Here is a 72,089-nt window from a genome sequence, read left to right on the forward strand (position 1 = left end):
AATGTGTCGTGTATCTCAAGATACAAGTTACATCGATCGCAACACCACCGTGTGAAACAACATACATTGGCTGAACTGCGCTTCTCAAGCAGATACTGCTTCACCAAGCTACCCGAATAAAACTGAAAGCAGTGAAATTCTTTTATCTTTCCGCCAGAGCCATTCAGGGAGGCAAGCGATGAGGTCTGCACGTCCCTATCAGGCGAGGCGAGTCACGTGGTGGCACTCGCTTCATCTCGAAAAATGCAAGCGCGCGAACGCCTACGCCCAGTTGACCTTTTTTTTCTCATTTTTCTGTCTTTTAAGCTGTGTCAGTGCCATGACAGTCGCTTTTAACTACTGTGTATACTTCAGATAGCGCGGCGTCTATTGAACAAACTCTGATGCCGCTGTAGTATGGATATTAAAGTTTCTCTTGCGTGGTGCTTCTTTACGATGTCTGAAGAAACTAAGAATGGGCTTTGTTTGTGCTTCGTAGCTTTCACACACCAATGATTTAAAGGATCTCGTGGATTGAAGTTGGACTTACACGCTATGAGACTGACTTATACGCAAATAAGATTCTAAATGTATAGCACCACCGGTAGCGAGGCTAGATCTAATAGAACAGGCATTTACCTAACAGAATATATCTTGGCGTACCTTATGTTTTGATTCATGCTATCTTTATTCAAAGGGTTCTTAATAGCCTAAATTGATTGTGAGCAAAATACGTGCTTCCTTAGCTGTTCGTATCTTGTGCATCCCATGCATCACCTAGGTCTCTGTATTTTTTTTTTCTGGCTGCTATGTGTAGTTTGCAACGTGCTACCAAAATAAGCTCCCGGCTTTATTCTTACCTTTAGCTAGCTGTCTGCGTCACTTCAACTACTGTTTACATATTTACATTTCACTTCAGTTTGCTGCTATGCCGAGGCGTTGTTGAGGATGAATACATTATAATCGGGACGTTCCTGAAGTGTAACAAAAAGTCTGCTTACTACTTAGTGAAAGAGCAAAATTTAGTTTGCATTATTGTAATAAGAGAAATTATTAGGAGCCATCCTATATATGCAACGAAAGGTTTTCGAGAAACATTGCTCTACCAAATCCTCCGTTTTTCCCATGAGCATCCCAACGAGTCGTTTTAGGCTATTTTGCATAGTCACTGAATTTTCTTACTAAACCTTAACAGATGAGTTGACGATACTTCATGCTTAATCGTTATGTCTGTTAAGGGTGCGGCCTGTATGGTATTTCTATACTTATTCACTGCGGTTGTTCGATAAGGAACGCCCTTCCTATTTTACTTATATACATTTCCCTTTTGCAGGCTTCCCTAATTATATTTACACTTAGTAATCACTAGGTAATTGGAGCTATAAGTGTCAACTGTGTGAATAGAGGCAATTGCCTGCGACGCTTTGTGCAACTATGCAATACGTCTGAGAATTTTCTGGGCTGCACATGTTCTCTCGTAGGAGAAAATTTGTAAAAAGATTGCACGTTGCTGAATATGTCGCTAACGAACGCTTTACGCTAGCAGGCCAGAAATAACGGAAGTCATTGCAGTTTTACGTCATCTACATATACACATGATGTGTCACAGAAGATGCCGCTACCAGCTTTGGTGCCGCTCTACAGCTGCCCGGTGATCCAGTATTGCTAAAACTCTAGAACGCTTACGGAAAAGGTAAAACTCCGTACCTGTATTCGGGCAGTTGTTTGGAGGGTTCTCATTGAAGCTCTTGTAGTTAGATCGCTACCCGCTAAAACGCGACCGCTTACTAAAGCGACGAGCAAAAACCCGTGACAGCGCTTCGTATAAAGAACTCTCATGTTAAGCTGTCAAAGCAGCCTCAATAATAATCTTTGTGTCACTAACAAACATTTCCTTCAAATGAAACTAAAATGATTGCAGTTAATAAATCTTAAAGCAAATATTTCTCTTCATACGCGTTTGCTGCTACATTATATAGATCTATATTAACAAATATGAGAATGTATCGAATGTATCTTAAGACACATTTTGATGGTATCAAATCGGATTTAATAATTGAGGTAGTATCTTGTATCTGCATCACGAATACTTGTTGCCCGAGTATCTTGTATTGTATCGCGATAAAATTTCAACATATCTTTGGCCAGCCCTGCTCGAATTTCATTGTTAGTGTGCAGGTTTCTGCGTCGTGTGTTAAAACTGGCAGGATAAAATGATAATACTCTTTTAGACTTAGAGGTTGGTGTACGTTAGCGGTCATCATTACATTTCCCGTGGTGGTGGGCATCTTATTATGTGTAGAAAGATTAATTACATCATTGATTACCAAAAATAGACTACAATTCCCAGTTTGACGGGAGGAGACAAGTACTCCGGACAAATGGGAGAATCGAAGTGCTTCATACAAAGACCTAATTGCCGCATTGAGATTTCCTAAGAGCGGCCTCTGGTAATATTTGCGGACTAATGAAATTCGATCAATTCGCCGGTGCATCCAACACCGAAGCACCTCTGATCGCAAACGCCATGGTCTAGCAGACGACAAGAATGTCGACAATATTTGTGACTGCGGCGGCTTCGGCTTCCGTGTCTCCATTGTAGCTCAATATTTCACCGCATGAGAGCGCACACGGCACCACGCGCACCACTGCTCGTGTTTCATTTGGCGCCGATAGTACGTGTAACAAGTTTTATCGCCAAATCCACGCTAATTGGCTGCGATAAACCACTTGTCGGTGAGCTTATCAATTTTACTTTGTCCACAAAAGTTTTGCATGCGCAGGTCCGTATGTCTACATTTAGGAGCGAAGTGCGAATTTTCGTTCAACACAAGTGCTGCTTGTGCAACGCTAAGCTTTGCGAATAGCACCTAAGATTGGCCGCACTTCGTTTCCGAAGCCGCGTAGACTCTCGTTAACTCGCTTGGCGGGACGTTCGCTCTTGCACGTAAGATATTTGAACACCACCTAGCCGCCTTGCACACTTACTCGAGGGTATGATCCTGACAACGATGGCTGCGGGTATGTACAAGATACAATAAACGTAAACGTTTTTTAACATCCTGTAATGCTGGCAGCCATCTATAGAACTAACACAAGAAAATACAGCTAGTAATCGGGGACCGCCATGCTACGGGAGAAAAGTCTAATGCAATTGCAGCTGTTCTAGCCCGAACCTAGCAGACGACAAAAGTTGAATCCCCGTACTTGCGTCACCGGAGCGCCCTTTGCGGCGCCGCCGTCGGTGGTACACGAGGCGGAGAGAGCTGCAGTTCGAAGCATATTTTGCTGTCGATGCATATACACTCGAAGGAACCCCGAGTTATAAATCCCACTGTAAATATTTCGAAGGGCGTTTACGCCCTTTGCCAAAATGCTTTGCACAGTTCCAGCCCCTGCTGTTTCCGGAGCGGTTCCTTTTGCATGGATATCTCGATGGAGCCAGCCAGGGCAGGCCAAGCGATAGTCGTTGTTGCACTAGTTTGACTGGTTCGGGTTGCAGGATAAGATATTCCCAACGAAGCACTGTTGTTTCTAAGTAGCCTTATCTCTATCAAGATAGCCCCCTTAGTTGGAACCACACCGTGGTTGGAACGGATGGGTGTGTTGGATACTCGGCGCCGGCCGCTCAACACCGGCCGCTGGACACCAGACTATACATCAAATTTGATAAACTGCCCGTGCGGTGAAGAGAACTCGCTGTTGCCCCTATTAAAATAAGCAGTTGCTGGCGGATGTCACACAAAACAAGTGTCTGTCTGGAGCGAGTATGTTAGTATACTTGACGTGGTAATGGTAGGCTTATTGTGAGTGCAATGGCATCGTCCACTTCCTGATTACATGTCCTTCTCTTACAGCTTTACTCTGTTGTAGCCGAGCCACCATACAAAGTACTGCCACAAAGCGACAGGCGAAAGATACCTAGGAAGCAGCATGCAAGGCGGCCTCTGCGAATGCACTATCGCAGGCTTGGTAGTGGCAGCTGTGTCACTCCTTGTGCAGTACCTTTGGGTCGTGCTGAGGAGATGTCTGCGAAGAGGCCTCCCGCCAGGTCCTTTCGGCGTGCCAGTGGTTGGCTACTTGCCATTTATGCCGAAAAATCATCACTGCATTGAAGCTCTGAAGAACAAGTACGGGGGTGTCTTTGGGTACGTTTACAATATTACTCCGCACTGCCCTTTACATTGAGTGCGATGACTGTCAGTGGTCTCATGATTGGTAAATTAGAAATGGTGGAATCTATAGAGTGTGACACGATGATGCGCGTGACATCGAGGTCGTAGTTAGGGTCTCACCTGACTCAAAGAAAACGAGTGGGCGGCTTGGGGTGGCAACCCACGTGGGCTGCTTGCCTTTGGCAGAATAGTTCACTCGCTGTTAATCAGAAAATGGGCACAACTGGGAATTAATCACAATTTAATAGAATGGATCCAAGGTTATCCCTCCGGTCGAACGCTATATGGGGAAGTTCATGGCATGAAAACGAAAATATGAAGACTACGTTTTTGTGACGGAGTAGTGAGAGGCCGGCATGTGAGCATCTATTTCGGTTCACCAGGCAAAAGGGGAGGCTTTAAATTTGGTGTATTCAGGGACATTATTTGATGAACGATGTACAGCTGGTCACTAGTCTACAGTAGTATTCAAGGTGCGTTGCCGCGGAATGTTCAATGCAACGCGTAATTTTCCGGAAAGTGTTCTCACCTTGTCTTTTCAGAGGCTTATCAGCAATTAATTCACTCGAGTAGGCTGAGGTAACGTGATTCTCCACAATAATGGGCCAAGCCATGCGCCTGCACCGACTTATAGAATTTCTCCAATTGCCAGTGTCATTCTAGCGTTAATGTTCTTTCGCATCGTTATATTGTAGCTCCAAATATAAACGTACACATTTTTTCACAAAATCCTTGTCCTGTCAACCTGTTTGGTCTGCGGCCAGATAAGCAGAAAAATTAGTTGCAGAAAAACCAGGAACATTGGGTACTCATGCATGAAAAGTCTCGCTGCAAAGTTGAGATAGGTCGATAGCAAGGAAAAATCAAGTTCTATAGCCGCCCAACAGGGCCGTCTCTGCGTCACCCAGCATCCTATTGTCAGTGCACGTAAAATAAAGATGCTTTATAAAAAAATTATGGGTGCTTCGCATTAGTGGTGGCAAGTCTGAAGGAAGAGCGTAGCTCCTTCCTTGTTTCTCTTTATTTTGCAATTTCTTTCGTTCTCCTACTCTCTGTGTCTTGTGCCTCTTTTTAGTGTCTGTTTCTTTCTATTTCTTTATTTTTCTCTCTACCGATTTCATTATCATTCTAGAAAAATAAAGAGGCTCTTTATTTATCTTTCTCTCTTACTCTCTATTTTTAGCTATGTCTTCCTATCTGTTTCTCTCTCTCTCTCTGTGTGTTTTCCTATCTCTTTATGTCTCTAATTCCTTTATTTCTCTGTGTTTCTCTTCCTTTCTGTCGCTTTCTCTCTCTCTTTTCTCTCTCTCTTTCTTTTTTCTCTTTGTCTTTTTTCTATGCGTTTTCCCTGTCTGTTTCTCTTTATCTCTTGCTATTTCTTTTTCTGTCTTTCTCTCTCCCTCTATCGTTATTCTCTTTATTTCTCTTATTTCTCTCTATTTTTCTGTTTCTCTTTATCTCTATTGCTTCCTCTCTCTTTCTATCTTCTCTTTTTCTTTATTTCTATCTCTTTCTTTATCTCTCTCCGTTTCACGTGTTTTGACGTGCTACACTTCACCGAGCAGTGTTTTCGATTAATGCTCGCACCTGCTGTACTAGGTGGTGCGGCTTGTCCAATTCCTGTGGCGGCTACCCACCTGAGGAGTTTTGCACGACGGCGCACCAGTTACCGATAGCTAAAACAGCTTCACTGCGAAGAGGACGAAGAAAGTGTGTGCCGGTTCATGATGATGGTAGTTTTTTACGACCGAGCACAAGTTACTGACAGCTTAAATAACTTAGCTGTTAAAACGCCTGGACGGTGCGGAACACGCAGCACAGTCACAGCGAAAGCTGGAAGAGCGGCATTTCTATCGTTAAAGAACGTCGTAAACTCTCTTTGGGTGACCACTACAAGTGCAGTTGCAGGCCACCCAATACGCTTAAATCGTCATAATCTTGAGAGGTACGAAAGTACCCACTATGCCAGTATTCATCATTCATTTTCCTCTACTTGTTATATCTTCGTTAAAGTCTGTCGGTATCTGTTTTCACTTGTTTGCCTTTTACATGAACGTGGAAGTTGCGCACGCGAGTCGTTAATGCAATACACGTGCTAGCTTTCCGTGACGATGTAGTACATTGCTTTTTTGATGCTTTTTGACGCAGCACTTTTGACTGGAAAAGAAGGGGGGTGTTGTACGCTGTGAAAAGCAGAGATTGTCGGTAAAATTACAGTTGTAAGTACAGCGCCCGTCCAGTGTACTGCGTTCTTTCGTCCTCACCTGCTTTGCGCTGTTTTCTCAGCATAGCACAGACGTTGTGTTTCCTGTGCGCCGGGCACGGTAAGTTTCGACATCGCGCTTAAATTTCGTAGAAAAAATATCATAAATTACGGAAACTCTCGCGATTGATAAAAAAAGGCTGCGCCACAAATTGTCACGAATTGCAGCTTTGCAACGACCGCGATAATGAGAATAGTAAGAAAGTTAATTAACTAGTTATTGTGAATCAGTGGCATCAATGCAATTGTAGTTGCGGCCAAGTATTTACGCCTCGACACAGAGTTCGAATGCGAGAACGACAGGAGCGTGACTGTCCAAGAATTTTAACAGAAAGTTTCTAATGTATAAAAAAAATGGCCGAAGCTTGCACTAAATCACGCACCGCCCGAAACAGCTGAACTGGACGATTCTGAAGACTAATCTGGTTTCTTCTAAATTTGTTTCTAGGCCTTAGCAGGTGATGCAGGTTGTTTCTAGGATTGCATCTAGGTCGTTGATGCTAAGGTAAGATACCGAGGTCGAGGTATTTGTTTCACCTTAAGTTGAGTTATAGGCTATGCAGTAATGTTTCTTGCAGTGCTGTACATTTCTTGTGGCGCGCATGACAATCCCTTTGCGCAGGTTCCACGTTGGAAGCAAATACGTGGTGTTCTTATGCGACTTCGGTTCAGCGAAGGAGGCTCTCTCACAGGAGGCCCTACTCAACCGCCCACCAGAGTTCCCTTTTAATGTTAATGAGCATTCGCAAGGTATGTCTATGCGTGAGGTGTCCGTGAACGGGGGCTCATGTAGCTATCGCGATTAAGACATATGACATAAGGTTAGGAAGATGTTGAAGCTTACCACAAGTAACGGAACCAGGCAGACACGTCATTTTTTTAGCAGTGGGGAAACGTGGACGAGTTGGCACGAGTCTGTTCTAAATATGCTTATGGCGTTTATGACGTCTCGTTGTCGTTTGGCTAACATCATTACCTTTAAAACTATAAAAACTTCACTGCGGTATAAAGCCGGGCGTATAGCGCTAAGAACTGCGTTAAAAACATCGCGCGTAGTAATTATGCGCACCTGGTCTGCATATAAATATCCGACGCGAGCATTTGACATCCTAGGCCAGCGCAATTTATTTATTGCCATTTTCTGGTCGTCCAATGAAGGTTTAATATGCTTCCCGTGCAAATAAACCTCCGCAAACCAGACAATCCTATTTCTCCTGAACGATTCCGTTCAACCCTTTAAACAATAGCGTGCTGTCCAGGCCAGAATAAAACAAGTTGCTTTCGCACTTAACCGTCCTAAAATTTCCACTAAAATTTCACGAGGCGTGGGAGGGTTATAATGACAGAGCACAAGACGCTGCGGTCTTTAGCTTCCCGTTACCAATGCCTGCGCTTCTTCAACATACGGGGATTCCGAGAAATTTCTTACTGTGTTTCTCCGTCTGGAAAAGACAGAATCCACTTCTTCGTGGCCCTGTGGAGTAACAGGGGTCGATTAATATGGAATTATACAATCAGCCCAATCACCCAAATGTAAGAGAAACAGTTGTGGTCATTGGCTCGCTGATGATGTCTGCGCTTTCTGCCTGACAAGGGTCTTCACACGGACTGCACATTTGTAACGGTACTGCGGAAATCTGATGTATGCATAGCAAACTCGTTAAAGCACAAAATAACGTTCTCGACACGCCAACGACCGCTTTCCGTTATCGCTCGTTCTAAAACTAAGTCGTTTACTTACTACACTTAGTGTTTTAGAAGTTAACCTGTCTTTTTGTACAGTTGAACTTTAGGTTAAAAACAAGAATGAATAAATCTCGTCAAATTTTCGTGGTTTTTATATAATTCTGAAATTAAAGACATATTTATGTCTGCTGTAGGGTAAGCATTAACTTTTAGCATGGTGATGTGCGCCGGTATCGGGAAAGCGGTGGCATTCGTGCATATATCTCCCAGATGCCACAATAGGAAATTTCATTACGTGATGCGCAGTATGTAGTGATGAACGCGAAAGTGCTTGTTTCATTCATTGCGTTTTTGTTGTTTCCATCCATGCATTGCATAATTATTAGCGTGCCTAATTACTAACAGACTTTAACTTTGCGAATAAATTACTGTAGTGAAGTGCACCTGCGCATTAGAAACATCTAAAGCGTTAGAATGTCTCGGCTGTATAATGCGAGATCAACTGCATATTTTGATGCGTACAACTTCGAATGATCCCTGCACGGCCATTGCCATTGGTCTCTTGTATACTACTACAATGCCACATTCAGTGCCACGTTGAGCTACATCTCAAGCGTGAATTGTTTTCGCAGGCCTTCTTGTGGTAAATGGACCACTGTGGAAGATCCAGCGCCGCTTTTCCTTAAAGCTCTTCAACAAGCTTGGAATTGCCACGCCTACTATGGAGAGATATATTCGCGTGAGTACCTTTTCGAAGGTAATAGGCAGAGCGACAACAGCGCCTAGATTCTGTAATTTTATGTGAATTTGCACAGGGCCATATGAACCTCAAGGAGTTGTTGCAAAGCATTGTTATACACTGTAAAAGGGATGACTGCCGCACCAGACAATGCTTCCAAAGTGCAAGAAATACAATGTTATAGCAGCATATATTCAAGCAAGTAATGGAGAAATTAATGGCGGGGAAATGTATAGTTAACGAAATATGTTCCGCAGATAATTATAAGAATATTCACGGATATATGTGAGGGAAGGTAAACTTGTTTAGAAAGAATCCAAGGTATATTTTAGAGTTTTCAACTTAGTACGGGAGTGAGGCACAGAGCAGTACTCGCATTGTCGTGTAGGGTCGTAGTGAATACTGGTCGTGATGCCATTGAGTGGAGATAATATTAGTATGCAGTGTTCACTCCGTGACTTGAATGGTTGTACAGTAAGATTATGGTGCATGTTGTCATAGCGCATGATCTGATAGTCTGTAGAGAGTGGTTGAAAATGCTTTCTGTAAGGCACGTCAGCAATCGCTGTTAGTGCATTCCTCTGCATAACGAACACTTTACTGACGTTTTCCGCAGTTATACTGCCTCATGCCAAAACAGTATTTAAATTGCGATTCAAACAGCCGTTCTTTGCCGTTCGAAGAATAGGTCCGAGACCCATTTTCGCGCCGTTCTCCGGCTGCCGGAGAGCGCCGTAGCCAATCAGCGACGGAGGGGTGGTTGCCATGCCGCGTCGTCTGCTTTCGGCTTTCCGCGTTGTGTGCGTCTGCCGCGGGACGCTTCGAGCTGCTTGCTTTCTGCTCCGCGTTTTTCACGCTTGAACTGCGGATGTCGTTCGTGTCGTTGCCAGGCATGGTTCCAGCAGTCCATAGAGCGTTTTAGTCTGCCCGGCATTAAAGAAAGCGTCGTGTAAAGCCAAATAAAGTGTCCCCAAGCTGGAGCCAGGTCCAGCTGGCGCCAGTTATGGAGGATGAGAAACAACTAACAAACGCGTTATCTATGTCCTCCGAGCATTCGGAAGCGCCCATCTCGACTCGCTAAGCCTACAGCATCGATTATTTGACTACGGCTCTCAAAAACAGCGCCGAATGGGCATGAATACTTTGCTGCCGATGCTTAAGGACATGAACCTAAAGCAACTGGAAGTATCAGTTCGGAGCTTACAAGCTACAGAGCACACAGCGGCCACTTGATAGATTCGAGGTATAAACGACAACCACTTTTGGAAGTGCGGCCATGTTTTTCGCAGGCTCGCCGGCGAAGCTTGCCGTGCAAGCTGGACAGATCTCGCGCGGGCTGCGACGGCGGACGTTCTGCGGCACCGCGCCGTTGCGGTAGGCTTGCCGCTAGAGTGAGCGGGCCCTAGCATGCGGCGGCATGGCGACATTAGCCGAAGTTCTGCGTCAAATTGGCGACGCTCTTGCTGTCACACCGCTTTCTGCGATTACGCCCTCACCATTAACTGCCACAGCTACCACAAAGGCTCGTTTATTCATTGATCATGGCCGTTACTCTTCGGGATGATGTGCCACCAAGCGTCAACGTGGATGCATCCAACGTTAAACGGTGCTATAGCTTCCAAACACCAACAGACATTGTGGAAGCTTTCTTATATCAAGGTACAGTAAACATTCAGTTACATCTGTAAAGACACGTTTTACTCTCGTCATATGCCGATTCCTACGACGGAGGGATCAACTGCGTTTTTTTAACATGTGGTCCTTCAGTTGTTATATAATAAGTGGTCCTTCAGTTGTTATATAATAAGTGTTTCTTCAGTACGCTTTCGTTTGTCAGTAAGCGCTCATGCTGTCGTCTTCTTGCTTTTTGCTGCTAGTTTTTAAGGCACTGTTCTCCGTATATGTAAGAGCGCTTGTCCACTCGCTTTAGCCCTGCTTTATGCCAGTTCATTCCTTCCACAAGCCATACATTTTCATGGTGTTCAGAGCGACTAAAGTCATGCACGGCGGTTAAGCTGTATGCCCTGAAGCAGGTCGTGAAATATATGCTCTGAGATACCCGACAACTTTGGACAGTTTTCGCTGACTCCAATGCATAATTGAAAAGCGTTTATACGAACAATACATCGACAGTTACCTTCTGGTCAACAACATGGCGTAGCTACACCAGCTGGCATCTAACGCTTGTCACCTGGTAGAACGGCAGTGGCTTCCAGAGCAATGCTGCATAATGAGCAATCAGAGGGCGTACGGCGCACTTCGTAGAGGCCGTGGCGACTGCACAGTATTTTTTTAAAGTATTTTTCTACTAAATCGGTGCGTCAGCGGTATGTAAGAACTACGAGCTCCCGGAGCGGAATAGACGCTGGTTTTTACTGTCAGACCACCTTGGTCGATTTCACGAAAGATCAAAAAACGGTGTATACTTGATGTTTCCGATTTTCCTGTATTTTGTATGCTGTTCACATATGACTGCACAGCACGAAATCGCAGATTGTTTTCAAACAAAGAATTTTTCAACACAGGGAAATTCTGCAAGCGTCGCCGGGTGACGACGACCATTTTACGGAAAGTGCGTTTTGGTAAATTCGGAACGATGCTGGCAGCTACTGAACTTATATATTGCAAATATCTTGCTTTGTAGCTGAAGCAGAAGTAATGGGGAAACAGCTCTTATCATTTCATGAAATTATGAACAAATTATGTGTTTTTAAAAATTCACGAAAAACGCTTTCTTTTTGAAAATCAGTCAAATTTGGGACGCTATGGCTACTTCTGTGAACATCTTAGCTTGTTCATATTTGCAGTATCATAGGCCTTTATGTGAATACTGAACCTCCGCATTTGTATTCCTATAATAATTTTCAAAGTAGTAAATTTTCATGCTCAAAACACCAAAAAGACAAAATTACTCCTCGATTCAAAAGTCTATAATAAAAAAAAAGCCAGTCTCAATTTTGTTCAAAGTCGCCCAAAATGTTCTCAAAGGACTGCAGGATGATATTATTAAAAAACATGTTGCATCATTTTTATTAGAACAAAAGCAGAAAATGTCAAGCATTGTGTTTCCAGAGCGTGGTGGCTACTGCGTAAAGGACATCTCTAATAACAGGAAAATACAGTAACACGTCTTTTTCCTTCTTTGAGCTTCGCTAAACAACAGTAATGATCTATTGCCGGAAAGTGGGAACTGTTTTGTAAAGAAAAAGATCGTTCCAATTAAATGCATTTGCGACACCGCTTATTTCCTCGTCGACGGGCAGCACGGACATTATCATTCCTCTGGATAATTCTTTTTAGTAAATGCGCTAATATAAAAGCAACGAAGCTAAACGCGAAATTTGTGTAGCTGAGTCGATCATGCATTGTAAGAATGTGAGAAATCGCAAATGGCGAGAGTGGTGAACGACGAGTACCGCAGTGAAACCTAAGCACAGCAGCCACATATGGTTTGTCAGGCTTTGTCGCTTTGCACGAGAAAATGCTGGGGTGTCGATTGCGTTGGTTACACGATACATTTTTTCACCGCTCGTCGCTTTCCCGCCCGGTCTCTGGGTGCGCACCATGCGGATCGTGTGGCGGATCGAGTGTCCCGCGCTACACGCCTTCGTGTAAACGGAGTAGCATGCTTTACGCTGGCAGGTGCAAAGGCGGCGCGAGAGACGCCCGCCTGAGCAGACGACAGCAACGAGCACGGCTGTGCCAGTCAACCAAACACCACCTGAGATAGAAGTTAAGCATCCAAATTGTGGTTCACTTTGGTGCGATCACTGTCCTTCGCTCTGAAGGTGGCTATGGGTAGGCGTTATAGCCATGACTGAGGTTTTGTACGGACTACCTCATGGTGCACAAGAAGAAAATTCCGCTGCAGCGCAATTTTCGTTCTGTGGAAGATATCGGAGTCTCCCTTTTGCGGAGGGTCTTGAAGCAGGATGCGCGCTCAATTCAAGAGGGGAACCACATCTGCCAACACTGCTTCAAGAGATACAAGGATATGCACAGCAAAGCAGATGCAATGCAAACAAGACATGTTTTCTCCGTGATCAAAACGGCTGCCACCAATCTTCACGTAATCGATTTTCTTTAAACTCTGCATTGATCACATAAGGTTTGACAACGTACACATTTGGGCCAACAAAAACCAAACCCCTTGGCGACCGCTCTCCAGAAATTCATTGCCATTCATGAAGAGCCCTTGCCTTCTATACCAATATCTCAATTCTGGCACAGCACAACATAATAAGAGACGCATGGAGGGAATGCGTTCTTTAGCATGCAAGATATGAATTATACTCAACTGAAATAGATGAAAGAAAAGGAGGCTACAACTGAAAGTGTGTACTGTGGACTGAGAGATGCTAACACTGGCGTGAAGTCGCAAACCACGCAAATGCATTTAATTGGAACGATCTTTCTCTTCACAAAACAGTTGCCACTTTCCGACAATAGCTCACTACTGTTGTTTAGCGAAGCTCAGAGAAGGAAAAAGACGTGCTACTGTGGTTTCTTGTTACTAGAGATGTCCTTTACGCAGTAGCCACCATGCTCTGGAAACACAATGTTTGACATTTTCTGCTTTTGTTCTAATAAAAATGATGCAACACGTTTTTTTTTCAGAATATCATTCTGCAGGCCTTTGAGAACATTTTGGGGGACTTTGAACAAAATTGAGATTAGGATATTTTTATTATAGATTTTTGAATCGAGGAGCACTTTTGTCTTTTTGGTGTTTCGAGCATGAAAATTTACTACTTTGAAAATTATTAAAGAAATACAAATGCAGAGGTTCATTATTCACATAGATGCCTATTCATACTGCAAATATGAACAAGCTAAGATGTTCACAGAAGTAGCCATAGCGTCCCAAATATGACTCATTTTCAACAACGCGGCGTTTTTTGTGAATTTTTAAAAATAGATAACTTGCTCAAAATTCCATGAAATTAAAAGAGCCATTTCCCATTTACTTCTACTTCCGCTAAAAAGAAAGATATTTGTAATATATAGCTTCAGTAGCTGCCAGCATTGTTCCGAATTTACGAAAACGCACTCTTCGTAAAATGGTCGTCGTCAACCGGCGACGCTTGCGGAATTTTCCTGTGTTGAAAAAAAATTTTTATTTGAAAACGAACTGCGATTTTGTGCTGTGCAGTCATATGTGCACTACATACAAAATTATCAGGAAAATCGGAAACATCAAGTATACACCGTTTTTTGATCTTTCGTGGAATCGACCCCGTGTATGCTCAGGCAACGTTGACCCAGAAGTCAAATAAAGGCAACACAACACCTAACACGAAATCTGGAAACATGGTATCACCAGCGTTCAATAAATACAAAGAGATTAAGGCATCTAAACACGGATGCAAGGAAAGACAGAAAGACAGCACCAACATCGACTATCAACTGAAAGAGCGCACTGCGGCGGAGATCTTCACCGCTACTGTACATTGACTACACGAATAATGATGTTCCTACTACGGCCAGACTACAAGAACATGTTCCTGCAACTGCGGTGCCGTGGAATGAATTCAGCACATTTTGCTCGAGCGCCCACCATATAGGACGACCGACAACGATATAAAGGGGCCCCTCACAAGCCTCTAAAATACAAAAACAAGTAACGAGCACAATATATTCTCCTGGTGTTTCTCGTCTTTCGGGCGCACTTAGTGATGCAGAGCAGCGATTCCCTTGACGTCTATATAGTGCATACTTTCGATTAGTCCATACACGCGAAATATGAGATGTGAATTGTCTCTTGCACTGCTTCGCTATGCAGCCGCCCATCCGTTTTTGCTTGACTCGCATGACTATCATGCGCGATCAACTGATTTCACTTCATTTTCTGTGTTTGCGACTGCGCAAACAGAGGTAACAGCGTGTAGCCGACAAGCGCGAAAACACGAGAGGGTCAACGCTTAGTGTTGACATGGTATAAATGCTTTTAAGAAACAAGTGACGAGGGGAAGATATGGCCTGTAGGAAGGGTAGCGAAGGCGAGGAGGAAACCGTTTTAGAGAGCCTTTAGAACTCAAGGTCCGTATTCGGAAACAACCTTATCCTTATCTTATGTTTTCCTTAAGTTTCTGTACATCCACGTGCGTTTATTCGCAAACAACCTTATCCTTATCTTATGCTTTCCTTTACTTTCTGTACATCCACGTGCGTTATAGGGACATAGGAATGCTAACAGTACAAAAGATAAGTACAAGGTTTATCTGTAGATACTGACCCACTTCGTTTATCAAACGCACTAAAGGCACAGAATGTATAAGAAAAACGCGAGATAGTGATAAGTTTGGTTTGCGAATAGGCTCTTTAGCACGTGTGCTGCATCCCTGGTCATGCGCACAGAAAGAGCACCAAGCGCTTAACTTCTTGTTTACATACCTCGAACGACTGTCTTTTGAGCAATCTTTGATGCATCGCTATGAAGAAAGTGTGTGTGGCACGCGCGAGCATTTCCTAATTATTCTGCATAAAGAGTCCAGACTGGCTGCCGTCATGGCCTAAGACACCAATCCTGTACTTTATATTAATTTTTATATATTTCCCGCCCACATTTTCTTATAGGACCATCTTATTCTCCTTTTTAAATGCTACAGAACAGCTATTACGCCAGTATACACAGGCTAATTATGCTGGTTTTTTTTTGTAAAAGCTTACTCTCTTTCTCTTTATGTAGCCATGTTTATGAGCCCTGAGCGGGAGTGTTTTCATGTAACAGGCTTACCTTCATTATATTTTGCCACATTTGCGTTTCTTTTGGAAGTGTAGATATGCGTAGCCCCTCTCATAGAGATCAGCTGTTTGTGATTAGTAACTTATTTCTTCTGATTCGTCCTAGTTCCTCCTATTCAATATGGTCGTTATTGAAGTCCTCCAAATCGCCAGTCTTTGGCGCCCCTGAAACGATGCAGATTCAAAGTACGAGATGCAGTCTTGCCGATTTCAGTACCCACAGCAGAGGATATTGGATGGACACCGTGCTTGCAGGAGGAGTTGATGCACCTTGTCGGGAAGTTGCTGTCACTCCAGGGTCAGCCAGTGGTGCCGATGGCGGTGCTGACGCCGAGCGCGTCAAATATAATCTCGATGCTGGTGTTCGGTCGGCGGTTCGAGTACGACGACCCAGAACGCGTCTACCTGGACAAGCTGATTGACGTCATCCCGGCGCTGGCGGCACAGACATCGGCTGTCAACTTCTTCCCAAGGATACGAAAACTGCTTCTGTTTTTTTGCGCGGGAACTTGCGAGAGGTTAAGGGAAGCACTCGTGCTCAGGGAAGATTTCGCTGGGTAAGTGTACCATGCGAAAGCGGATACCGCACGACGGCGCCGCTTAGAGGATTGGCAAATAGGCTTTAGTTATAGAGCTGCATAGGGCACATTGGTGATAAGGTAAAAAACTATGTCCTGAATTATGTATCGTCGACGCTAAATATGAAGCAGCTGCTTTTACTGGCAACGTGCACGGTTTAATTTTGTTGGTCATTTAGAGATTTGCAATAAACATTTACGCTAATTATTCTGCTAGGGCGCAACTGCAATTGCGATGATTGCCGAGGAGACAAAAAGTTTGTACCGACGCGCGTTACTTGGAGGCCCCGTTCAGGGTAATGTGCTGTAACTGTCCTAAACATCTGCAATATTTATGGACATTACAGCAAGAATAACAGAAACACTTCAGGGTTTCATATCCTGTTGTGGAAATTTTAGGGAGATATATGACGAGCCAGTTATGTGCCATACGTGTTCGTGCATTTTCAAAGGCTGCGACCTAATTTGTGAAGTATAAAGTATTAATTGCTATTGCTCTTCAGAAACGGTATTGCTGTAAATTTTTCATCGATTCCACGAGGTCACACAGGTATGTGGTGACTTGCTTCATTTTTGTGAGGTTTGAAGCAGTACAGCATGCGGTGGGCCGTTCCTGGATCAACATCGAAACTAACTGCATTTGGAAAAGCCATACCAATGCGGACTCACTTGAAGGGGCACGTTAACTGTACTCATCGAAACTCTTTTACACAAGTACCCATGCATTCGCATATGACAGCGGGTATTTTTGCAAAATTACAACACACGACGCGGTGATCATTCCTGCATCACCAATATGATTACACGCCACGACAAAGCAGTCAGTCAGTCAGTCAGTCAGTCAGTCAGTCAGTCCAGTCAGTCAGTCCAGTCAGTCAGTCCCACGTCAGTCAGTCAGTCAGTCAGTCAGTCTCAGTCCAGTCAGTCCAGTCAGTCAGTACAGTCAGTCCAGTCCGTCAGTCAGTCAGTCAGTCAGTCCAGTCAGTCAGTCAGTCCAGTCAGTCAGTCAAGTCAGTCAGTCAGTCAGTCAGTCAGTCAGTCAGTCAGTCCAGTCAGTCCAGTCCAGTCAGCTCAGTCAGTCAGTCAGTCAGTCAGATTCAGTCCAGTCCAGTCATCAGTCAGTCAGTCAGTCGTCAGTCAGTCAGTATCAGTCAGTCAGTCAGTCATCAGTCAGTTCAGGCAGTCAGTCAGTAGTCAGTCAGTCAGTCAAGTCATCCGTCAGTCAGTCAGTCAGTCAGTCAGTCAGTCAGTCGTAGTCGTCAGTCAGTCAGTCAGTCAGTCAGTCAGTCAGGTCAGTTCAGTCCGTCAGTCATCAGTCAGTCAGTCAGTCCATAGTCAGTCAGATCAGTCAGTCAGTCAGTCAGTCAGTCTCAGTCAGTCAGTGCAGTCAGTCAGTCAGTCAGTCAGTCAGTCAGTCATCAGTCAGTCAGTCCTCAGTCAGTCATCAGTCTCAGTCATCAGTCAGTCCTCCTCAGTCACGTCAGTCAGTCAGTCAGTCAGTCAGTCAGTCAGTTTCAGTCAGTCAGTCAGTCAGTCAGTCAGTCAGTCATTCAGTCAGTCAGTCAGTCAGTCAGTCAGTCTCAGTCAGTCAGTCAGGTCCAGTCAGTCAGTCAGTCAGTCAGATCAGTGCAGTCAGTCAGTCACGTTCATTCAGGCTCATGTCAGATCAGTCAGTCAGTCAGGTCAGTCAGTCAGTCAGTCAGGTCAGTCAGTTCAGTCATGTCAGTCAGGTCAGTCAGTCAGTCAGTCAGTCAGTCAGTCAGTCAGTCAGTCATTCAGTCAGTCAGTCAGTCCAGTCAGTCAGCGAGGTCAGTCAGTCAGTCAGTCAGTCCGGTCAGTCAGTCAGTCAGTCAGTCAGTCAGTCAGTCAGTCAGTCAGTATCAGTCAGTCAGTCAGCTTCAGTCAGTCAGTCAGTCGTCAGCAGCTCAGTCAGTCATGTCAGTCAGTCAGTCAGTCAGTCAGCAGTCAGTCAGTCAGTCAGTCAGTCAGTCAGTCAGTCAGTCAGTCAGTCAGTCCAGTCAGTCAGTCAGTCAGTCAGTCAGTCAGTCAGTCAGCAGTCAGTCAGTCAGTCAGTCAGTCAGTTCGTCAGTCAGTCAGTCAGTCAGTCAGCTCAGTCAGTCAGTCAGTCAGTCAGTCAGTCAGTCAGTCAGTCAGCAGTCAGTCAGCAGTCAGTCAGTCAGTCAGTCAGTCAGTCAGTCAGTCAGTCGTCAGTCAGTCAGTCCCTCAGTCAGTCAGTCAGTCAGTCAGTCAGTCAGGCGTCAGTCAGTCAGTCAGTCAGTCAGGCAGTCAGTCCAGTCAGGTCAGTTCAGTCAGTCAGTTCCAGTCAGTCAGTCAGTCAGTCAGTCAGCGTCCAGGTCAGTCAAGTCAGTCAGTCAGTCAGTCAGTCAGTCCGTCAGTCAGTCAGTCAGTCAGTCCAGTCAGTCAGTCAGTCAGTCAGTCAGTCAGTCAGTCAGCAGTCAGTCAGTCAGTCAGTCAGTCAGTCAGTCAGTCAGTCAGTCAGTCAGTCGTCAGTCAGTCAGTCAGTCAGTCAGTCAGTCAGTCAGTCAGTCAGTCAGTCAGTCAGTCAGTCAGTCAGTCAGTCAGTCAGTCAGTCAGTCAGTCAGTCGTCAGTCAGTCAGTCAGTCAGTCAGTCAGCATCAGTCAGTCAGTCAGTCAGTCAGTCAGTCTCAGTCAGTCAGTCAGTCAGTCAGTCAGCAGTCAGTCAGCAGTCAGCATCAGTAGTCAGTCAGTCAGTCAGTCAGTCAGTCAGTCAGTCAGTCAGTCAGTCAGTCAGGCAGGTCAGTCAGTCCAGTCGTCAGTCAGTCAGTCAGTTCAGTCAGTCAGTCAGTCAGTCAGTCAGTCGGTCAGTCAGTCAGTCAGTCAGTCATCAGTCAGTCAGTCAGTCAGTCAGTCAGTCAGTCAAGTCAGTCAGTCAGTCAGTCAGCGTCAGTCAGTCAGTCAGTCAGTCAGTCAGTCAGTCAGTCAGTCAGTCAGTCAGTCAGTCAGTCAGTCAGTCAGTCAGTCGCAGTCAGGTCAGTCAGTCAGTCAGTCAGTCAGTCAGTCAGTCAGTCAGTCAGTCATCAGTCAGCGTCAGTCAGTCAGTCAGTCCGTCAGTCAGGTCAGTCAGTCAGTCAGTCAGCAGTCAGTCAGTCCAGTCAGCATTCCAGTCAGTCAGTCAGTCAGTACAGTCAGTCAGTCAGTCAGTCAGTCAGTCAGCAGTCAGTCAGTCAGTCAAAGATTTATTTTCAGCTTCAAAAACACTCAATGAAGCTTGGTGGGTACAGACAAAAAAGCCGTAGATCAGGCTTGACAGGGTCCGTACCCCCGGGCTTGGCAAGCATGGCATACAGAGTGTACAGAGAGGCAAAACGGGCACATGGCAGTTCTCTTCACTGGTCCTTCATAAGTAAACTAGTAACTGACAAAAAGGCAATGTCCTAGGTCTGTACACAGCAGCGAATGAAAGAAAATATGTACACAATAAAATAAAAGAAAAAGGCAGTGGTACAGAAGATTGACATGCACTCGATACACATGCATTTATAATTACACAGATGCGAATTAAGTACGCGAAACTGTTACGTATGATACTCAGAATTATTAAGTAGTGAGGGTAACTGGTATTTTAACATCTGAGTTCCGTAACTTGTTCGCGTTCTGGGCAACCTCCAGACTTCACGGACCCTTAAAGTGCGCACATGTTCAGCGCGACTTAGCCCAGACAATTCTGTGAAAAATATGTCGTTGTTTTTCGTAGCCGACGTGTAGCGTTTGTTTAAGATTGTGCGATAGAGTTCATTCACTGGAAGTAAGTTCAGAGCCTTGAAAATTTGCTCCGTGTGTGCGTCATATGCGGCACTAACGATGTTTCGAATGGCTTTCTTTTGAAGTTTGTGTAGTTTCTGGATGTTGGTTTTGGTGGTAGTGCCCCAGACTAAGTAACAATAAGATAAGTTAGACAAAAACAATGACTTGTAAATTAACAACTTTATGTTCTGTGGCAGGACGTAACGAAATTTGCATAATATTCCTACAATTTTTGAAAGTTTATTTAAAGTGGCATTCACTTGATCTGTCCCTGTCATATGTTCTTCAAAAATGACTCCCAGTCTCCTAGCAACGCGTGATAATTCTATAGTTGACGTACCTAACTTTAGACTGTTTGTGATATTCAGTGCTTTGTTCTATGGCCGAAATAAAACAGCTTTCGTTTTTGCAGCGTTTAAGTTCAAGGAGTTGGCGATACTCCAAGTGTGAATTTTACTTAGGACTACGTTGCCTTTTTCTATGAGGTTTGAAGGGTCACGTCCTGTAATAAAAATACTTGTATCATCTGCGTAAATGATAAATTTAGTGTTAGCACAAATATTTACTATATCATTCACATATATATTAAACAGCAGTGGACCCAAAATGCTACCCTGAGGCATACCAGCATTAACTGGTTTGAATTCGGAAACAAAACCATTAATAGTGACTTGATGGCGGCGATGGTTGAAATAAGAAATTAGAAGTTTTAGGAAAGTACCTCTAAAGCCATAATGCTGCAGTTTCTCGAACAAGGAATAGTGGTTAATTGAATCAAATGCTTTTGAGTAGTCAATGAATATGCCTAATGTACAAAGATGATGTTCGAAAGACTGCAAGATAAGCTCCTTTTGGCGCAGAAGAGCCGTCTCAGTTGAACATCCCTTTCGGAAACCAAACTGGCTAGGCGTAATAATGTTGTACTTTGTTGAAAAACTGGACATGCGTTTATATATAAATTTTTCGATGCATTTAGAAAAGACGGGAATAATTGAAATTGGCCTGTAATTGGAGAAGTTAGTGATGTCACCACCTTTGAATATAACAGTTACCTTTGACATCTGGAGTTGTTTGGGAAATGTGCCAACAGAAAACATAAGGTTAATAATATGTTCTAGAGTTGGTGCGATAGTATCGATTACATATTTTATAGGTCCGATCTGCAAGTCATGAACATCCGTACACCTACTGTTTCTTAGTGACAAAACAGACGTTACAATTTCATGCGCAGTAGTTGGACACAAGAATGCGCTTTTCTGTATTGGTGCTGTTAAATACTGAATGCAGTTTGGATCGTGCTTACTATTTACTAATGATGTGAAAAACTCGTTGAAGGAATTCGCCAAGCGTGCATCCGTTAATGTATCGCCGTTAATAATAATTGATAAAGTGAATTGCTCTTGAGGGTCACCGCGCAGCACATTGTTCAAACGTTTCCACATAAGGTGTGGCTTTTTAAGTACTTCGGGGGAGAAAAGATTGCTTAAGTAGATTCGTTTCGCTTCTCGGTTGACGTGAACAGCGGGTGTAATACACGAGGACGAAGAAACGACGAGGACTAGCGCTGTTATTACACGCGCTGTTCACGTCAATATGGAATACCAACTAGCCCGGTCACACACCTTGCGTCGCTTCTCGGAGCTGTTTGTTCAGTTGGTTCCTGAAGCGCTTAAAAGCATGTCAATCTGTCAGAGCTCTTGTTTTCATAAAGATATGATACAGTTTGTCTTTTTCCTTCATGCTCTTCAAGTGTTCCCCCGTGATCCATGGCTTAAGCAGGTCAGATCCAAATTTCACCGCGTATCGGTCTTGTCGCGAAAAAGCTTGAAGTGCGAAACAGACGGTACAATTTTTCATGCGATGCGACGTCCGACGCAGTGGTGCGGAAGCTGGAATGGTGGCGGTCCGACGCGATGAAAGGCCACCGTTGCGGCTGCCGCACCGCCGCGTCGGACGTTCCATCGGATAGAAAATCGTACCGTCTGTCACGGCCTTTACCCTGTGAATATTACTCAGAACGTCTTGCTTTAGGACAAAGGTTGATGAGCACCATGAGACCTACAAGGACGGCGTTGTCCGAGACTACATAGACGGCTTCCTCAGCGAGATGAAACAACAAGAAAACGGACGGAACAAGAGCTTTACTCGTGAGTGCGAGCAGGAGCTGTTTTTTCATACCTACAGTGTACAGTGAAAATGACGTCGCGTGAGTTCACAAAAGTTTGTAGTAGAAATTAGTCGGTTTTATACATGCCATTTAGTGTGTTAGGTAATTTACTCGACATCATATCTCTCAACGGTCCTGTAAAGAGAGAAAGAGAGAGCTTGCATTTCATTGAGTCAGTGATGGATAATACATGCTCACATAAGCAAAAATGCGAGGCAGCACGGCCGCCATGGTGCCAAACAGAAAGGTTCTCGAAATGTGTTGCTGAATCTTTAGTGGAGCTCTCACCAAACATGCTTTGTGCCCTATATATCGGCCGCGATGTAGCCAGTAATACAGGTTTCTAGTGGGGAAAGCTTAACGACTAATAATCAAGCATGCTGTTCAGTATTAGACAGATCAGTCCGTCAGCTATCGCGGTGAAGAGTATTTCGACGCGAATTTAGCCTTTCTTTCATTACTGTCAGCTAAAGAATTCCGGGCTGGAAAATGCATACGGCTGTAGCTAAGTACGAACGTTCCATTTGATGGTAGAGACACGATAGCGCCCTTGATTACACATTCCGTGTAACTTCGTGTTTTTCGCATATTCCTGTTGCTGAATGGAGGAACCGTGGGATGGTACGCAAGAAAAGTTATTTCCCTGAACAATAGGCGTGCGCAGAGTTCCCCTTCGGGGGAGGGTGGGGGCGATGGTTTCTCGCAGCGCCCCCCCCCTCCCAATTATGTCAATGTACGGCGCTGACATTGCGCCCCCCTCCCTAATATGGTAATGTTTGGGGCTGACTTTTCGCCCACCCTCTTAGGTGAATAGGGGGGGGGGCGCCCCCCTGCTCCCCCCATGCGCACGCCTATGACCTTAACTGAAGAGACAGGGCTAGCTGCCGCTACGGTTGAGTAGATATATGCACACGGTAGGTACCTTTATTTTTGGCCGACGTCTCAGAATACCGTGAAACCTGGTGTTACATTCATTTGTGACCACTGCACACGCGATATATTTTTTCAGGCATTTATAAAATTTCCTTAATGCGCGTAGCAGTAAAGAAAAGAAGGCGACAGGAGAGACTGGACACTGAAACACCCAGCTCGCATAATGACGAAATAGGATGCAGGTGGTGAAGGACGGGTAGACAAAAAGCAGTTGATAGGCGGTTTAGCAGATCAAATAATGGCGCATGCGCGCGTCGGAGCACGGGCATGAGCAGGAAAAATGATCCTACGTTCTCGTCCGAAAATACAGAAAACGGTAAAACTGCACTCACCTTGGCCATTTTGAGTGGCGACGTGTGTCTGTCAACGTAGGTGCCGCCATAGTTATTGGATGCCAAAGCCGAGAGAACGAATGATGAGGGAAATCTTCATATAGACTATCAAAACAGGGTTGTCAGTGGCCAGGGCCCTTGGTCCTGTGAAAACACTGGACAGAACGACAATATAAATGTTCATGGGTCAATGAAACGGACTATAATTGCGCAGAATAACCGCCGGCCTAATATACAAAGCGGGAGCCTACTGACAATATTTTACCGATAATATGCGCGGCAAAAATCCCTCGATCGGCGACAGGTGCTACGACAACCACCTGCACACATCCTCACACCACCCGGTCACATGCAGGCTCTTTTTTCCGCTTGCCACATCTAGGAAAAAAACGATGAAGTCTTCATCACACTACTGCAGCGTCGTCACCTTTTTCAACATGTACCTCTCTTGAACATCAAACACCAGCCCGCGCTAAAGGCTGCACTGGAGTATAGCGTAGCTAGAGGAACAATGCTCTTCGTGGTAGCTCCTGCTGACATTGTGATTGAATGGCGGGCAATGGCTGAAATGCTCTCAGGAGCTTGGGTTTCCTCAAGCGAATTGTATCGCTTTTCGCCCAAGCTTGCGCAAGTCTTCTGGATGTAAATAAAACTTTGATTTGAAAAAAAATGTTGTAATGGCAAGCTCTTACATACTAGGCCTTGCAATGGAAACTGCCCAGGAAACTAGGAATACGAAACACACCAGTCGCACTCGCGTTCCGCATGTCTCCGTGCTCGTTTCTCGTGCTGTTCTTACTAAAATATACAATACGATAATGCCCATTCGCATCATTTCGTTTGGCCAAATTATGACGTTACTGCTCATTAGGAACAGCGCTTGTCAAAGCTGCTAGGTGCGACAAGTGTGCTTTTAAATCAAGCAGAATATTTTAACAAGACTTAGTAGTATCGTGCTTTTGGCTAGTTGGCTCTGTACGGTGAAAAGGAAACAGCGCTATTTTCAGACTGGGACAATAATAAAGGGAACAACACAAAAAAACGCTGATTTCCGAGCGAAATTATTCAACACGAAAGGCACATATGCTGCGGGAAAAAATGCAGGAAGTTGTGTCACGGTTTCATGTTTCCTTTGATAAATTTCCAGCAACACGTATGCTTTTCCTGCACAATAAAATTTCAGTTCAAAGTCAGGGCTTTTCCGTGGCCTTCCTTTTGGCATTGCCCTGTGTGATAAAGTGGCGTTGTTTCCTTTTAACGAGACATTCCACTGCTGAAAGCAAAGAACGGATGTTTCCGACGCAAACTACCTGTATATGCACGTTGACGTCGCCATAACATCAGCGCTAAAGCAAATGAGAACGACTATTTTAGGCTCTTGAAGGAAACCAATGGAGCCATTGGGTGCGATTCTGAGTATTTAAGTATGTTTTGTTGTCTAGTGATGAGCGTGATAACAGACATTGCGTGCCGCGCCCTTGCTGCCAATCCGCAGGCAACATCCTCAAGGGTAACGTAGCCACGTTCTTCGGCGCTGGCAGTGAAACAGTGCGTTCGACCATGGAGTGGCTGCTGCTAATGTGTGCAGCGAGGCCCGAGCTTCAACGCCGGATACAGACCGAAATTGACGCCGCGCTTGAGGAAAGCCAGAGTGCGCACGTCCACTGGGGAGACCGTGGAGAGTTGGCGTACACGCAGGCATTCATCTGGGAAATGATGCGATTCAAGCCACCCACGCCGCTCAACCCGATGCGACAGTGAGTATTCATGGACGTACTTTCCTTAGATGCCCAAGAAAGGAAAAAGTTCAGAGGAAAATGGAAGCTTCAGGAGACGAAAAAATTTGTGAGCACGGGGTGTCACAGGCGACGTTTCGACATGCGAACTTGTCTTCTTCAAGGCTGCAACGCCTTTAAGAAGACAAGTCCACCTGTGGAAACGTCAGCTGCAGCGACACCCCGTGCTCGCGAATTTTTCATCTCTTCCTAAAAGTTTGTGTTAAATGCCGACGAAAATGTTTGCATTTCTATGCCGACTCGGCGAGAAAAGTGCCCGTCATTTACGTAATATGATCATACCCATAAAGCAATAAATGAAAAAAAGATATTAATATTCACTGCAGTGATGGCGTTTGAAACCAGGCCCCCTTGCTCAGATTACGTTAGTCTTAACCATTGCGCGACACACCCATGCTTGCACAACATGAACATATATGAAGCATATGAAATGCTTTGTACCTGCGATGCCAAACAAATGTAGGAAGGCAACACTTTCTGTGAACATTTCGTTGAACTTTGTGGTAGTAGAACAAAACGTGTTTGCAGGATCATATATTAAGCCAACGTGGAAGACTGTACACTTGAGAAAAATTGAAATTTACGCAAATTATGATGTCAGACAATCGTATTTCGGGACGTACAGGCGCGACCACTGTTAGAGGTAGCACAGCGCGCGTGGGCGCGCTCCTCGGGCCACCAAGCGGGCGCCGCGCGAAGTATTGCGGCGAAAGCGCAATCAGCGCCAAAGACCGAGTTAGCTGCGCACCGTCTGATACGGTTCCTCCCACTTCGCCGCACGCGCTATAGTAAAGCGCGCGCGCGCCATCTCCCACTTCGCCACTCGCGGCGAAGTGGGAGGAACCGTAGCGGACGACGAGCAGCTAACTCTGGCACTGATTGCGCTTGCGCCGCAGTACCTCGCTCGGCGCCCGTCGTGGCGCAGCGCGGCCACCCGCTCCGCGTTATCTCTAACAGTGGCCGCGCCTGTACGTACCATGGAACTGTTCCGGACGCAGACGAGCGCTAGAGAGATGACGCACACCATGCCGATGCCGCCCGAAAAGAAATTGCCAGGGAAGGACAACGTGTGCAATATAGCTCTTCGCTTGCGCATCACTTAGAAAACACCTCAATGACATTCCAAGTGGCTTTTCTTTTACGACTGTGTTACTTGTACAGAGATTAAGATTGATACAGAAATTTCGTTTGAATGTTATTTTCTTGAACAGAATGCTATGGTCAATGCTCTATCTCGCAAGCTAGTTGGCGCAGAATGGAAGCTACGAGGTGTTACCAAACCCCATACTTAGGCAACAAGCCATACTTCTGTTTGCAAGTGCATTACAATTGGAGAAGGTTAAGACAAGTGCGTTTGTTTTTCACTGGCTACATCACAGCAATACGCGATAAGGTAATCTCGATTCGCATGTACGTCATCAGCATTTAATTATTGTGTCAGTAACTGCCAATAATTGTGACGCCAAACCAACTAGGCAGCGCCATGCAGACGTGATCGCCCGCTTCGATTCGAAGTCGTGCTTGCTACTTGTTCACTTTCCTCACAGCCATAAATAAACGGTGGCACCGGCAATTGCTTTGTGTCATGTCACGCTGAGGACAATGTATTAGGTACGTTTTGTCCTTATTGTTGAAATCGGATGTTTGTTCTACCACGCCCGCCAAACCTTGTCCCCGATAATTTGAAAATTATTCTTGGAAGCTGTGCAAAATAGACACGACTACATTTCTGTCGAAGGGTCAGGACGCAAGTATAACGCAAACGCAAACATTGGTTTCGAACTTACGGGTCACGCAGCTAATTACGGCGACTACACAATTTCGAGGCGCAAGGAACCAGCTTCGACGGTGCTACCATGCTGTTTTTTCCCGGCGTTACTGTTGCTGGCCAAAGCTAAGAGCGTTGGTTGTTGCCGTGTGCTCGGTCTACTTGCCAAATGCGTGAGCGCCGACGGTATGGGGAAGCTGAGCAGACGACAGGCGCGGATGAAACATCGCGACGGGTGTTCGCTTTTCCTATTGGCTAAGCAGCCTCGTAGCTTTGACAGTGCTGTAACCAGCTTGTGGGGTGGACTGTAACGTTACTACATTTATTTCTTGCTAGTATCTGACGCTGCTTGACGTAGGCTAGTTAATTATGCGCATTTCCCACAGAATTAGCTGTGAGAATACCGCAGACAACTTCAAATTAATGGGCATACAAGAGAGGCGGAACTATTTGCTACGCAGATGTTTAAAAGAGCGGTGACGTGACTTCGGATGCATTTATATTCTGAGAACATGTTTGTACGGCCGCTGAGTAGAACGTTCCTGGCGGCATGATTCAGTAATACTGATAGAAGAAGATAGGCATCAGCTTGGGATATGTGGCCAGAAAATGACAGAAGCTCTTTCAGTGTGGCCTAACAGGGGGTAGACGAAGCTACTATCCTCCCATTGCCTGCGTAAGTGGTAGAAAAAGGGAAGAAATGTCGACACGCAAAAGTTTTGATTGGGGCCGCTGCAGCAACAGCGCTTATGTCTCGTTGGTTGTGTACTGCCGAGCTACCCGGGAAAGGCGTTCTCCTAGCTCCTAGGTAGTGTGCTCAACTCACAAAATGGCGCCAGCCACAAAATAGCTTTCGCTATTAGCCCGCACAAGAAACGCTGCCACTCTCTCGTACGCTGTGTGGTGTGTAGTACTTCTTGTGTCCACGTTTTCGCGCTGCCTGTTTCAAAATGCTTAATAAATTTCAACTATAAAGTTCATTGTCTGTCTGTGCCCGCATGCGCATTCTTCTCTCGTCCGATTTGTCTGTTCCGCGAGTAACACAGACAGCCCTTCAGGGCATAGCTACTAGCCCCTTTTGTTTACAGCCTCTCGCTGACTAGTAACAGCGCAGCTCTTTAGGCTCTCTTCGTCCTCTCCTTCATCTTCGCTCCTCGAAAGCGTGTGCCCGGCGCATGCTCTCCCGCCGCACCGATTTGTCTGGCATGGGATGCAATAACTCGGATAAGCGGGTGAACGCGTGTATATATATATAGAGTGAAAGAAGGACAGTAAGACAAATAAAGCCAAAGAGAGACATAGAGAGAGAGAAATAGAAGAAAGAGAATACAGATAGAAATACAGGGAATGATATAGACTGAGAGAGGAAGAGATGGAAAGAAACAGATACCAGAAAGAGACAGAAAAAACAAATATCAAGAGAGAAAGGGAAAGAAAGCGGCAAAATAAGCAGAAACAAGGTACGCCACCCAGCTTCACAGTTCGCTACGGCCTTGCATAGAGTTGCCTACAATATTCACTAGAGCGAACTCTGGCGCTACGATCGTTCAGTCACCGTGGGAATGATGGGTAGTGCATGGATCTGCCTACTCTTGGTGCTTGCGGCTTCGAACGCGCTTGTGGGTTTGCAGTGCTTTGGTGTGGGCACGTTGGACCGACATTTGCGAAGTTAACCAGCCTGAAAGACACACGTGCAACACGACCACCGCTGAACTACCAACCGGGCTTTTATTCAATGAAGGTGCTTTTTAGGGTTTGACTCGTCACACACAAGAAGCCACACGCACAAAAGTAGCCAGTAATAACAAACATAACTGCTTTCTCTTAACAAAAGACAGGGTGACAACATAGTTGAATATACAGAAGCGCATGGCAATTCTCGAATCACTCTGAAATCACAAATTATCACTGTGTAACATGTTGGTGCGCACATTCAACACCTAGTTAAAACGCAGCAATGCGCGTGCTGCCCCCAAACCAGCACAGAAAAGCAAGAACTAGGGTGACTAAAACAACGGAGGCTAATGATGATAATGTACCCAATTCGAAAACTGAAAGAAAAACGGACGATCAAGGATGTTCTGTCATACAGAAATCTGGTCATCATACGAAAAGCTAACCTTGTCTAATTAAAAAACCTAAAAACTTAGAAGATTACTCATAGATGGCCTTCCAAGAACGCCATCTCGTCTTTTGAGAGAAAGATGGATGCTTCGCTAACTCAACTGTCACCAGCTTTGTTGATGAGAAACGCCTCCGTTATTTCTCTTTCCAATTTGTTGCTCGTTCTTTTTAGGAAACTGCTCTTTTGAAACACTGGCTCACACCCACACCTGCGGCAGTGGTCGGCCAGGTGCCCTCCTGAATTGTTATGCACATTCAACCTGTGCTCCCGTGCATTATCACTGAAACATCGGCCCGTTTCCCCCGATGTATTTCTGTCCGCAGCTGAGCGGAATTTCATAAGCGACCTGAGAACAACAGTCAGTGAACGTGTTCCGGTGCTTCTTGTCGCACAATTGGGGCACCTTGTTTACTAGGGAACAAACCTTAGAGAGCTTCTGAGGGGCGGGAACGACGGCATTGACGCCGTATCTTGATGCTACTTTTATTATGTTGTGTGATACCCTGTGTAAGCAAGGAATCACCTCTACTCTTCTTTTCCTTCTTGTAGCTCGAGCAGCAACTGCGAACTTTGATCGTGAGGCCTGGCGCGGTCGCCAGCGCTTGGCGCGGGAGCTATCTCCATAGACATCTCTAGACGGCTCGTATACGTGGTGTGCTCTTACCGCTTAATTTGTGTTGAGACGACAGAGAGCGAAAAAAAAAGAACGCATCGCTCCCGGGAGCGGCCGCATTCTCTTTACCAGCGTTTTGTGGAGTTATGCGAGATCGGATCCGAAAGAGTTAGCTGCTAGCCTTACTTCGTTTAACATTAAAATTTGTTGCTATCGCATTCATTGCTTCTGCCTTGCGGCGAAACTGTGACTTCTTTTGCCGAACACTCAGATACCTCCATTTATGTAACAATAAGTATTCAAAAATCTACATAAGAAAAGTATATTTATATGAGACATCAAGCGAAAACATTGAAAACCCTTCCGTGCATGCAATACCTCAGTAAGCAATAAGATTGACACTAGACACGTGACAAACTGCCAGCCTCATCCTGGGGTCGTTTATTGGAACCCGCCTTCGGGTGTTCACTGTTTTACAGCGTAGACTCCCTGCCATGAATATTTCTTCAGTCCCTGTTTTGTTTCCTTCACGCAGCACTGATGCAGACATCAAGGTCGGAGGTTACATCATTCCACGCGGAAGCATTGTGATCGTGTCGTTCTGGTCCATCTTCCACGACAAGTCTGTCTGGGGAGACCCAGATGTGTTCAGGCCAGAACGTTTCCTCATCGATGGCGGGACCCGTGCCGTGAAGCCAGAACAATTCATACCCTTCTCATACGGTACGAAATCATCCATACTTGCGCCGCAATCATATAGCAGGAGAAGCAGAAGAACAGTGCCAAAATAAAAAAAACTAGAGAGAAATGTGCTTACAGAGCCCATGAGTGTTGAAAATCGCAGCTTTTGTTATAAGAATATGAAGAAGGTATCAGCTTGCGCTGTTTGCCTATGTACCTTTCAGACAAGGAAAACATAAAAAGGATTACATAGTACTATAATGCGCGAGACGTCTAAGTGACAGTGGCTCTACCACGTTTGCTTCTTTCCACATTTCGCGCACTTAAAGGTTTTTCTCTGAAAGTCCGAACCGTGCATTTACGTCAATCCAAGGGCATGTTACTCGCAGGAGAAGTCGAAGTATTCTAATTTAAGTGGGTAACCATGCCCATTGAACAGCATCACAAGGTAGCACAGAAGGACTGTACCGTTGCGGATAATGCCAGCAGAGAATTCCATAGCGTTGCAGGTAATGCCAACAGTTACTCAAGCGAGAAAAAGAACCTACGTTTCTCACAATTTTTCTTGGGGTACGGGAATCGTAAGGTAGAAGATAATTTGCCGCAATGGGGGCGAAGCGTAGGTAACAGCTCATTTCTTTGTTGGGGTAGAAAGAAAGGCCGGATTTCATTAGGAAGAATTCACGGCCAGGGTACGGCCTTCGTCAGGGAATTCAAGACATAGGCAAAAATGCAGTCCTTATATACATGGGTATGAGAAGCGGCCCCAGCACATGCCTAACTATTATCGTCATAGGTATTTCATAAATCATATAAGTAGAAATGAGCATAGGCACTCGTGCGAAATGGTTATTCCTGTATCAATAAATTGCGAACAAGACACATCTTGCAACTACAAGGTGTGGAGAATGCGTAGGAACAGGATCACTTGTGGACGCGGGAACTACCGTAATAAAGGAATGTAATAAGAATAGCGCTGAAAAGACAGGGTCACAGCGATGAATTTGTGCGATAGGCAAACTGCGTCAAAACTCGTCTAAAATAGTAGCACGAACAGGCGTAAAATAACAGTAACAGCTGAGAAAACGGCAAAAGCTGTGGAAATGGGCAGTGAAGGTGCATAACAAATGAAGTGCAGAGAAAGCGCCATGCGGTTTCTGATCTCACCCCGAAAGAGAGGTGCGCGTACCCTTCCTTATCTGCGAATTTAGGGACATGCCATCTGGTATTAATGAAAGCGCTGACAGGCTAACATTCTTGGCCGCATAACAGACAAGCCATTCCAGATGAGCACATCATGGACACTGCTTTATTCGAATAATTATCAGATATGTCTGCTAGTTAATTACATTTTAAACGCGAAGGATTTCTTAGAGAACCCAATGCACTTTGAGCGCTTCTATCTATCTATCTATCTATCTATCTATCTATCTATCTATCTATCTATCTATCTATCTATCTATCTATCTATCTATCTATCTATCTATCTATCTATCTATCTATCTATCTGTCTGTCTGTCTGTCTGTCTGTCTGTCTGTCTGTCTGTCTGTCTGTCTGTCTGTCTATCTATCTATCTATCTATCTATCTATCTATCTATCTATCTATCTATCTATCTATCTATCTATCTATCTATCTATCTATCTATCTATCTGTGTCTGTCTGTCTGTCTGTCTGTCTGTCTGTCTGTCGTTCTGTCTGTCTGTCTGTCTGTCTGTCTAGCCGCTTACATCTGGATGCTCTCGTCATCGCCTCCTTAACTTGGTGCAGACCAAAATTAGCGTGGGAGGGTAAAAGCGTTTGACGAAAATGACTGTCTGGTCATAACATGAATAACGTAAAACTCCTGTCACGTACGTCGTGAAACCGTTTCCTCCAGACACGTGTGGCGCGTAACGATGCCAACAGCAACATGAGTATTAACAACACCAGACGCGGTAAGCTGATATGTAGTGCTTATACTTGTCCGTTATGATGGAGAACTCACACACGTTTCACGAACCGATGTGCATGTGTGGAAGGAATTCTTGAGAGTTGTCAGGTAGATGGCGGTGAGTGGAATGCCTTTGTTATTGTATATGATGTGCGCAACGCAGACCTCGCCGATTCCGCTGCTTGTTTGTGTGTGTTCTGTGTCTGCGGCCGGCGAAGTGGGATGCGGCATACGTTGAAGTCGTGCATCGCCGTGTTCTTATATGTGGCCACGCCTCCACACATGCAATGAAGCCTCTTGCTGTGGTCGACACAGTGGGCTCACCGCTCTAGGTTTCAAAAAATGGTCACACGTCAGTTTCTGTGAACAGAACGTCTTTTTTGAGGTCGCGCACGTTCGCGTGCACCGACTGTACGTTGAGAGCGGCGAGCCTGAGGTGATTGTTGTGGTTGTGGCATCGAATGAAGGAGGTAGCCCGGTTAAAGACAACGTCTAGAGGCCTGTTTGCTAGCCGGGTCATTTCGTCGACACTGTCGATGAACCGGCGACATGTTGGAACCTGAAGTCACCTTTTGCGTTGGTGAGGTATAGGCCGTTGAGGCTGGTAACCCGTCGAGGCTGGTAAGGCTGGTAAGAAATAAAAACTTTCCCACGTTCGTCCGTCATTTCGAACGTTCCTATATATATGTACATATATACAACATACACGATGTCAGGATGTGCTTTTTTCTGTTACTGCCTTTTCTTGTCTAGTTGTCACTTTCAACCTCTTTCTGTGCTTTCTAAAATATTCTCAGGCAAGCGTTCCTGCCCAGGTGAATCGATCGCCAACATGGAAGCATTCCTGTACTTAACCACCATCCTGCAGCACTTCGTCGTCGAGGCACCGTCTAAGGGCACTGGTCTCGTCTTTGACGAAGTGGCCGGCATCTCCCTCCGACCGAAGCCGCAAGAGCTAATCTTTCGACCACGACAACCGGGCACATGAATAGCTCAATGCTCGTCAAATTACATCAAGACGGCATCTGCTGCTTTTATTAACTGCCGTGTCATTCCGCGCTTTCCTTGCTTAATGCATGCGTCGAAATAGTCACCATTCCCGCAATAAATTTATTCGGGAGGAAAGCTCGATAATCGCAATAGCTTTCAGCCCCGAATTCCAGGGGCTGCTTTTCGATTTTGGTGGTTCTATATTGAAGGAAGCGAAGGGCCAGGAAAGAAAAGCGGTAAGGGGTATTATAGAGATCCATCCTAGGAGGCGCTGAATATTATTTGAAATAGCCAAGACAAGGCTTGTTAGGAAGCGTTAGCGAAAAGTATTTTGCAATAGCCTTATGTGCTGTGGGACAACCACAAAAAAAAACCTTCATTTCATAGCAGAATTGAAAAGACTGCTACGAATCCACGCATTCTTAAAATAAAAAAGAAACGGTTGTTCTTCTGATAAAGGTACACTAAAGAAACATAAGCTGTAGAACTCCAGCAACGTATTTGATGAAAATTCAGCAAATTGAAGCCAACGGAGTGATTAGGTGGAACACTCCTTCGCTCAATATGTCTGCAAGAATGCTTCTTCCTCTCCCTTAGTGGTCACAAACGGTGCGACGCAATCGGTGGGGACCACAAGCAAGAGAACTATAGCCCTGAACACTGAACAATCTGTTTAGGTACTAAAGAGAGCGCACGAGCAACTGTATATATCTAAAGTAGATAACCGCCTCAGAGCCACTACTTAGTAGTAGCCGGGATAATGCATCCGCGTAAATAAATGTAAAGATTTCGCAGAGGCTTCCTACTGAAAAATAAGGAGGTCGTGCGTGAGGATTCTTTGTAATTAGTTTACTTGCCACCGTATCGCAAAATTCGCCAAGAGGTATCGCTATGCACACATGAAAAGTTCCGTTGTTTCGAGTGCATATCTTGTTGTCCTCGTGTTTTCCTACGCTCCACAAGATTGTGTAAAGGTGCCTAAATGTGTCGACATCCAGAGCATACGCTTGATCACGGTGCCTTTGTTTATCCTTATGACTCCCTGCGCCTACGCAAACACAGTGAAATTGAACACACGTACCAACTCGAAAAGCTAGGGTGTGTTGAGTGTGCCTTCATTGGTCCTCAGATTTCGTTACACGTAAGCACCTTCAGCCAAGACCTAGCACAACACCAACGTCTAAAGCTCCCATGCGTTCACCCTGCATTCACTTCGCATTTCTTTCTGCTCAACTACCATGCTGGGAGACGCACCATCTTACCAACATGACAAGCTCCAGTTCGTCCAGCGTGCCTTCATTACCCCTTGTGTTTCGCTACGTTGAACCCATTTCAGCCAAAATGCGTTAACGTGGTCATATCAGGAGTTCCCGGGTGTCCAGTGCGCTTTCTTTGGCTCTCGTATTTCTGTCCGCTTAGACAACATAGGTCGGGTAACACAAACTGGTTCTCATGAAAATTACTCGTGTTTTATGTATGTCTGCGTCTGTACTCGTGTTCTTCTAAGTCCTTTAATGTGCCAACATGCCAAAAGCTGCTGTGTGTGCAGCGTGGCTTGATTTCTCCTTGCGTTTCCCTCCGCACAACCACCATCAATAATGGTGCACCAATAGGCTCACATAAGGAGCTCTTCTGTGACGAATGCGCCTTGATTTGCGTCACTTTTGCTTGTGTGAGCCACCTTTCAATCAGCATGCACCAATAAGTCCATGTTTTCCGTCAATACACAAACATGCTGCATGAAAAGTGCCTGTTTTTCGTGATCGCCTCCATGTTGCTAGATTATATCATTGCTAAACCATAATTTTGCAAGATACATCAACTTACGTATATCAAAAGCAGCTCTCTGGCAAACGTGCCTTGATTTGTTCTCGTGTTTCCTTGCGCTCAATCACCATCAGTGAACATGCACCAACATGCCCACTTAAGAGGCTCCTTCAGTGTGTGCCTTCGTTTTTCATCGTGACTCCTTACAATCAACTACATTCAGCCGAAACGCACGAACATCTCCACATCAAACGCTTCTGTAAGCCGATGGCTCCTTCACGTGTCCTCGTGTTTCCTGGTTCTAAAGTACCTTGTGTCAAGATACACCAACATGTCTACACCAATGGCGCCTGTTTGTGCACTGTGCATTAATTTGTCCTCGTGTTTCCTGGCGCTCGTGACCTTCTCTCACCATTCGTCAACATAACCTCATCAAAAGTGCCTATGTGTTAGGTCCGCCCTAATATGTCCTATTGTTTCGCGACGCTAAAGCGCCATCAATCAAGGTGCACCAACATGTCCCCATGAAGAGCTCCTCTTCTTCTCGTGTGTCTTTTTTTCTCCTTGAGTTTCACTGCGGGCAAACACCTTCACTGAAAATGCACAAGGATATCCACTATGAAAGCTCCAGCGCTTCAAGTGTGAGCAGCTACAGCCAGGTTGTACCAACCTGCTGACATAAGAAGATCGCCTGTATTTTGCGTACCTCTATTTCTTTTGAAGCTTCCATACGCTAAAATATTATCAACCAGATACCGCATGAATAGTTTTTGTATGTCAAGCGCGCCTTTATTCGTGCTTGTTTTCCAGCGCTCAACCGCCATCTGTCAACAAAGATCAATTTACACAGACCAAGCACTCCTCCTTTATAGCATGCCTTCATTTCTCCTCTCGAACATCACCTGTCCAGATGCGCCAGTATGCCCACATTAAAAGCTCCTGTGTGTGGCCTGTGCCACCATTTGTCCTGGTTATTTCCTGCGTCAACCACTTTCAGCCTAGATGCTCCGACATACCCGCATCAAAAGCTTCCGTGTGCTCTGTGTTTCTTTCATTTGTCGTTGTGCTTTGACGGGCTTCACCACCTTAGTCAAGATGCGCCATTATGCCCAGGACAAAGCTCCCGAGTGTCCAATGTGCCATTGTTTTTACTTGTGTTTCGCTGCGCTAAAACTCCATCATCCAAGGTGCACCGGCCAGCTAATAAAAAGAGATCATTTCTTCTGAGTCTGCATTCGTTTGTCTCGTGTTTCCCATACGCTCATTCACTGTCGGGCAAGATTCACTAATGTGTCCACACGGCGAGTTTCCTCGCGAACAAGCACTTACAGTCAAGATGCACGAAACATGAAAACATCGCCACTCTTGCCGTGCGAGAAATGGCTAGATTCGGGCACACCTACAAGGAAGTTTGTGAAGTGCCCTCGGAATTCCAATAGTTGTTAACTTAAGCGCAGGGTTATCCTGTTCTTCGCATTTGTTTTGCATACTTCTGCAAGAGGGACGTCGCTGATGAATGAAGTTTAATGTCAGCTGCATTGCTCACAACACTAATTATTCCCTGCAGAATATAGTTTTCGGCATCTGCGTAGAACTTCTACAGTCTGGTGATTTGTCCTCTTCTAAACTTATCACGTACTGCTTCGCGAACAGAAATGGGCAGATGTGTCCAAGCAAAACAACAACAGTGCAATAGCATAACTCCAAGGCCCAGCGAATACACGTCATTTTTCACGTTTTAAGATTAGATGCACCAACTCAAGAACCAACTCAAAATATACAATGTTTGCTCCAACGGCGTGACCTTTCACCTACTTTAAACAACATGCAAATTGCTTTTCTGATTTGCTTTTCTGAATTGCCGCACATTATTATTTATTGCTCCCTCTAAAGAAACTGTGAAATACCAGACCATTCGTTCAGAATCGGCTGATGCTGCGTGAACTGTTACAATGATCCTACAGCTACGCCTAAGAATGGTGGCGGCTTGGGCTAGTTGGAAGTTAGCGCTCGTCTTCACGTACCTTTTGTCCTTGTCCTGAGTTCGCGCTACAACAATTGTCATGACACCTAGAAATGTAGATACTCGAGCAGTCGTCGTGAATTATGAGATTTTAGAGCATTGGTCGAGCGAAATGGAATATGAGATGGCTTTATGTGTGATCATGACTATAGCCGTCCTTAAATAATGCACTTTACTCTGACCAACGGGGTCGCACAAGTGCAATAAATAACCTAGCGTTTATAACCGTCCAAGAAATCTAGAGTGCGAGGTAAATTGCACCACACGCGACGTTACGACTCGCCTACTTTGTTGCGGCCGTAATTCGCCGGAGGAGCAGAAAAGTGAGTGCAAAATAACGAAGCTTTGTGGGCTTTTTCAACCAGCGCTACGTAACCAGCTTTCCACTAGCACGTCCCGCTGCTTCTTTGGCTCATATGACTCGCGAGACATAGTCACTTTTCCTTGTCTTGTATAGTAACTGAAACCGACTGAAAGTTTAGTAGGGTAAGGCGGGGCAAAACGGGACAAAAATTTGAAAAGAGTGAATATCTTTTTTTATTTCACTCTTACCATAAAATGTCAACACAGGTACTTTCGTTTGGGTACAAGGCATGTGCTACATAAATATGGCAATGCTGCGACGGTTCAAAATATTATTTAAAAAATAAACAAAAAATGCACCACATGTCTCATTTTGCCCCAACCTGCGGGGCAAAACAAGACGCTGCGTGAGGCAAAACCAGACAGCTTGAAAAAATTTTATCTTTTGAGCTCTTGCAGTAGAAGCACTTCAAATTCACTTCGTGGGCAGCCACGCAGTCTTCATGCGCCCAGTCTTTGCACTCCACGCATTGAATCCACACAGAACCCGGCGCTGTGCTGCTCCGAAACTCCTGAAAAGCATTCAGGGGTGTTTTTTTCATGTCGTTTTCCTCCCAGGAAACTCTAGATGATATTCTCTTGTACGTGCACACCATGCTTATAAAAAAAATGCCATATATAATGAGCGTAAAAAAATGGTTCACTTAATAAGACACTCTCAAAGGCATTTCAATGCCTTTTTGACGCATTTTGCTCCTCTCAAATGCCCGAATTCAAAAAGATTTCCCCTTTGGGCCACTGCACCAAATGAACTAAACTTTTGGTGGTATGTAGCTAGTACTATAAAGTAATAACATAAATACTTACATTGTTGTACTGATGCCGGAGTAGCTTCATGCACGGATCCGAAAATTTGGCCGAGCAGAATTTCGCCCCTTTTTGGCGGGTCACGAACACACTGACTTCAGCCGCGAAATTTTTCCCGCGCGAACGCTGTGAGCAATCATCAACTTTTACACATAAATTGTCGAAAGCTAATGTCGAAAGAAAATGTCTGAAACAGAGAAACAAAGAAAAGGTACTTTTTGCACTAGCTATAGAGGGCGGCAAAGTCAAAATGTCGCGTTTTGCACCGCGTCACATTTCGCCCCGCCTTACCCTACATGTGGGTATACAGTTCTCAACCTTATCGAACATGAAAGAATGCAGGAAAGAAGTGTTAATTTTAAGGGCTCGTTTTCTTTGTTACACACAATTAATGAGCACTAACAGACAATAATGCCAAGGAAAGTATAGGGGATGTTTTTAGTAGTAAATGTAAGGTAAATGTGAAGAAAGAAAAGTGGACGAAAAGATAGCTTTCCGCGGGCAGGGACCGAACCTGCGACCTTCAATGACCCGTCCGATGCTCTACCAACTAAGCTACCGCGGCGGCCAACCCCCCCCCCCCCGTCCACTTTATAGGGTATATATGTACACTTAAACGTGGGAGTGTCAGTCAGCGCCGCCAGTAGCCATGACGGCGATTGTGGAACACTCTTTTTCTGCCTGTTGGCGTCACTTATTACGAGCTGGTAGCTGACCAATAATTCCTCGCATACTACCTGAAAGCCAACAGGCAGAAAAAGAGTGTTCGACACTCGCCGTCCTGCCTACTGGCGGCGCTGACTCACGCTTCCACGTTTATGTGTGCATGTATACCCTATAAAGTGGACGGGGGGATGGCCGCCGCGGTTTCTCAGTTGGTAGAGCATCGGACGCGTTATTCGAAGGTCGCAGGTTCGGTCCCTGCCCGCGGCAAGCTACTTTTCTTTCTTCATTTACCTTACATTTACTACTAAAAACATTCCCTATACTTTCCTTGGCATTACTGTCTGTTAGTGCTCATTAACAAAAGAAGGCAGTAATAATTAGAGCGTGGAATGCAGTGGATATGCAAGTGAACACACAAAAATCGCAGATGGTCACTTTCATCACGACTCTTTGAAATCAATATTTGAAATAGGAGACGAAATAGGAGACGGGTACGAGATGAAGAAACACGGGACCACGCTCGACTTCAACTCTAGTATCCTATTTCGCTAGTACCATGCCCTATTATTCTCGAAAAGAAGCAGCCCAACTTTCCGCCTTAACTGCGATAGAACATAAAACAAAAATAGGGACTTATACGAACTTGCAGTTCTTAGTATCCCTTTGTTCAGGGGGGGGGGCAACATTGCTCGATAGGGGATCCTCAGTCCAGATAGGCTGCTTGTATGTGTGTGTGTGTGAGTAGGTGGTATGCATGAGCGCAAGCATTGCTGGTGATCAAGCAAGGAGGGCCGAGCCAATCCTTAACTTTTCACTCCGAGGTCTCGCTCCCTTTCACCTCTGCACACTCGTTATGTTCTTCTGTGCTCTTTGTTCTCGGTTGTTCCAACGCTTATATTTAAAGGTAGCAGCAACTGGCCCAAGTTCATTTTCTGTAGTCCACTTCGCCGTCATTTCGAAAATAGGAAACCATGTGGAAGACCGGCTCAATATCTTGAATGGCCAAACTGCGCACAAAAGATGCCTCAAAGCCGTGTTTTCGTCACTGTACAGAAGGCTCAGCTCTGGCGCTGAGCGTTTCGTCGTGCTAGCAATCTCACAGCCTTGGCATTACCGCTTACCTTGGTGACGATGTCCGACCCAATCTGGACTTATTGTTTCACGTTCCCAAAGTTGACTCAGTGTGTTCCCCACTGTCGCCATCCACCGTCGATCTATTTAGAACGAGGCTGCAGAAAAGGCTTTAAAGTGACATTTTCAAACGGTGAATGAATTGGCATGGGAGGCCCCGCGGTAGCTGAAGACAAAGCGGCGGCTTACACGAATTGAGTAGTTTCGATCGGAGGGGAACGATATTTCGGCTCAATAAATCTGCTGGCACAACTTAAGGCCACGATGATTAATTGAGGTGCGCGCTCCACTTCAAATGCCACCTAATAATGCCCATTCTGTGGCAAATGCGCAAATAGCAACCTGCCTACAGACGCAGTTCTTGTTCGACATATTCAATGTCAGACGCTTTAGAAACTGAGATTGGCAACAGTGGCTAACTTCAATGCCGTACTCTCTACGCTATCGGCACGTCTTCGAAGCCTATTGTTGGCAATGGGCATGGGTGCAAGCATGACAGCACGCAGAAGCACCGTCATTGTACCTTAGCTCGAATGTGCACTTTCACGTAGTCATTTACTTCAGCAAATTCAATTCTTGACTTCTCCTTCGCCGTGAACTTTTTTTGGCCGCAGACAAAATAACAAAAAAAGACTAGATGACGGCCTCTATTAGCGGAGCCCACGTGCAAAAACATAAATTTTTCTTTTTTAGTTCTTGTAAGGCTTCAGAGCGGCACATAAAAAAAATCCCTAGCGTTAAACAAAATTATAGTAAAATAGCGTCGCGTGTTTACGTAGGTATAATGTGACCAGGATATAAGAGTTATGCAATTATGTGGGTACATATGTGAGAACAACGCTTAAAAGTTGAAGCAGCGTCGCATGAGTAAGGCAGCTGGCATAAATAGTTGCAGTAGCCCTGCTGTCAACCAGGTTCTCATTAGCGCCATAGTTCGCTAATAAGAAACAATATTTCGATTTCATTTTGCAAAGAGGGATATGAAGTTTCAGAGCCCACTTTATATGAGCACGTTTGTGGATTTAACTCTGTCCCAGCGCGTAACCGTGAGAACGATCAACACAGCGAGCGCATAGGGCAGCTCGCAGAACGAAGAGACCGAGTGCACTTCTAGTAAACTCTAGCGCGAAAGCAACCGCTGCTATAGCTTCTGGTAAGGACACATGTTTTTCCTCGAAATTCGACCTCATTGCATTTTCACCCATTGAATCATTTCAGGTGCAGGTGGCATAGCTTTACGCATGTGCGTTTAGACGCAACAAGTAGAAGTACTTAGCAGACGCCTGAATCCTGCTGCACTCTGATTTCCCGTTAGGGAGTATTGTAAGCGTCGGGGATTTTTTTTACTGTGGGGATTTAGTTCCTTTCTGCTTTTTACACATGTATCCTGTATGCATAACATTCCTTCCTGCCCCCTCATCAGAAAACGCAGCGTGTGATTGAATAATAACAATGAATATAACGAAGATAGAACAGTTGACAATAAAAAAGCAATGGTTGATTCCCTTTGTTATGACCGAGCGCAGTAGCTTCCATCAGGGGGTGGTTCATTAGAGCATTAGCTTGCATTATATGCCCAGCGTCGCATTCCCCGTATCATCCTACCTAACGTGTGCTCTTGAACTGATCAATACTTCAAGCATTATTTTCCTGTCTGAGGGACCACAAGCAGAATTAAAAAAAAAATAGAGGCGCAGTGCCTCACAGTGGCAGCGTAATCGATAAGAGGTGAATCGCTCGAAAGAAAACATGTCAGTACGGTTGCAGTCGCGTGGAAAAATTACAAGAACGCGCTCCTCCTTTTTACCACATGTACCAGCACATGGTGGTACCATACCACCGTGGTGTTTTAAACACTCTCTTAAACCACGCTATATTGCTGAACGGCGCTCGAAAATTCTGGAGCAATTGAGCAGTGTCACGCACCAGCCTCACTTTGTAAACAGATTACTAGCGGATATAACCGTATTGTACACAAACTGCCAATTTGGCGATCTCCTCTGACTATGGCAAATCTGGATGTGTACAATTGTTAGAGCATAAAAAAAATTAAGGCAAGTTCGTACTAATGGTACCAAGCCTGAGAGAAGTGCGGAACTTGGCGGCTTTCTTTGTTTCTCATAGTTTTCCCTTTCTTTATTTCTCTATCTCTGTCTTTCCCTCTCTTCGTTTTTTGTCCATGTTTATTCATATTTTTTTCTTTGTGTATATAAGTATATTTCTTTATCTGTGTCGCTCTTCATACTTTTCTTTCTCTTTCTTTTTTTGATTCTGGCTCATGCTCATGAGCCTCATTGTTTCACTCAGCAACACGCATCCAGTGGTTCCCTGGCTACTATTAAATACCTCAATTGAGCTCCTTGATTCACAATAACTGACCTTTCAATGCTCATCTAATCTTGGCGGAAAGACGTAGAGCTGTTCCTTTCCAATATCATGGGAGATTACGAAGCAGATGAAAACGCGACAAATACGCGTGTTGCTCTCACGCCGTATTCATTTCTCGCTGCCGGAGCACACGTCAACTTATCCATCACATCACCACAGATGCTTTTTTTTACACGACGTTCTGGCTCCCTACTTCACAGTCTTAAATCAGTCCAGATAAGAACACGCCGCTGAGCTCAAAATCTTCGGCGAAGATACGGTGCATCCCACCTAAATGTTAAAAGGTTCGTCAGGAACGAACCGAGTTGCTCCAACCGCACAGCCCTCACTCTAGGCACCCGCATGAGCCCCGTCGTGTGTACTTGCCCGTGTACAACAAATACGTGGGCCACTGAAAAGATGCGCTGGCCTCCTTGTGACGGTATTAATGACACAACGTGGCATAATGGTAAGAGTTACATTTAAATCGCGTTTCAACAGCGGCGAAGGCGATGTTTCTGTGTGTATATTGCACGAACATATCGTCTTCGACCGACAACGACGTCTCGTCTCCGGGGCCAAGGAGGGAGCGAAGGCAAGAGGGTTCCTGGAATGAGACCTAGCACCTAGGGTAGAAGCGGGACTAGCACCGCGACACCATTTCGAACAATAAACGTTCATCCGCTTCCGTCAACAGGGCGCTGTTTCAGCTTTTCGTTACGCTGGTTCAAGTGACCAGCAGAAAGCGCATATGTGCCATAATAATCGCGTATGCCCCAGAAAGCAGCTCCTAGCATAGCGTCGCCATGCATGGCATAGTATAGCAAGGGGTGGGAAAGGGAAACGATAGTGAGGAGGAAGGAAACAAGGCGGGGAGAGCGTAAAGCGGGTATGTGCCAAGCATAACATAGCCATGTGAATTGCGGTAAAGCAAGAGGGTGACAAAGGGAAGTGAGAGTGAAGGGAGAGGGGTAAACATGGCATAGCCTTGTACAGTATAGTTTAGCGAGGGGTGGGAAAGGGAAGTCAGGGTGAGGAGCTGAGAGGGTAAACCATAGCTTCACCACGTGCAGTATAGCATAGCAAGCGGAGGGAAAGAAACGTGAGGCTGATGGGGAGTAACGTGAGGGTTGGAAGAGAGGAAAGGAGGAGAGAGGACAATATACAAAGAGATAACGAAAAAACGGAAAATGAAACAAAGCAGAAAGAAGATGTAGAAAAAGATAAAGGAAGAAAGAAACATGAGAGATAGAAGAAAGATAGAAGATCAAGGAGGATGAGAGAAAATGTGCGTTGGCCAAGTGGTGGCGCTTGCTTTCTAGGTCCATTGTTTACTCAGATTGCATGGGCCTGGAATTAATTTCAATGTTTTTACCGTGCTTTTACAGAATTCATCTGAAATGTTCCATCTGAAATGTTCCATCTGAAATGAAAAGACACCGAAAATAACACATGCCATGTAATATGGGGCCTGTATATTCGACTCCTTTAGCGTGCCGGGGGTGCTACATCGGACAAAGTGGCAGGTGTGTAAACATTAGGTTGAAAAAACACGAACACTCATTGAACACCAGAAGCTATGCTCATTTGGCTTCACATATTAACAGTTCTGGGTGCGAACAGAAATTCAATGAGCCAATTATTTTGAAGAGGTATAGCAAGCAGTTTGTTAGAGAGTTGAATGAGGCTTACTACATTAGGAAACAATCTTGTTCATGTATCAGTGAACCATGGCTGACGTTACTTGAGTGTGAGTATGAATATTTAAACCAGTACATGCGACTTCGATGTGCAAGTTTTTTTTGTGTTCGCTTGATTGTTGATATGCATTCATTGTTGCGTTCCTTCAGTTTGCGCATGCGGGATGCTTACGGTGGTTGTTCTTTTAAGTGCCCTTTCTGAAATAAAAGATTCAGTTGTGAGTTAGTGCTGTGTTCTGTGTTCCTTCTTTCTGCAGACCTTGTGTGCTTGCGGTGCCGTTCCATTATGAAATATAGAGAATATACATTTTTAGATATAGGCACTGTCACCGCGCAGGGGAATTGCACAAGGATTGCGGTCACTGAATAATTGTGTCAATGGGATTAACAGCATGCATCATATCACGTTTCTTTCTGGTACGGAAGAACCTCCGGCCACAAAAGATATTTTTTGACGCCAATACAACTATAACACGCGCGGTTATCTTCATCTGTACCGCAAAACAAACGCAGAAGAAAAACAATGTATATAAATTAATGTTTCTAGTTTTACGGGTGAAGAAATTGAAACGAACTGAACGTAAACAAGACGCGCATTGTGTTGTTGGGACTAGGACAGCGCAAATTACCAGGCGAGCCTCGCATCACTGACAGAATGGGCAGCATACCATACTTGACTCGGTGAACAGCCCGAAACAAACGAAAAAAGAAGCATAAATGGGGGCGACTGAACAGCAAAAGCGGGAACACGGAAAGCAATGTCTCAGCCTTGGACTTCGGCAAGACTAACGGCTCGCACATGTATCTACATTGTCGCGCCCATTGTACATGTGCAGTTCAGGAAGAAATTGGACAACGTTAAGACCTAACGGCCGGGATGCAAGAGCAGGCGAAGGCGGAGGAATGCTTCAGAGATAAAAGAAAACCGTGCGTGCCCATTCCGCCCACGGCCACATGGGAGATATCGCCGGACATACATTTCCGCCCAAGGCTGCTGCAGTTACTCTCGATGAACGCCACTTCCTATCCGAAGGCGGCAATACCATGTACTGCCAGCTCCCACACTAAAGCAATTAAAGGAATAGGTTTATGTGGCCATAGTTTGTTGCTACGATTTTGGAAGTTCCGTTACTTTCGTTGTTTGCTAAGCGTGCTACTTTTACGCCAACAGACTAGGCTGGAAGCCATCAGGCAGTAGGACCGTGGATTGCTGTGAAAAAATTGAGGTTTTCAACCTTGTTTTTTTAATCGTTCTGGGACCTTCTTCTTACACTATTTACGCACTTGTACGAACATGCCACTATGATCGCTAAAAGCCAATTATACATATGTTCTTTTTTTTTTGCGTGCCTTCAAAAAGTAGGAGCATTGCATATGCAAAAGTTATCAAAATACAATAGAAATGTTGCAATGTCAATCCTGGATAGGTCGTTTATTCAGTCGTTATGGGTGCTATACCAAACTTGAACCGAGCCTTTGACGTAAAAATGCACGATTGCTTTAATTGGGCCCATTAAAAAATAATAAGCATAATAAGGAGACCCTCCCCCTTAACTCACCACAGCCCACTCCGCACCCCCATCCAACCCTTGCACATGAGAAAACTACGCCTTTGAGTGGAATAAATATGGCATAACGCTTGCCGAACGGGAGTATCATGGAGGAAATAAAAGAATGAGGAGAGCACCTATTGCATGCCAACGCGTTCCAAACAGAGTGGCGAAAGTGACGCCAAATGAATAAGCAAGCCAACTCGGTATCGCGCATTTTCACACTCACGCCCTACTCGTCGTAAGCGCCAAAGGGACGTCCTTGGAAAATCATTTTTCCCCCTAACAATACGCGAATGGAATAAACAGAATGCAAATGCTGCTAATGCCGACACACTATCCGCGTTCACAACAGTGTTAGAAACCATGCCTAAGCTACAGTAGTGCGTAGGGGTGTGCGAATAGTGAATTTTGGAACCGAATCGAATACGAATCGAATAGTAATCACACCGAATCCAATACGAATACTAATCGAATATTTTTCGAATAGTTTTCGAATAGTAAGACAACCATTCTCAAAACGGTCCTAGAACTCCGCAGCGTTTTTATTTCTTTTTTTGAAAGAAATATTCACGAACTTTCACCAAAGAGCGTTGCGCTTACTTTTAACAGACTCAAAATACCACAGTTATGAAATCTGAGGTAATATCGTATACAGCAGCGACCACAACCTTCGAAATATTTCTAACTAAGCAATATTTCTAACTTCGAAATATTTCTAACTAGAAAGAGCAGTGACTGCAGATACATTGTCGCCTGCTTTTAAATAAAACTGAGACATAAAATCTAAACAGTTTTGAACCGAAGACTATGCATACAGCTAAGGCGGTAATGAAACACATAAACCTGCCATCGCAACAAGGTCCTCGGCACTGAAGGCATGTAGACATCGGTGTTGAAAGCTGTATCTGCAAGAACAATTTACGCAAACACAACCCTTGCATCTATTGCTATTCATGAAGCTGAATGCAGGTGCACCTTCAGTTATTACAAGATGAAGTCAGGAACTGATTAATACGATGCAGAGGCAGCATAGTAAAAACTGAACGAGTATGGAGCTTTCATAAAAAACGCCTTCATCCGGTAATCAATATAGCGTCTGTAGTTTCGTAAAAGCTTGCGCTGCATGCATACTGGTAATTTAGTGATTAAAAGAAGAAAAATGGCCTTTAACTATTCCAAAGTTTCATTGTTTTGGGGTTCTCCCGTCGGCGCTAATTATTCGAAAACTATTCGAAAAATATTCGGTATTTCGAGTATGTACTATTCGATTCGAGTACCGAATCGAATAGAATGCTATTCGATTCGTTATTCGAAATTTTCGAAATTTCGCACACCCCTAGTAGTGCGTCAATGCTTTTTATATTTTTATTTTCCTGTTTCTTTTTTCTGCACAGTGAACTGTAGCAGGCCAGACAGTACTTGGTCAGGCCTACCTTTTCGCCTCCGTCTTGTTAAATGAAGAGATCGAACAAAAGAAACTTTTTTTTTATTCATTCAATCTATCGTTCAAATACCTGGCTTAGTATGCGCAAGTCAGCAGTTTCCTGAGTTTGCTGCTAGAAAACTGTGCATGTTGTTGATTCGGTCACCGTCATTTGTCCTGCTCGATGATATCATGCATACCGAAAAATTTAATGCGTTTCAAATTGATGGCTCTCGTTCGAGTCTCTTTTTTTTTTTCCTTGCGCAAATAGAATGCGGAATGGTTTGCCGGACGCCCTTGCAGGTAATGATGGTTGTGCCGATATTAAAGAAGCGCTAGATATCTACATATTTTTATAACAGTGTATAACAGAAAGGAAAAATAGACAACCACCCCGTTTGTAGCACAAAGCCACACGGAAATCCATACGGATTTCTCACAAATAAAGCCTCTTATTCGCCGAAAAATTCTTCCTGGTCCGGGGTTCGAAACCGGGACCAACGCCTTTCCGGGGCGGTCGCTCTACCAATTGAGCTAACCAGGAAGCTAGCAATTGGCAGCGCAAGGGCGAATTACGCCTGGTTAACTCAATTGGTAGAGCGACCGCTCCGGGAAGGCGTTGGTCCCGGGTTCGAACCCCGCACCAGGGCGAATTTTTCGGCGACTAAGAGGCTTTATTTCTGAGAAATCCGTATGGATTTGCTTGTGGCTTTGTGCTACAAACGGGTGAACCCTTCCGCCACCATTCGGGGTTCCGCAGAACTGATTTGCAACAGTGTATAACAGATTTTGGTACGAACTTCTTGTTTTTCATTTTAACGGGAATTCATTGTTCCTTCTATTTTGTTGTTGTTTACCAATAGTGTAAGTGAACCCGTATGCTACTTGGAATGTTGTTGTTTGCTCTTCATGATTGAATACCATCTATAATACGCCCTCTGTAATGACTTGAAGACTGAGGTCGACAGTGCTGAAAATAATAATAATAATAATAATAATAATAATAATAATAATAATAATAATAATAATAATAATAATAATAATAATAATAATAATAATAATACTTCACGTAATAGCACTGTCGCTTTCGTTGCTAGCCACGGCACTATACGCATTCGGAAGCGAACCATCTGGAACCCTATAACGTTTCAATTCTGAGAGCCTAGCGCAACTGAATCATTTCAAGTTCTGCGCGCTCATCGAGCCATGTCAGCCGCGTAAATAATAAACTGGGAGAGAGCAGGCGAGGTTCCTAAGATTGGTCCGGAGAACAGTAAATGACATTTCATCGGGCCCTTTCTGCATATGCAGGCGATGACGTAGATTGGACGTAAGGTAGAACGTAGCATAAAGTGGAAGGCATAATTGTACGTTATTCAGCCCCAGGAGTCTGTTATTGGCCGCACTGGCGCGGCGTAGAGACCATTCTTATTTAAGGATGGCTAGATTGCGCAACACACATAGTGCAGTGCTTGCGTCCTTACGAGAAGCGAGGAAATCAGATGCGCGTGCCACATTGTGCGACCTGCACCGAGAAAATTTCATAACTGAATTGTGGCATACAGCGTGCCAGAACCGACACCGGGTGACTATAGGCAGACGATAGCAGGAGATCATGGCAAATTAGGCTGAAAAGCGTTAGTGAGAACCATTGTACAGTGGTCTTGTTGCATTCCTTTCCAATCGGAATGTGGCCCAAGGCGCTCAGTTGAACGCACAGACTCGAGTTCAGGCAGTGAACGGCCGTTGCGGTTTCATAAGGAAAGTAATAACTGGCAGAAAGCGGTGGCGCCGGCGGCATGATTCGCGAAAAACACGGCGCCGGCGAGTGACAAGAAAGGCGGGTGCTCACAAAAAGACGGCTGATCTCTCCGTCATAGGAATCGGTATAACACGAAAGTGAAACGTGTCGTCACAGAAGTAGTTGATTGTTCATAGTGCATTGGTATATGAGAGGTTGTACAACGTCTATTGTTGTTACCGCGTGGTGTGGGTGCATCCCCGTTGACGCCTAGTGGCACATCTCCTTACCGACGACTAACGCCCATGATCATGATTCAACCCTTGCGGTAGCTGAAGTTGTCAAGATATACCTGGACACTGCATACGGTGAGTCCCGCACAAAGATAGCATCAACAAGCACATAGTAAACACTGATACTCGATGTGCACTCCTTCAAAGCGTTGTGAAACGCGAAGAGAAACGCGACGAGGGTGGCCTTTTCCCTCTAGCCTGGCCGCTAATTCTCACATGGTGAGCGGAGAACGCGGTACGACAGCCAGGCCAGCGTGGGAGAGCAATTTTTCGATATGGATGGATGCTATGAGTGACGTTTGGGCTAAAGCCGCCACCTCGCGGTGTGTTAAAGCGTTGACGACATTGAACTTCTATTGGAAATGTGCCGAACGGGACTAGCAACGGCGCGTTACAGGAGCTAATAGCCGAGGCAACGAAGTTTGTTTTCGACCATGGTGGAACACATGTCATAGCCCTTTATAAAGGGGACGCTCATCCATATTTCAAAAACCTGCGCCGTTCCAGTACCCCCAGCGTGATACCAGTGCTTTTTTTGGCACTGGGTCGCGCTGGCAGCACTGGTATACGCTCGGATTCACTGGGACTCCGGTGAACGCACTGGAAAGGAGCTGGGTCACACTGTTAGGGGCACTGGCTTTGCCGCTGTGACGCTGGCGCTCACTGGGAAACGCTGGAGACGCTGGAATTTTCACTGGCGTGCGCTGGCACATACTGGAGCCTGTACTCTTTCTGCCAGTGCCGCGCGCTGCTTTCAGTATTGTGCGCTGCGGAACGCTTCGGTATCGTTGAATATCGAATGTTTGATTCGATGGTAGCCATAGATGCTATTCTAACAGGTCCCAACAAGTCACAAATTCTAGCTTGGCAGAGAAAGACGATGAGATATGCGCACTATTTTCATGGTGTACGTGATATGTCAAATCACGGTCCCTTTTAATGTTTCCTTGTCGAATGTGGAGAAAAATATGTTAATAACCCAAAGCAGCCAACACTGACCATTTTGCTTTCTAGTACGCTTTTTTTTATTCATGCAGTGCCAATAACGTCGTTAATTCTTGCGGAGCACGGAGCAGCAATGAATGCACATTTTGTGCATGCTGCGCGCATATATCACATTTGCATCCGTGATGTGTTGCGGTAATGACTCCATATTGTAATGTTTATAAGTCTGGAGGCGTCGGTATGAACACACAGAGCAAATCGTTGCAGCGCCGTGCAGCTGGCAAGAAGTAAATGTGCTCTGGCTTCGCGACCCCTCCCAACGGAGGCCAGAAAAACAGCCGTCGTTCGATATCGCCACACCGGAAACGCGTCTCGGGCAATTCTTGCACTTCCACTTCAGCGTCACGTTAGGCAACAGTTAAAAAGGTTCCGAAACCAAAGTGTAGAAACTTGAACCATCGCAACTCATACTCGCCGAGATCGGGCCTACCCAGTGCGACTCCCAGCGAGCGTTATGCCTAGAATACCAGCCGAGTCCGTCTACATGCCACCGTGCGCTTCTTGGTTTAAGTACACGCAATTGCAACCTGTAAGAATGACTGTAAGGCGCAGTCTGGATATCCTTTAATCCAAATTAACCCTTTTTTCTTGTGCTCGGTGTCCGCACAAGGAGCGACAACCATCGATGCGACGGGCTTTCAGCAACGGACGCTGGCTCACCGAAAGCAGCCGGCCGCACTCGCCGGTACTTCTCTGACTCATACGTCAGAACACATACCTGCCAAGTGGTACGCGTTAGTGAGCTAACACAATGGCATATTTTTTCAGCGAGTTGTATTTGTTTTTACCGAGCGGTTTTATAGTTGCAGGTATCAATAGAACTGCAAATCAGAATACAGGCACGCCCGCCCGGCAGTAATATCGTCGCTCGCGCGAGAAAACTACTCAGTATGAATTCATGTACGCGCGTGTTTATCGAACGAGTCATCATAAAGCTTCTGTACATGTTGATCATTAGCAAGGGCGAGAAACGGCTATTAAAAATCGGCAGTAACAGCACACAAACTGTACCCTGCTCCTCTATCCACTTCATATTTTTCGTAGTTAAGACGGTAACTCCTAAAGAAACTTAGCGCGCTTCCCATTTTGAGCATTTCATTCGTTGCCGGAAACCCTTTGTAGACGCTACGATATTAGCGGGTACAGAAAAACTGAGCCAGGAGCCATCGTGTCGCCATGATAGAACGTGTTCTCTACTTCTTCTTCTTTGCCTTTTTTGGCTGGCTGCGTTTATTTTGCAGGCCCGTTGTATGTGAAACTCAACAAGAGTGAGGCCCAGTGTACCAAGGTTTAGATTGTGTTATTTACCTGCGCAACAAAAAGAGCGGTACATCTGGAACTGGTAGACTGCCTCTCAGCGGACAGTTTCATTCTTGCCTTCAGGGGCGTAGCCAAGGAGGGGGGGGGGGTTGGGGTGGTTCAAACCCCCCCCCCCCCCGAAAATGTTCAGTTTTGCTTGCGTATATAGGCATGTACACATACAAACGCACGCACGAACAGACATAAAGTATGGTTGAAACCCCCCCGAAAAAAATTTCTGGCTACGCCCCTGCTTGCCTCCAGGAGGTTTTTTGCTCGTAGGGGAGTGCCTCGAACAGTTTACTCTGACAACGCGTTGACGTTCAAGAAGGCAAGCAAAGACCTGCGGGACATAGGGAAACGTATAAGTGGATACCCGTTTGCTACATTTCTTGCCATACATCGAATATCGTGGAAAAAGCTCTTCGAAAAGTTCTTGGGAAAAGCAGTCTAGGAAGTGAAGAGTTGATGACATTACTTCTAGAAGTCGAAGCTGTGATCAACTCTCGTCCTCTGACATATACGTACACGCAGGCAGGAGAACCGTCACCGGTGTGCCCGGCTCAATTTCTCATAGGGAGTTCAATCCTGGCTCATCCGGACCCTGACCTATGTGAAACTTCAACCTGGCCGCAGACTACTAGGAATGGTGTTATTTGGAAGCTGGAGCATCGTCAGAGGCTGTTGAATCATCTGTGGCAAAGATGGAGAAAGGAGTATCTCCTGGAATTGCGGTCTCTGCATCGGTATCCGCAAGGATCTAACCGAATTTTAACGGTAGACGATGTCGTGCTACTACAAGACGACAAGAAGAATCGGTGTTTTTGGCAGCTAGGTCGAATATTGGAAGTGCACCCCGGTCGTGATGGTCTGGTGCGGGCTTACACCATCAAGACACAAGACGAAAAAGTGTTTAAAAGACCCGCTCAAGCTCTGCATCACCTGGAAATGCCCACTACTTCTGGGGCGGGGCAGGATGTGGAAAACAATAAATAAACGCAGCCAGCCAGAAAAGGCAAAGAAGAAGAAGAAGTAGAGAACACGTTCTATCATGGCGACACGATGGCTCCTGGCTCAGTTTTTCTGTACCCGCTAATATCGTAGCGTCTACACCCTTTGTTTGTGTCTAATAAAGAAGCAAGCCTGATTTGGATAGGGAGATCGCATCTACCTTGAGTAGGCAACATCAAAATATGAAACGAAACGCTCTTTTACTGTGTTGACTAGCCCGTTTACATGGAGGTCCACGTGTTTCAGCGGTGCGCAGTGGTAGAGTACCCGGTTGGGGATCAGGAGGTGGCAAGTTCAATCCCCGTGGTGGTGCTTTTTTTTTTTCATATGGCTTTCTTTATTATTGCACTAATGCTTATTTACCAGTTTCTTTACTAAATTTATGTAAAGCAGGTAGGCACCGCCGTTTTAACGTTGTAGAGCCGTTTTGCGCTTGACTCCCAGCGCCTCCCAGTAAAACGCCGCTCGAGCGGCCCAGTATCCAGCGCGACAGTGGGCCCATAATCCGGCATGGTACTGTACGCTGGCACCTAGTGGCGCTGGGTTTTGCAATAGGGATAGCGTCCATCCATTCATCCAAGAGCACTGTGAGAGGAAAGTGTGAGCGATAAAAGGCGCGTTCATGTAGCCTCCGTTATGTGTCTGGCGGTAGCTCAGTGGGTTAAACGCCCGCAATGCATCGTTTTTTTGAGGAAGTGATGATCTTATTGAACTTGGTATCAGGGACGCGCACGTAGAGATACGATGGCCGAAAAAAAACATTTTTTTAAACAAAAAACCTCTTCGTCTTCTTTTTTTCAGGCTGTCAAAAGTGGCGAGAATCTATAACTGCGAATTTATACAATAAAATGTAGCGAAGTGATGTATACCGTATAAAAGTTATCGTGCTATCGCTTCACGCATACAAATTTACGGGTCGTGTTTAGTTTTATCCAGCCATAGTGCTCTCCGTTAAGGGGCCAAGATTCACCGATGCGCCCCTCCATCCCCCTCACCCATTTAGTGGAGTTCAAAGAGAAGAAAATACGCAGTGGATGCAAGAACGAAAGCTGACGTGCTTCTCGCGACCGCTTGCCTTGGATCGCCGACTTTCCAGGGGCAAAGGTGGGAAATATAGCTCAGGGAGCTCAGGGAAGACAACCATAACAGTCTCCGACTGGCATTATCCTCAATAACCTGCGTGATCCTTGTCGCGTAATTAAGCCCGAGCCGTGGACCAAGAACTCCGTATTTTATTATACTGCTCGTGTCCACTTCTTCTATTCCCTGCTCCTTCTTGTTGCCGCCCATCCGCAATCATCGTCAACATATTCCCCAGGGGCCAAACCGATCACTCGGCAGCTGATTCTTGCCAACTTGATTTCTGAATGAACAGTTCGTTTGATTGGAACTAATCGCTGTGTACAGACGCGCGCACAACCGTCCTTTCCTATGCGCGCTGACATAACTCTGTTCATAAAAAGCACATAATCACCAGCCCGTAGTTGAGGTAATTCACGAACACGCCCATTGCGCGTGAATCGAAGTAATAGAACGTAGGACCGCTTCCATCGGGTCCATAGCTCCTCTGTGAGACGCTCTCGATAGCGCGTGTGGCTGGAAAGGTCCCCTCTTGTAGATGCTTTTGCAATGAGAAAAAATAGGAGAACACATACGGCGTGTCTTCCACGCAAGAAGTGCAATTGAGCCGGTTGTTGCAGTTCATTAGGGTTGCTGTCAAGATTCATGAGGTCCGCTGTTGACGACCGCTCGAACTTCGCAGATCACGGTAGCGAGGCTCTCGGCGTTGAGACTGTTGCGCCCAGGTGACCATCCCAATGCGTCTTTTGTCGATGTGATGACGCACTCTGGCCTGCCGAGCCACCAAGGAGCTCAATCATCCCCGAGCTTTCTTTCGCGACCGCTTGACATTGGAAAGCGAGTAGCAGCTGCGCAACGTCAGCGTCGATCTTTGTACCCTTGAGCAGGACATCCTTGTTGAAGGGATAACCTAGCGCATGCAGTGAAACGTCAAATACAGCACGAAGTTCTGTCGCGATGGCATCTTGACGGATTACTGCATGATGAGGCATGTAATAAACATTCTCTTGGGGCAGTGGCTTCTCAACTCGCTCTACCTGCCCTTTCTTAAAGTACGCTCTGGTTGCTGCGCTATACTGCTTCCGAAGTTCGGGCTGTCCCTTGAATTTGTTGAATTGCACTAGCATATAGTGCTCGGCTAACCTTCTACTGTCGCTGCCTGAAGGTATCTCTGGAACTTCCCTGATCTTCGGCGGCACTTTGTTGCGCTCATATAAGTTCACGGTGCTCTCTTTAAATATATCAAGTGCTGGCAGAGCCTTGTCCTTTTTTCAGTAGATGGCTCGACTCCGATGACGTTCAGACGCCGCACCGTAGAAGGATCGAAGTCAGTAAGCAAAGTCGGGTTGCAGTTCAGGAATAGAGCGCTCGTAGGTGTTGAACTTCCTGCGAGTTCTACAGTTTCCTGAACGGTCCATCCGAACTTGGTTTCCACGTTCGTCAGATCGCTCGTCAAGCGATCAATCCTTCCAGTTTCCACCCTCCAGTGCACGTCGGAACCAAGTAGTACGCATATTTCATGTGGCTGCCATGCGTCGGGATGACAGTTGTCCGCGACGTCATAGTTATTCACGCACAGACGTTCCAAGACTACTACTGATAGGCGGGCTTGTGACCATACACACTTCAGGTTTCTCCAAGGCCCCCACGGTTACCGCTATGTCCCTACGCTGGCCTGAAAGAGTCAAAGGTGCCCGCCGACTGCGCATTACTTGGCGGGGCATCGAGGTGCCGACGGTAACCAAGGAAAGTTCCTCGTTTCCGATAACTGGGCATCTGAGGTCCTTTGAGACATCTCCTCGAATAAATGTGTGCTAACTGCCGCTGTCGAGAAGAAAGTGTACGAGACGCCTCCGTGACCCGCACTGAACCCACACTCGTCCTGTCTGGAGTAGTACTGCGTTGATTCCGCTCAGGGCGCTTGGTACAGATGTCACTTGCGGCGTGCTGGTGTCTCATCCGGCTATGCGTGGCTTGGCCTGATCCACTGTCGTCACGTTTGTACGGACTGATGCAGCTGGGTTGAACAACTCACAGATGACGGTGTGATAACCGGCAATACAAAGAACCCGCCGGCAAGGGACGCTCATCGGCGTACCTGCCATACGCTGTCCACGTTCCACAGGAACGCTGAAAATCTCCTGGTGCGCTGAAAGGAACGCGCATCGCCAGACCTGCTATACGCAGTCAGCGTCTAGCGCGTGCACGGACCGCTATAAAAGGAGCATTTCGGGAGTGCCCTGGGGCTCTTTTTCTGGCCTTCGCTGGCCCTCTCGTCCCTTGTGTGTTCTTGTATTGTAAATGCGCGTCTCTACGCTTTTGCTGTAACGACTCTTGCAAATACGTAAATAAAACGCGTCTCGTATGTGTACGTGAGAAGCCTCGCAAGAGTCCTTCACCTTAGCCTGGGTGTCAGCCTCAACCCCTCCTCGGTCACATGAACAGGTCAAATGTCGACGATGGCACTTGCCACACGTGACGTTACGTGATAGTCGGCAAAAACGAGTCACGAGATTCCTCCTGCCGCAGCGGTAGCAGCATCGAACAGTGCGCAAGCGAGCCCTTTTAGGGGCGAAACTCCTTAAAGCGGCACCCGTTCGTCCCTCGTAGTTGTCGTAGTCGTAGTGCGTAACCAGTCGTAACGCTAGTACCAGATCCTTGACCTCCAAGGTCGTGCCGGTGGGAGATTTTTCCTGTGCGTTGTTGAACCATAAAAAATTTGCAGCGTGCGCGTTAACTAAAAGCCGAATTCTTCTGTCTCTCATTCCCCATTAGCAGCCATTGGCATGTTCCAGTAGGAAACGTTAGTAGAAGTAGAAGTGTAAGTGTTAGCTAAAAGCCGACTTCTTCTGTCTCTCATTCCCATTAGCAGCCATTGTTTACCTCCAAGGTAGTGCCTGGTGAGATTTCTCCTGTGCGTGATTAAACAATAAAAATTTTGTTCAAAACGCCGTTGATTGATGAAATAAACCAACGAAAGACGCCAGATGTTTTGTAAAAGCAAAACGAAAGAACGCCAGATGTTTCTAAAGCAAAACGAAAAGACGCCAGCTGCTTAACGAAAGACGCCAGATGTTTTCTAAAGCAATGGTTTTCTAAAGAATGAAAATTCACAGCGTACATGTAAAATTAAAGTGAGCTGCAAGTCGTCATAACTCATCGAACCTTTAGTATAAACGCGCCCGATCTCACGTCGGTGATGATGTACTGGGCAGAATTCACGGAAGATTCACGGTTCACCGATGAACCTCCGCAGCTTCGCCCACTCATCATCATTCACTCCGTGGATATGCTGTGATTTTTTCATCCGCCGAGAGCTGGATGGTGCATTCCGCGATGGTGTGACGACAATTGTTGCATAAAGGTCACACTTCTTCCGTAACTGGAACAGACTCGGCAGCGAGTGCGGACGCCGTTGGCAGATTCCCGACTGGTGCTGGCGGATGTTGGTCGTCCTCTTCAGGTATCAAATGCAAGGAAGCTGGTGCCGTTCGTCCTGGTCTGCTTTGCTTTCTTATCTCAACCTGGACGCGCAGAAAACGTAGCATTTCTGCAGCCTGTCGTGATCTCTCTTCAGGTGTCGCGATACCGGATGTATCTTGCGGCGCTTCCTTCGCCTTCGGACGATAGAGTATCGCGAGATCATCAGGCAGGCACCTCATTAGGACGCGGTTGAGGACAACGTTGTACTGGTCAGGTGACACGCCCAAACCGGTCAATGCGGAGACCCGAAACTGGACTTTGTCGTGTAATAGTCGGAGTCTTTAAACCTCTGCCGAAGACTTGACTAGTGCCAAGGCGAAGTCATTGATGAGCAAGTCGCGTCGACCAAACCGCTCCGTCAAAGTCTCGATGGAGATGCTGCAATTATCTTCGGTCAGTAGAATACCTTGGATTGCTCTCGTGGCTGCACCAGTCAAATATGAAAGGAGGTACTTAAACTTCTCAATCTGCAGTTCTTCGTTGAGATGTATTGCGGCGCTGAAATGGTACCAGAAGGACTGCCAAGCGCGAAGCGCGCCGGAAAACGTAGGGTTCTGTAGTTTCGGCAGGACAACTGTGCGATGATGCGGCACTGCTCCTTCACTGGGAGTTACCTATACTACTTGAGGTGAAGAATTACTGACCTCGTTGTGTGCTGAGGTGCTGGCACCACCGGCGTCGGCGTTCGGTAATGTAGCCTCCGGCTTTGACGTACTCGTTGCCGTCGCTTTGTTTGCAGCCTCTCGAAGAAAGAACCACGCTCGGGACACGGCGTAAGATACCTTTCGGTTGTCATCTTCCGCGGCCTCGAGTTCTTCCTTGTAAACGTCGCCGTCAGTGGCGTCGAAGATGTCCTTGTTGAGCTTTTGAATCAGGTAGGCAACGTGAGATTCCAGGCATCGGGAACGGAGGCCTGCAGTTCGTCCGTCAGGAGCGTAAGTGTTCGCGTGACGCTGGCCCTGACAACGCCACGGTACTTGCGCAGCCGCTCCACTGATGCCATGAAAGCTAGAAGTCTTGGAAGGGCGATGACAGGGGGATTTCGGCACCAGAAAGAATGTCGCGTAATTAAGACCCGAGCCCTAGACCAAAAGCTCCATCTTTTCTTCTACTGGTGATGATGATGATGACCTTTATAAATGGCTCACACCCACTCTGGGGGATTGGCCAAGAAACGAATAATTTATAGGTAAAAGTGGTCACATGTGAAAATGAATTATAGAAGGTTAGAATATATTATTAATGCTAATTTAAAAATTCAGAATCAAAATCGCCCTGATTCAATTAAGAATTTTTGTACGGCAGAACAGACATCCCGGTGACAATGACCTAATGAGGAGGCTCCCAAGGATAGAATATTCGAAGTAATGAAATCCAATCTAATACGTATAAACGCTGCTTTGAGAATGTTTTTCCTCGGTAAATTGAAGCGGCTACACGATAAGAAATAATGTTCAATTGTTTCGTCCTGGTTACAAAACGAGCAAAGAGGGGAAGGAGCCTGCTAGTGCCCACTTCTTTCTTCTCTTCTCTGCTCCTTGTTGCCGCCCATCCGCAATCATCGTCAACAGTCATAACACCAAACTTGAAACAATGACGGCACAGGTGCCACTCAGGAAAGGTATGGGGCCGACCTTGTGGTCCCCTATAGATTACTGGGGGAGGTGCCTCCTTTGCCCTCCCTGTGCACACACCTATATATCCAGCTCTGTATTAATTTCAGTGGTGGTGGTCTTACTCTTGTTTATCCTTTGTTGTCGAGACATGGAACCCAAACAAACGTCACACAGCGTGCGGTGGCGGAATGCATTCCAGCGTTTATGGATTCAAAATAAAAACAAAAACCGGAGAAGGAGGACATTCCTGGTAACGTTATCTTTCATTACGGTCTAGCAAAGAACAGTTTTAAAATGCACGTCGTTGGGTGCTTGTTCGGGCTGTTAATGAACGTGCAAACCAGCATTCAGAGGTTGACATTTCGGTCCAGCATTTCCTTGCCGCCGGCACTGCCAATTCCGGCGATAAACCGCCTTCGCCCGTAGCGTCTACTTCCAGTAACTCATAGCTCGGCCGTGTGAGCGTCGCGCACAATCTTGTGCTTGGGTTCCTTATAGACAATTTTAGTCAATCGCGCGCAATGGCCTAGCGCACTCAACGCACGACAGGAAGCAAGACTGCGCATGCGCGCGCTAGATCTCGGTGCTTACGTTGCGCCTGCTATAGCCACTGCGTAACTTACCGGCGGCGCTCTCTCTGGAGATATCTACCTGCCGAGAGCAAAACAGACAAGATGACCGCGACCGAGAGCAGCACGGTGGTCGTGGCAGCGAACGAAGTCCGTGCAAATTTCGGCGTTGCCTTTGATTTGGAGCTCATTCATGTAGCCTGAACCCAAAAGGTGTACAGCTGCAATGGATTCTGATCGCTGCTAAGCCGGAGCACAACGCACGATGACCGGGCACCGTCAGTTCCTGCGTGCCGGCTATGTTGTCGGGTAGTCATTCCTACAAAGAAACAAGAGCCTGATAGTGACGTGAAGCAACGCGAAGGATTGGTGGGCTGTGCGCGGGGCGTCGTGTACATAATCCCGTTGAACCATGGTGTTTCCCGCGTGTGTCTAACCGGCACATGTCTGAATGATCGCCTGCAAAAGCATGCCAAGTGTTATAAACGAAAGGGATGGTTCTAGCCATGCAATGCAGCGCATGTGAATTCGCGTCCATGTTCCACCAAGCTGACACAATTTTCTCACGCACGGACAACCCTCACGGGCACCCTCATAAGTGTGGAAGCAGCCTTCATGGCACGTGAAGAATGCCCATGCATTAGTAGCAGAGCTGGCATTCGTGGAAGACGCCGGTGCCAGCGGTGGGGGTATTTTTAACCTTAGCGTTTGGAAGTACTTGTTCGGTTCGTTCTCTTTTTGCCCCCTCTCTTCTTCTTACAGAATGTCTGTAGGAAACAGTAAACTTTCAGTTGGCAGTAAGCGCTCGTCTTCGTCGTCTCTGTACCCCTCGTGCTGCTTTGCTCTGCACCGCCATAACAAAAATCCAAGTTCCACTAGCTCAAACACCCAAAACCATTACTCGTCGTCGGGAAAGCTGGGCTTGTCTCATGCCTTGACTTGTATGTTGCGCCGACCAATAGCGGTATTACAGCTTGTTGCTTTGCCACTAGATGGCGCGAAGCAACGCTCAAAGGCTAGCCTGTTGGAGCTCAAGCGCATTACACGTTTCGCATGCTGCGCACGGTACACTAATGCTCTAGGAGGCAGCCTCAAACATAGCGTACGCAGCGCGCAGCACTTTGCGGGACGTAGTCTCGCGTACACTAAACTAAAATTGTCTAATATTTCTCGGTACACAGTAATGAATACGCGTTGAAGGAGTTTTGCGATACGTGCTGCGCTAGACAATTTTGGTAATCGCAGCGGCCATATATGAACATGAGAAAGAAAAATCAACACTCATCATCGTTTTAAAGACTGCTACTCTAAATATCTAAATGCATCACATCTGAGGCTAAACTATTTGGTTTTGAGTACGTTTGCATCTATTTAACACAAAGCTGGTTGCTAAATATAACGGAAATCGAAGCCAAATATGTGAGATCCTAGACAAATACTATGTATTCGGTAAACCTTCCTTGCCTTTCATTGTATCTAATTAGAATAGTGCTGCTCGCTATTTCCAATATCGTAACTGTGCCAGGCGGGGGCAGACACTTTAAAAGCACCTATGGTGAACATAAACTTGGAAGCGAGGTATTTGCAAGCTGCAACATTCTTGCGGTGCATCGCAAATCAGCTAATTTAAGGAAGTCAAATTGCAGATCTGATGGCATTGAAGTCGTCGGCGCTATCGGGATCATTTGTCCAAGAATCATGTGTCGTGCTACGCACAAGAAGCAATATTTGCAATCAGAGATGTGATATCGCTTGAACATCTTGGAAACAGCGCAGGACACACAATGACACTGTGGTTTGTCATTCAACGTTCTTCAGTGCTGTCGTTTTACCTTCTATCTTCTTTCGTCTGTTTCGTTTTTGCGCGGCTTTCAAGATGTTCAAGAACTATCACTAAATCTCCCAGCTGCGAATTCTGCTACATGATATCTCTAAGTAAAGTAATTGCAGCAAAAGAAGGGGGGAAATACGACGCGCTCGAAGAACGTAACATTGTGCAACATGACATAAACGGTGTACACGAAATAGTATAAATAGAACTGCATATGAATGTTTCAGGACGGTGTGTTGTCCCTTTCATTGCATAGAAGGTACTATAGCTATATACAGTAACTCTAACTATAGCGTGCTTGATGCGCCATCTCCCGAGCAAAAGCGAACGTGGACAGCAATACGGGTGACCACACGACGCGCGCTTTTTGAGAACATGCTACGGCAACATGGAGGAAGGAATACTAAGGAGAGGCCCTATCGTATTTCAATGCATTGCGAAAAGTGTGGCGGAAGTGACGTCAGATTTATGGGGCAAACAAACCGGTATGGGGCAAACAAAACAGCAGACGCCCCGCGGCGTGCTCTCCGCGGTGATTAGCTTCTGCGCAGATTTGTAGTCCCAGCGTAAACTTAGCGCGTATTGTGCGGTTCGCACGCAGCAAAATGTTGCAAGCAGACGTTTACCAGGCTGTTCGTGCGTGGCAGGCCCGAGCGCTGCGTGCTGAAATTCTTCGTGGAGCGTTTTTGTGCAACAGCACAGAATACCGGTACGTGCCGTGATCAAAAACGTTCAGCCCCTGCATCATCGTATTCGAACTCACCTAGCAGTGACTTACGCGTTCTGCTGGGCGTTAGGCCTTCCCTTTCTCGTAGCCCGATTTCCCGGTCTGTTGCCGGATTAGCGGTTCTTTGTTCGTGTATATGGAGTGAGCGTAGTAGCTATTCGGCGCAGCGCCACGCTATAGTCAACGTAACTTCACGTCGAAAAGAGGACACCGCTGTATTGTATACGCGATCGTGCACGTAAAGTTTGTAATTCCAGTACGCACACAACAACAAGCACGCAGCGAGCGCACAACGCACAATACATACATCACGTAGTCCGATAACAACAACATAAGTTTATTGCCCTTTCGTTGAACGACACAGCCTCTAAAAACGTACGATGCCTTCGGCGCATGTTATGTACGGCGCGTCAGATGCCAAAAACAAAAGTTCACGTGTGTTCTGAGTTGACAAAATGAGTAAGAAGCAACAGAGCGCACATCCGAGAGCTTCGCATGCAAATACCATGCATTAGTGATCAGAAATGAAGCGAACGTGTACGTACACATGAAAAGTGACACCCGGTACTTTCCGCAGTGCACGCGATTTGCACCGGGCATACGCAACCATACGCAACAGCTGGGCATTGCGTAGCTTTCCTAAAGAACACACACAAGGAGCAGCATGCGTGAACCGACTGCGCCGCGGCGCCGCTTGCACGGCGAAAAAAAAAAAAGGCTCGAATCGCGCATGCGCTTGTAAACGACACGGCGGAAATCGTGAAATGTTTCGAGGCTCCTTCGCTTGGAGGCGATGCGGGTGTTTGCGATGTGGAGGCTTCACGAATGTGACGTCAGGGCCTCTCCTTATTTTTCCTTCCTCCATGTACGGCAATGTCTCTATACTTACAGTAAGAAAGAATGCTCCGCTCAGTGATTCGGCCTTCCGATGACAACTAGAGGGCAGCAGCTTGTACTGCGGAACCCGCATTCATTCTTATAATATAGCAGCATAAAAGACATTGACTGTTTGTTTTTATGTTACTGTTTAGCGCCGTTGAACAGGTAAAATTATCCCTGAAACTTGATTACTGTATACGAATTGTTATGTCCACCTGCTCTGTAAACTGTGGCCAGACAGGGGACATATTTGACGTTTGCCCTATTACACATGAGCGAAAAGACTATTTTCGGCGGTAGGAATAGGCCGACGTGAAGAACCACTTGAGGGATCACCCACCCGAGGGCGTTCGCACACTCACGTGACGATGGAAGAATATAACGAAAACATTATTGTCAGGTGGGCGAGGCTGGACGTTAACAAAGGGCGAGGGAGGTTGCGCCTATATTGAGGCGAAATCTGAAACAGGCTATTTATTTTGCTTATTATGCAAATGAGTAATTTTGAATCACACGCGTGATGGGCTTGAAGTCTTGAGTTCTGCAGTACTGTGGCTAACTGGAGTCGCTCTCCAGTTCTGAAGTACATCGAAGACCCTTCGTTGATGATCTCATTCGCGACTTGTTAGTGATAGCCGTGGCTAAACCGAAGCTGTGGCCTCAAGACGCAGCAATTACGATAGTTCAAGCAGCGAAGGCGACTTTCTGGGGTCACTGAAACGTTTATTGTTCCTTCACTGAGTAGTGCAGGTAAGCTAAATTTTTAAATTCGAAATCTATCTATCTATCTATCTATCTATCTATCTATCTATCTATCTATCTATCTATCTATCTATCTATCTATCTATCTATCTATCTATCTATCTATCTATCTATCTATCTATCTATCTATCTATCTATCTATCTATCTATTGACGCAAGACACACACCATGTTCAAACTACGCGCGTAGGTTCGTGCGCCCTGTAAGAGAACAACGGCCCGATGATAAAACGTGAAAAGGCTGTGACGCCACGCGCTTGTTCAGCGCGTGATGCGGTGAAGAAGTGACGCCCCGCTCGAGGACTGTTCTGAGAATTCTTCTTCTTGGTGTCCGGCAAGGCACTCTACCGACATATCTCGTTTACTTTTCGGGCACAAGTTAGCCCATAATAAATAGTTACTCTCAACCTGCCTGAATTGTGCGTTACAATTCTGGTGGAAGTGCGAGGTAGTGATCCCAAGCCCTGATCAAGTTAGAGGAAGCAGCTCGGAGCCACGACGACTCGAAACCAACGAGCCCACGCCTGTCCACCAGCGCGCAAGCCGTCGTCTACGTGGTGAGCCACCCGAATTTCCCGTTCTGCCAGAGCCTAGAGTAGCACCAGATGTCTGTGGTGACAGTACCGAAATGACGTCCCAGATTGCCGCAACACACGTCGTTGTTGATAAGCCGCGGACGCCCGAGCCTTTGCATGGCGACCCCTATGAAGACGCGGCAGAATGGCTGGAGGGTTTTGAGCCCGTCGCTGTCTGCAACGGATGGACTGAAGACCGGAAGCTCCGCTGCGTTTATTTCGCGTTGCAGGACAGTGCGCGAACGTGGTTCGAAAACCATGAAGGTGCCCTTCGCTCATGGGATGATTTCCAACGGTAGCGGGGACCACAGAGAAAGAGCTGAAGCCGCTTTGCAAGCAAGAAACCAGCGAAATAACGAAAGCGTGGTAATGTATGTCGAAGACATGTCCCGCTTATTTCGCCAGTCCGATCCAAATATGAGCGAGGAGAAGAAGCTTTGGCGTCTTATGCGCGGTGTCAAGCAGGAGTCTTGCCGGTTTTGTTCGATGCCCTCCACGAACCGTCGCCGAATTTCGCTCCGAGGCGACAGCGGTGAAAAAGACACTGATGATGATGATGATGATGATTAGTGGGGTTTTTTGGCGCAAGGGCCATGGGTGGCCAAAGAGCGCCATGTCTTTTATGTGGTGTTAGCGATGACCAGTGATACAATGATAGGGTGTATTGTGGCTGTATATAGGCCTAAAATCAAGCGCTATAAAGAAGCGTAAAAATGTGTATACAGTCTAAAATTATGGCAGTGACAAGTGGTGTGATCTATGGTTGTGGCCTAAATGACGAGTGATCATGGTATTTACAAGTGAAAAACGGGATAACAGCACGAGTGCCTCCTCAAGGCCTTTGATCCCAAAGGCCGGGAGGCAGGTGCTTCCTTTGATGGAAACCGTAGCTGCAGCCTCAATCATGAGGCCGCGCTACGGAGCGCCTGGAAAAATAACGTTAAAATTGTGTAGATCTTTTAGGAATGCAAAAAGGGACTGATATTTAAAATGGGGTTCTCTCCCAATGAACATAACAGGATGGAGTGGGTGCTGCAGGTATATAGATGAAAAATGCTTTTTTCTGAGAGCGTCTAGTTCCCTGCATTGCAGTAAGGTGTGGAGTACAGTGAGGGGGTCGCCACAATGGTCACATACAGGTGGATCGCCTCCGGACAGAATGTATGAATGTGTACTGTATGTGTGGCCAATCCTAAGTCTGCAGAGTGTAACTTCTGTGTGGCGTGATTTTGATACTGGCGGCCAGTTACCTAGTTGCGGCTTGATAACGTGCAGTTTATTTTGTGTGTGCCTATCCCATGTGCTCTGCCAAAAGGCCCTGAGCTTTCTTTTGAGGAATGGTTTTAAGTCTATTGGAGGGATAGCTACAGATGTATTGGGACTGTTTTCGTGGGCGGATGCTGCTAGCTGATCCGCCAACACGTTGCCTTGTATCTCGCGGTGCCCTGGCACCCAGCACACTACGACGTGCTGTTGAAGTGAGTAGATCGTGCATAAAATAGAGTAGAGCGAGACAAGGACCGGATTTGTGTGTTTTGTCATAGTTTTTAAAGCTTTCACTACACTTAATGAATCCGTGTATATCACTGCCTTTTGTAGTTTTAATTGTTTTATGTGTTTAACTGCCGCAAGTATCGCATAGGCTTCTGCCGTGAAGATACTGGAATCAGGGTGCAGAATACCGGAATCGGAAAAGGATGGACCAACGGCTGCGTACGACACAGAAGTGTTAGACTTTGAGGCATCTGTAAAGAACTCAGGGTGTGGGTACTTGTATTGTAATTCAAGGAAGTGTGTACGGATATGTGCAAGTGGCGCATGCTTGGTAACTTCGACGAAAGAAAGATCGCACTCTATAAGCTGCCACTGCCACGGCGGGAGATAGGCAGCGGGAGCCATTAGACAGTGTTCGAGAAGTGGCACACCCATTTCTTCAGCTAGGCTCCTCACACGAAGTGAGTACGGCTGTCTCATTGAAGGACGGTTGTGAAAAAGTTCAGAAGCAGACAACTCATTGATTGTAGTGTGTGAGGGGTGTTCGTTGTTTGCGTTCACCTTCAGGAAATATACAAAAGATAGGTAAGATCTCTGAAGGTGTAGCGACCACTCGTTCGATTCGACGTAGAGGCTTTCCACGGGGCTGGTGCGAAAGGCGCCCGTAGATAGCCGAATGCCTAGATGGTGGACAGGGTCAAGCATTTTTAGGGCGCTTGGTGTCGCAGACTGGTAGATTATTGCCCCGTAGTCTAGGCGAGTGCGTATGAGGCTTTTATACAAATTTATCAGACATTTCTTGTCACTACCCCACGCAGTGCGTGACAATACTTTTAGAACATTCATTGTTTTTATGCACTTGTGTTTTATGTACTTGATGTGTGTTATAAAGGAGAGTTTCGTATCTAGGATAAGCCCTAGGAACTTGTGCTCCGTTTCTACCGACAGACGCTGTCCATGTAGGCCAATATCTGGATCGGGATGGAGGCCTCTCTTCGGGAGAATAAGACGCAAGTACTTTTTTGTGCATTCAGTGTAAAGCCATTTTCGTCTGCCCATCTAGAGATCTTGTTTAAACCTAGCTGGACCTGCCGCTCACACATCGAGAGGTTGCACGATTTAAAGCCGATCTGTACATCATCGACATATGTGCAGTAAAACATATTCCGTGGGATGCAAAGACGCAAGGAATTCATTTTGATTATAAAGAGTGTACAGCTAAGTACACCACCCTGTGGCACTCCGGTTTCTTGAAGGAATGGTCTTGATAGAACATTTCCTACTCGGACACGGAACGTACGATCCGACAGGTAGCTCTCTATTATATCTAGCATTCTACCACGTACACCAAGGTGGGACAGGTCTCTTAGTATTCCGAAGCGCCATGTTGTGTCGTAAGCCTTTTCCATATCGAGGAACACAGAAAGAAAGAACTGCTTGTGGGCGAATGCGTCACGGATTTGTGCCTCGATACGTAACAAGTGGTCGGTGGTGGATCTACCCTCGCGAAATCCGCACTGGTACGGGTCAAGTAGATTGTTTCTTTCCAGGAAATGCATAAGTCGGCGGTTTATCATCTTTTCGAAAAGTTTACACAGGCAGCTTGTAAGTGCGATGGGCCTGTAACTCGAAACGGAGGATGGATCCTTGCCCTGTTTAAGAATGGGAACGACGATCGCCTCTTTCCAAGACGAGGGGATCTCGCCGGAAAACCAGATGGCATTGTACAAGGAAAGTAAGGTTTTTTGCGTTTCGGCAGGTAGGTTTTTCAGCATGTCATATACCACACGGTCGGAGCCTGGGGCGGAACTACTGCAGCAGGTTAGCGATGCCTGCAGCTCAGCTAAGGAGAAAGCTCTGTTGTACGCATCGTATTTTGTGGATTTGCGCTCTAATTTCTGTTTTTCTATTGTTGTCTTGTAGCGTTGGAAAGCCTCGGAATAGTGCGACGAGCTGGACACTTGTTCGAAATGTGCGCCTAGAAAGTTTGCTTGGTCTTCTATGCTGTCGCCTTGTGTGTTTACTAGAGGCAGTGAATGTGTTTGTCGTCCTTCTACCCTACTAATCATGTTCCAGAGTTTGCCTTCTTGTGTGTATGAATTGATGCCTGATATAAATTTTTGCCAACTCTCTCTTCTAGCCTGTCGGCGCGTTCTCCTGCCTTGAGACTTGATAATCTTAAAATTTGTAAGGTTCTCCGCTGTCGGGGAGTCGCGAAGCAAACTCCATGCTTTGTTTTGTTTCTTACGCGCATTTCTGCAATCACTGTTCCACCATGGAACTCGTCGTTTTCCAGAGTGTCCACTTGATTGTGGAATACATTTGGTTGCGGCATCAATCAGAAATGATGTAAAGTATTCTACAGCTGCGTCTATGCTTAAGGAAGACATGTCCGTCCAACTTAACAGTGTAACTTTCCGAAACTGTTCCCAATCGGCCTTCTTAATCTGCCATTTTGGAACCTGATGGGGACATTCATTAGTAATTGGTGTGTTCAGAAGTATTGGAAAGTGGTCACTTCCGTAAGGATTATTGATAACTTTCCATTTAATTAGGGGCAGAAGTGATGGAGACGCTATGCTGAGATCTATGGACGAGTATGTTCTGTTTGCAAGGCAGTAATATGTTGGTTGTTTTTTATTCAAGAGACATGCGCCAGAAGAGAAAAGGAACTGTTCAATCAGACGACCTCGCGCATCGCAGCGAGAGTCACCCCATAGACTGTTGTGTGCATTCAAGTCTCCAAGGACCAGAAATGGTTCTGGAAGTTGGTCTATTAAGGACTCGAATTCATATTTTTGGAGTTGGCACTGCGGGGGTATGTAAAGTGAGCAGATTGTGATCAGTTTGTTGAATAGGACGGCTCGAACAGCCACTGCCTCAAGGGATGTTTGGAGTGGTAAGTGGGTACATGCAATTCCTTGGTTAACTATAACGGCTACGCCACCGGATGACGCCACAGCATCATCCCGGTCCTTTCGGAATATGACATATTGGCGTAGAAAATTCGTGTTTTTGGATTTTAAATGTGTTTCTTGCACACACAGCACTTTTGGTGAGTGTTCATGTAGCAGCTCTTGGATATCGTCGAGGTTTCTTAGTAGACCTCTGACGTTCCATTGTATAATTTGTGTATCCATTTTCAGTGTAAGTTAGTGCTGTGTGTACTGAAAGAACTATTACCTTAAGTCACAGAGCCCTTTCCAGGCCCTGTGATGCGGGCTTTTTCTTTTTTGGCGCGCTCCAACGAGCTGCGCCGCTCCTTCGGCGCCTGAGACGCCGTTGGGCTTGCCGTTGTGTCCATCACCTCGGCAGAGGCGCTGGATGCCCGGTCGCGGCTTACGCGGACGGGTGTCAGTGTTTTAGGGCTTTCTGCCTGAACAGAAGGCCCTGGGCCTGCAGATCCGGAGGCCTGCATGCCCTTTGGTTGCGGAGCAGTACGGGCTGCTTCCGCTGAGGGGGCAGATGGCGCTACCGCCCGTCCACTGTGCGTGGTACGTGCGGCCGCCGCGAACCTTTGTGACACTGCCCCCTTGCGTGCCACGTCCGCGAATAGAGTTCCCTGTGGAAAAGAAAGGCGTTTTCGCGCCTCTCTAAAGGAGATGTTTTCCGTTACCTTGAGTGTTATTATTTCTTTTTCTTTTTTCCATGCGGGACAACTACGAGAGTAGGCTGCGTGCCCACCTTCGCAGTTTGCACAACGGGGAACTTCGACACAGTCGTCTGCAGGGTGATCGTGTGAACTACACTTAGCACAGGTTTGACGGCCGCGGCAGCTCTGAGAGCCGTGACCGAAACGCTGGCACTTAAAGCAACGCCGCGGGTTTGGGATGTAAGGTCTGACCTTAAGCTTCAGGTAGCCTGTTTCAAGATATTCTGGAAGGGTGCTTGTGGAAAATGTGATAATCAGGTGTTTTGTCGGGATTTCTTTGTCGTCACGTCTGATTTTAATTCGCTGTACGTGCGTTACATGATGTTCACTCCAGCCCTCAAGGAGCTCACTCTCAGTCAAGTCCAACAGGTCTTGGTCAGATACTACACCTCGCGAACTGTTGAGGGATCGGTGTTGTGTAATAGAGACAGGGGTGCTTCCAAAAGAGGCAAGTTTTGAAAGTTTTTCATACTGGGTCTTACTTTGAACTTCTAGCAAAAGGTCCCCACTAGCCATTCTTGTAGCCTTATAGCCTTGACCGAGTGTGTCGGTGAGGCATTTCGATACAAGAAAAGGAGAGATCGTTCTTGCGTTCTTTTCTAGTGTTTCGCAGTGGATTACGTGGAACCGTGGAAAATTTTCTGTGGGTTTGAACAAGGCGTTGAAAGTCTCTTCGGTGCGCCCTCTCTTTGTGAGACGGCGATCATTCAGGGGAGGAAATGAGGTTGAGGCCATAGATTATGTATAGTTTCGGCAGCCATGCCAGCCGCCCACCATGGAGCCCAACATGGGGACGCGACAACACTTATATTGCTATAAAGTATGTCTACGCCAGCTGTACACAGCTACTATAACCAAATATAATGTGCCCAAGAGAGGGCACATACACAAGGTTAACCCTCGCCGCCAAGAAAAACGGAAGTAAATTGAAGAGAGGAGCAGACAGGAAAGATTAAAAGTAAGAGAAAGACGAAGATGTGGGGAGAGAAAGAGATAGGAAAAGGCGACTGCCGATTTCCCCTGGGTGGGTCAGCCCAGGGGTGCCGTCTACGTGAAGCCGGGGCCAAAGGGGTGTGTTGCCTCTGCAGGGGGGCCTTAAAGGTCCAATCACCCGGCATTGGCTCAACCCCCAGGATCCCCTTTTCCCCGGACACGGCTAAGCCACGCACGGCTAGGCGTGGGAGGGGGTCGAAACCCCCCCGTTAGCTCGGGTCCGTGGTGTCGCTACACACCAAACGCCTGCTTGCGCAGACGCCCCTGCGGGGGAAAAAGACACTGCAACAGCGAGCAAGGCACTACAACCAGGATGTGAACGTCGCATCTGTAGGCGCGTTGTCAGCAGTCGTCGGGAATAGCATCGACGTACTACGAGAGCTCGTTCGGTCTGTTGTTGGAGAAGAGCTCCTGAGGCTCAACAGCAACCCGACATAGGTCTCGTCGTCGGCGGAAGTGGTTCGTGAGGAAGTGAGACAAGTAGTCCGGGAACAGCAGCCACAAGCACAGCCTCAAGCGTCGTTTCCGGTGCAGCCAGCGATCTCGTACGCCGAGGTACTCAGAGGCGCCCCTGTACGTACTTTGGCCGCAGCAAGCACCCATTTGCCCAAACCTTGGTTCTCGCCGCACCCACCAGAGACGAGGTTCCAGAAGGCTAATATATGGCGCACTCCTGATCGAATCCCGCTTTTTTGTCACTGCGGCGAAGCTGGCCATCTACCGGATGTGCGAATATCGCCGAGCGGGACTTCGGGGCTTTCCCGTAAACGCTCCTTGCCCAAAAAACGGTGAACGCCCTTTTTAAATCGAGGAGTACTTGTCAACGCGCCAAGGTCCTCAGTCCTCGCAGCAGCATCAACCTCTGTCAACGGCGCCACTGAGATACCGATCACCGAGTCCGCGTCCATCCTCTAACTCTCCAAGGCGACGTTCCAAAAGCCCGCTTCGGGAAAACAAGAATCGGCGACCTGTGGAGGTAAGGCCGCTGCCAACGCAAGAAAACAACCTCCAGTGCCAATTCCGCAATATTACGATGAACAAGAGAGTACGGGCGGAAACAGTAACGTCGCTTCAGATCTGTGTGTAATTATAGACGGCAAGGAAACTACTGCTTTGATAGACACAGGCGCATACTATTCAGTCATGAGCAGAGAACTTGTAATAAAATTCAAGAAAGTGCTGACTCCTTGGTCAGGACCTCAAGTGCAAACCACAGGAGGACATCTTATTGCTCTGGCAGGCAGGTGCACCTCTTGAATCAGAATACGTGGTGTCACCTATGCCGCCACTTTCATTGTTCTATCAGAATGTTCGAGATGTAATTGTTGGAATGGACTTTGTGCAGGCGAACGGAGCAGTGATAAACGTGCAGGAAACATGCGTGTCCTTCTCAACGAAGCACGCCATCGGGACGTTTGAGTGTGAAGAACAACTCCATGCGCTACAGATTGTAGACGTCGACGTAACTGTTCCTCCAAGATCCAGCGTCGCTGTTGCAGTAAGGAGCAACGTATTCACCGACTATGAAGGAATGGCAGAAAGCAACAATGGACTCTTGCTTGAAAAAGAGATCTGTGCGGCAAGAGGTATTGTTCGGCTGCGTGATGGGTGCGCGAATGTCTTTCTGACAAATTTCGGAAATGAGGTCAATATCTTGCGAAGGGAACTGTCATTGGCCGCCTGCACGATTACATTCCGATTACAGATTTGAGTCCTTTCTAGACTGCATCACTCAACTCTGACACCTTAGACTCCATACTCGCATCCATCCACATCAAAGCAGCACTATCATCGAACCAGAAGGAGCAAATCGAGAGCCTTGTACAAGAATTCGCCTCGTGTTTCTCCACGTCATCGAAAGTCCAGAGAACATCGATCGCCAAACACCGCATCATAGTCGACGAATCTGTGAGGCCTATTTGCCAGCACCCCGACTGAGTGTCACCAAAAGAGAGGTCATCAGAAACCAAGTTGAAGAGATGCTTAGGAACGA

At 46.2% G+C, this 72,089-nt stretch overlaps 1 protein-coding gene across 1 annotated transcript; it reads left to right on the plus strand.

Moving 5' to 3' along the window:
- Nucleotides 1–3,902: 3,902 nt before the first annotated feature.
- On the plus strand, nt 3,903–33,513 carry LOC119390617 (cytochrome P450 2J6). The gene is made up of 8 exons (XM_037658220.2): nt 3,903–4,127; nt 7,040–7,167; nt 8,736–8,842; nt 15,842–16,143; nt 21,982–22,097; nt 24,878–25,139; nt 30,220–30,407; nt 33,095–33,513. Exons 1-8 carry the CDS (start codon nt 3,913–3,915, stop codon nt 33,283–33,285), a joined length of 1,509 nt encoding a protein of 502 aa, XP_037514148.1. The 5' UTR covers nt 3,903–3,912; the 3' UTR covers nt 33,286–33,513.
- Nucleotides 33,514–72,089: the final 38,576 nt, after the last annotated feature.

This window comes from Rhipicephalus sanguineus, chromosome 4, assembly GCF_013339695.2.
Source record: "Rhipicephalus sanguineus isolate Rsan-2018 chromosome 4, BIME_Rsan_1.4, whole genome shotgun sequence".
In the NCBI taxonomy this organism is placed as follows: Eukaryota; Metazoa; Arthropoda; class Arachnida; order Ixodida; family Ixodidae; genus Rhipicephalus; species Rhipicephalus sanguineus.

Bases quoted from the DNA above. Each gene is read 5' to 3' on its own strand.
- LOC119390617 (XM_037658220.2), top strand. From the start codon at position 3,913: ATGCAAGGCGGCCTCTGCGAATGCACTATCGCAGGCTTGGTAGTGGCA. The intron at 8,843-15,841 runs GTGAGTACCTTT...CCGTGCTTGCAG, and splicing joins CTATGGAGAGATATATTCGC to GAGGAGTTGATGCACCTTGT. The intron at 16,144-21,981 runs GTAAGTGTACCA...GTCTTGCTTTAG, and splicing joins CTCAGGGAAGATTTCGCTGG to GACAAAGGTTGATGAGCACC.